At 52.8% G+C, this 63,431-nt stretch overlaps 2 protein-coding genes and 1 long non-coding RNA gene across 5 annotated transcripts; all 3 read right to left on the bottom strand.

The window, feature by feature from the left end:
• Positions 1-21,489: 21,489 nt before the first annotated feature.
• Positions 21,490-26,243, bottom strand: LOC309849465. Its single transcript, XR_014303708.1, has 3 exons — positions 26,210-26,243; positions 22,050-22,175; positions 21,490-21,572 (listed from the first exon to the last, which is right to left on the bottom strand). It is a non-coding gene; the product is annotated as an uncharacterized lncRNA (long non-coding RNA).
• Positions 26,244-34,033: 7,790 nt separating this feature from the next.
• On the bottom strand, positions 34,034-43,172 carry OPTC (opticin). 2 transcript variants are annotated; one of them, XM_082702059.1, is made up of 8 exons: positions 42,521-43,172; positions 42,231-42,428; positions 40,879-41,118; positions 40,033-40,168; positions 38,355-38,513; positions 37,308-37,510; positions 35,345-35,440; positions 34,034-34,856 (listed from the first exon to the last, which is right to left on the bottom strand). In XM_082702059.1, exons 2-8 carry the CDS (start codon positions 42,417-42,419, stop codon positions 34,686-34,688), a joined length of 1,194 nt encoding a protein of 397 aa, XP_082558185.1. In that variant the 5' UTR covers positions 42,420-42,428; positions 42,521-43,172; the 3' UTR covers positions 34,034-34,685. The 2 variants fall into 2 exon arrangements, with proteins under 2 accessions (XP_082558185.1, XP_082558186.1); XM_082702060.1 differs by lacking the exon at positions 38,355-38,513.
• A 2,275-nt stretch (positions 43,173-45,447) lies between these two features.
• On the bottom strand, positions 45,448-58,900 carry PRELP (proline and arginine rich end leucine rich repeat protein). Of its 2 annotated transcripts, none has more exons than XM_082702063.1 (3): positions 58,720-58,900; positions 50,300-51,279; positions 45,448-48,063 (listed from the first exon to the last, which is right to left on the bottom strand). In XM_082702063.1, the coding sequence occupies exons 2-3, from the start codon at positions 51,261-51,263 to the stop codon at positions 47,888-47,890; spliced, it is 1,140 nt and encodes a 379-aa protein (XP_082558189.1). In that variant the 5' UTR covers positions 51,264-51,279; positions 58,720-58,900; the 3' UTR covers positions 45,448-47,887. The 2 variants fall into 2 exon arrangements, with proteins under 2 accessions (XP_082558189.1, XP_082558188.1); XM_082702062.1 differs by having other exon boundaries at positions 58,710-58,886.
• Positions 58,901-63,431: the final 4,531 nt, after the last annotated feature.

Here is a 63,431-nt window from a genome sequence, read left to right as displayed (position 1 = left end):
AGTGCTTCTCTACCCAGGTGTTTCATAAAGGAGCCTTTGTGGTGAGTTCTCACACACCACAGGAGGCCCAGGAGGGGACCTCAACTTTGCAGATTCCTAAACATTCATGTTGGTTGGGTCAGTTTGTCTGCTCTGCCCACACCTGTCCTAACCATTGTGTCTTCTTTCAATGCCCCACAAAGAGCTGGTGGCGTACGGAACTCCATGACCCTCATCATTGTGTCTCGGACCAGGCATGGCTAAAGTGGACACCTGATTCATGCTAGGTTAATTAAATGGTTGCCTTCAGGAATTTGAAATGGGGTGCTCAGAGATGCTAAACTTTCTGGAAGTGGGAAGATATGTGAATTCAGGTCTGAAGTAGCTGTGTTTGGTTTAATAAGCAAATGGAACAGAAATGGTCTATTAGGGAGTAAGATTGGAAGAGAGAGAAGTTGCCAGTTCCCATCCTCTCTGAGGCCCACTTGTGCCTCCTGTTGTGTTTCCTTGGTTTAATGAAACACCTCCATTGTCTTTCAATAAATTCCTCTTTTTTGCTAAGTCGGAGTGCATTTTGCTCCTCCCAATCAAATGATTTTTTACTACAGTGCTTCCAAAACTTTGTTGCAGATAGAAAACACTAAGACCTGGATGGCATATACTTAGACCATGGTATGAGCGTGCCTTGTACCATTCATGGCACCACACTGGGGAACTTTGCTCTACTATGACATCAACTAGTGTAAGGAAGAGTGTTTGTAATTGTGGACCAACAAAGAAAATGTGGATGGCCATGGAGTTGAGGAGAGACTTCATGATGAAGTGCAACGATGGTGTGAACATACCTTCCTCCCAGGACAACTGACCAGTGGCCTTTAATGCTGTCCACTTTCATCCTCTTGGGACCTAGACATGGTCTGGCTCCCTGAGGTCAAAGCTTTGGAGGACTTTATAGCTGCAAACCCTGGGCTAATGGATTGTGTTGGTTCTTTCTTGCAGTCATGCATAGAGGATGGCAAGAGGGGGAGAAACTCCAGTCTGGCTTGTCCAGCTGAAAGCACACGATGCAATTATGTACCCCTTTGTTGGATGCCCTTTCCGTTGTGCCAGTATCGAGAATTCTGAGCTGCTCGGGCCACCATCAAGAAATTACTAATTTACTTGGCCAAATTGTGACAGTGAATTCTCTGTCATGACATTTCTATGGCTCAAGTTAATGCCTTGATGAGAAAAGGAGAAGAATCCTGATAACTGGTAGAGTGTATAACTGAAGCATGAGGAACCTCAGTCTCTCCAGAGAGCTTTCCATGCATGCCCTGTAAAAAAAAATATTATGAAGCATTCCACTGTAAAATGCGTTCTTCTGTTGGGACATTCATACATAAACAAAATCAAAAGGTAAGAAGCAGACTTAGAAAAAAATATCTGTAATATGTACAGCGGAGAATAGGCTACCATCCATTATGTATAACAGTTTCTGTAAATTAATAAGAAAAATGGTCTAATTATTTAAAGAGGTTCTTTATAAAAGAATATGAACTTAGAAACTCATCTCACCAGCAAACTAAAATAAGACCGATTTACTATTTTCTATCCATCACATTGACTCAAGTTAAAAAGCAAAGTGATGGAGAATTAACATTTTTGAAACATGAGTGATTACATATGTCATTGGTGGGAATGGAAATGTAAATAAATACCAAGTTTTGGGAAGGCAATATGAAATATCTATCCCATTATAGTTCAATTTCTAGGAATTAACCCTATAGAAATACCTACCCAGGTTCAATCATTAAGTAATAGATGGGTACAGGGATGTTTCCTTTAGCAGATTCTAAGCATAAAAAAACCAAAGCAAAACTAGGTCATTCCCTATTTCTGTCACACAGTCTTTCTTTGAGCAGGGTACGATTGATTAAGTTTACCCTCAACAAATTACAATTTTATCTTTCTGAAATTATGCCCAATTTATTTTGATTAGAGTCTAGGGTGTTTCCAAACTCTTGAGTCACACTTTACAGAAAACATCTCAGTTTATTCCCACATTCACTGTGTATGAATTTTACTATGTTAATGCTCAGAGGGCAATCTGAGATTCTAGCACCCGTGTAAGAGCAGTCAGAAAACTGGTAAAATGCCCCCACGAATCCAACATGCTATTAACTTTCCTTTCCCATTTTTGAGTCAAGAGGAGCTGTTGCTCTAACACACTCATCGCAGGCAGAGGAATCCTGGGTGGAAGGTACGAGCGTGGGGGATCCAGAAAAGAAGGGAACCAAAATACAATCACTGACTGCTGAGTGCCTGGCACTGTAAAGAGCAGAGTCACACCCATGGGTGATTTTACTCTGTGAGAGACATTTGGCCATGTCTGGAGACATTTTTAGTTGTCACAACTAGGAGGCTGTTACTGGCATCTAGTGGGTAGAGGCCAGGGACGCTGCCAAACAGCCTACCATGCACAGGACAAGCGCCCCACAACAAAGGATTATTCAGCTAGAATGTCCGTTGCCCCAAGGTTGACTGTTGACATTAGGTGACATAAAGCATCTCACAGGGATTATCTCATTAATATTTGCTCCACCCCTATGGAGTAAGAACAGTAGGAATTCTCTTAGTGGACTTGCACTAGATTAATTCACTAACCTAATTGTTTTTCTCTGTTTCCTCCATAAAACACAATGAGTGATGTGCACAGAACACAAAATGCTCAAGGCTGGCCACTGTCTGGGATGCTTTACACTTCTGCTTTATCAATAGAGCTCACCAAATTTTTTTTTAAGATTTTATTTATTTATTTGACAGAGATCACAAGTAGGCAGAGAGGCAGGCAGAGAGAGAAAGGGGGAAGCAGGCTCCCCGCTGAGCAGAGAGCCTCATGCGGGGCTCAATCCCAGGACCCTGGGACCATGACCTGAGCCAAAGGCAGAGGCTTTAACCCAATGAGTCACCCAGGTGCCCCACACCAAATTGCCTTTGTTACTGCTTTATCAATAGAGCTCACCAAATTGCTTTTGTTCCTGATCCTTGTAGTTTCTTATTGTAATTAGAAATTAATGTAATTTAGTCATATAGCACATAAGTCAGTTTCTCAGTCTTGGCACTAACAAAAAAATCAGTGAAATATGAGTGCAAAGATAGAGGGAGTTGTTTCTGTGATGGTGGACATGGCAGAGGCTGCCTAGCCCTTAGAAACCTGTCTCCTTTAATGCCTGGGCAACAGCTGGACCACATTTCCCAGACTCCTTTGCATTGGATGGGGCCATATTTCTACTTCTCACCAACGGAATGTGAGCAAGGTGATACCATCACTTGCAGGCAGAGGTAGCTAAGGAGTAGGTGTGCCTTCATCACTCCTTCCCCTGTTTTCCCACTTGATTCATCCCCAAATCAAACCATGTGCTGAAGATTGCAGAGCCAAAAATGAAGGTGCTTGATTGTTAGAGCCAACAGCCTTTCCTTAACTAAGACAACTGGTTTGAAGACTTTGGAAATACTTGCAAAAGTGAGTCCCTCGAAACTTGCCATTAAATTAGGTGTAGGGGAGACAATGATAAAATATTAGGGATAAAGTCATACACATCCCGAAGAATTTTATAGCCATATTTCTTTTTAGAAGGCTTTAAGTTGTCGCTCCATTTTGTGTGTGTGGGTTTTTTTTTTTTTTTAAGATTTTATTTATTTATTTGACAGATCACAAGCAGGCAGAGAGGCAGGCAGAGAGAGAGGAGGAAGCAGGCTCCCCGCTGAGCAGAGGCTAGATGCCTGGCTCAATCCCAGGACCCTGAGATCATGACCTGAGCCGAAGGCAGAGGCTTTAACCCACTGAACCACCCAGGCACCCCTGTCACTCCATTTTGAAGTAGTCACTGATTATGCGTTGCTAGTACAGCTCATGTCAGAAAATTCTCTTGGAATCCGATCAGCAAACCCCAAAGCCCTGGCCTTACATCAAAGGATTGACCTATACATGTCCTTGTAAATAAATACTTAGAGTAAATATGTATTGCTTTTATGATTTTTTGCTTTTATTAACCAAAATGGACTGGACAAGCGCCCACAGTAGATAACCTATTTACCCCTAGTCCCAGTCCCATCGAACGACCAGACTCCTAGTGCTTTCTCATTTTACAAATAAGGAAACTGGATTTCAAGTAGGTAGGGCACTTCCCAAATCATATCGCTAGCAAGTGGCAGAGCCAGAAGCCACTTCCAGATTCCCAAATTGTCCACTGTCAGCCCGGGTGGTGGCTTTCCTTGCTCTTGGGAGCTCTGGAACTGCTGCGCCAGACACAGGTGGTGAACTCTGTGTGATGGAGAAGCCAGCTCTGGCTTTCAGAGGCTTATTACAAACCACAAGTAGCAAATGCTCCCATGGAGGTCGGTCATTTGGCAAACGCTGTAGTTTACAGGGTACTTAATGGCAGGAAAAATGGAGCCAAGAAGCCCAGGCCCTGGTTGCATTTCAGGTCTGCTCAAAGCCCTCAGCACCAAGCTCTCCCGGCATAACCTCTACCCCTGTCAACGCAGGGCTGGGGCTGCTGATCCTCCGGAGAAACCCTGATCTTGGGCTCCCTGCCTCTGCACAGAACTTTCTCCTGCAGTTTACAGACAAACTTCTGAAACGCTATCTTGATTAAGGCTCTCAACTACCCTCTCCACTGAGACAGGCAGGGACAGATTTAACTTCGTTTTACCAAAGACTGAGCCTGAAGGGGGTTAGTTAAATGACTTCCTGAAGTCCCATGGCTCCTGCCGTGTGGCAGGGATGGGGTGAGAGAGATGGAAAGCCTGGCCGGTGCTTCCCGGCCCCACGTTCCTCCTGCCCCCACACCAAGTGTGACCTCCCGTCACCCGAACCCTGTGCCTCCTCCGTGGAGGCAGCTTGGGGCCCTGGTGAGAGTGCGCCTGGGGAGGCGATCAAGCCCGGATCAAGCCAGAGAGCTCTGACTCTTATCAGGCCTGGCGGCCGTTTTCATCTTCTGCACGGGAATGAATAGCCTTTTCAGCAACTCCATGCGTGGCGAGGGGGGTGTGCGTATTTGGTGAAGGCCACGGTGATGGCGCCTGGCTCCTATAAGGCGCTCTGTCCCTGCTCACCCCTCCCCCACTGCACTCCACAGGTGTCCCGTGTTTGTCCAGGACCGAGTGTTGATGTCTGCGGTCGGCATCTGTGTCCTGCCTCTCACCCGCACAACCAGCTACCTGTGGGGCCTCCCACACCCGGCTGGACGTCTCCTAAGAGCAGGCGCTATGTGCCCTCCACGCAAAATGCTTATGAAGTGTCTCATGTCCTTGACCGGGAGCCAGGAGATCTGGATTCCAGTCTTGGGTCATTTCTTCTGACTTTCAATTTTCCATTTGTAAAATGAGGGGGTTTCACTAGATGATCTCTCAGGTCCTTCTGGCTAAAGATATTCTCTGGTTTCTAGCTCTCTCACACAGAATGGGAGCTTCCTAAAGACAGAGGAACTGATACTCCCTGGATACTTCTCCCCCTGGATACTCCCTGTGTCCAGCCCGTTCATAAATGTTTCGGTGAGCAGAGCATGGTGCTGCCATCTTGAGAGAAACATAAGGATGACAAAACAGTCCTACCCTCCAGGGGTCCTATCTCTCTCAGGAGTCCCATGCTCCAGACTCCCTGAAGAGACCAAAGAGGCACCCATGAGAACATTCAGGACCCTTAGTTCAGGCCTTGGGCATCTCTCCCTTGGGGGAAACAACCTTCTAACCTCCTTGCTTGTAGTATCTCCCCTTGCTGACTCATCCCCACATAGCTGCCTGGTAGACAAAAGCCATATATGGTCAAGTCACTGACCTGCTTCGAATCCTTCCATGCTTCCTCTCTCTTCGGAGAGAAATCTGAGTTCATTAGCAGGGTACCAGACTCTTTGCTGTCTGATCCCTGCCTGCCTGGCAGGGCTCCAGTTGCCTTCACTCCACCTCGATACCCTTCACACTGATCATCTGGAACCACCTGCTCCCATCATCAACCCTAGCCCCTCCCCACACACACTGGGAAGCCTCTGCAATGACCATGACTTGCTTGACCAGCTTAGGTACAATCCGACCACATTGCTTTCCCTTATCTCCACATTTCAGCCTAAGGTGCCCTTATCACCAGGAATTCCAGAAAGTTCCTCTCAGGGCTTCTCCTGCCCCACTACTCTGCCCACAATTACCTAACAACCTAGCAGAGAGTCCAAAGAGATTAGTGCATGAGAAAAGGCAAAGTATGGGAAAGATCAGAGCCATGCAAGGTAAACCAAGACAGATTTCCTGGAGAAAGAATTTTCATCAGGAGTTAGAAATGCATGAGAACTTGGGCAGGCAGGTAGATTGTGTCGGCAAGGGGGATGGGGTTACCTTTGAGCAATATATAGCTGGGGATCCTGGTGAGGGGGGCTCATTCAGTTAAGCATCTGACCCTTGATCTCAGCTCAGGTCTTGATCTCAGAGTGGTGAACTCAAGCCTGCTTGGCATGGAGCCCAGTTGAAAAAAAAAAAAAAATAGGGGGAAGAGCTAAGAGGTAGAAAAAAGCATCATCCCTGGGTCAGAATTCAATGACTTAAAGTTGATAAATTCCCTTCTGGAAAGGCTTTCAGGAAATGGGTGCACTCATTCAGGGCTGATATTCCAGATTGGTGCCATTCTTAAGAGCCATAAACATGTTCATGTCTTTGACGAGGGATCCTGCTTCTAGAAAATTTATGCTCAAGGAAATAATTGAACAGAACACCAAAAGCTCTTTGAACAATAGTGTTCACAGAGGCATTCTTTCTAGTAGAGCATTTGAAAGCCATCAAGAGTTCAACAATGGGAGCTGGTTAAATAAAACATGAAATGTTCGTATAATGAAGTGTAAGGAGGACATGAAAAAGGATACTTCAAATTTGTATTATTCAAAAACAATTCAGCTAATATTGATGGCAGGGCCTGTGGGCGTTTGCTGGGGTGGCCCCAACAAAGGACCACAGATTGGGTAGTTTAAACAATGGAAATGTATTTCCTCACAGTTCTGGAGGCTGGAAGTCTGAGATCAAGGTTTTGGCAGGGCTGGTCTCTTCGGAGACCTCTCTCCTGGGCTTGCAGATGGCCGTCTTCTCCCTCTGACTTCAAGTGGTCTCCTCCCTGTATGGGCCTGTGTCCTGATTTCCTCTTCTTAGAAGAACACCAGTCTTAATGGATTAAGGGCCACACCAACGACTTCATTTTAACTTAATTACCTATTTAAAGATCCTATCTCCACATACAATCCCATTCTGAGGTGTGGTAGAGTAGGAGGCTTCAACATATGAATTTGGGGGACATAGGATTCAGCCCCAACAGGCTTATTCTGTGTCTGGGACTGGAGTGTGGCTTTGAGAGACTGATAGGAACCCGCCACAGGTTGCCAGACTTCTGGGGACAAGGAAAAGACTAGCTTCAGTGGGAGGATAGAAAGCTGTTGGGGCAAGGAAGGGAGGGGTGGGCAGTCTTTGCAGGGGATGATCAAGGCAAAGACCCAGAAATAGAGCACAGATCATATTTGGCCACTGCGAAGTGGGACCTGGATATGGTACCCACAGGACGTGAGGGCTATAATCTCAGAGTGACTGTATTTGTCTTCTACTCCCCTTCAAATGTATTCAGCTGGGGGGTGCCTGGGTGGCTCAGTCGTTAAGTGCCTGCCTTCAGCTCAGGTCGTGATCCCAGGGTCCTGGGATTGAGCCCCGCGTTGGGCTCCCTGCTCAGCGGGAGCCCGGCTTCTCCCTCTCCCACTCCCCCTGCTTGTGTTCCCTCTCTCGCTGTGTCTCTCTATGTCAAATAAATAAATAAATTAAAATCTTTAATTTTTTTAAAAAAAATGTATTCAGCTGGGAAGTTTCTTCCTCTGCTCCTATACAGCACACTCTGTCTCACGACTTTCTGTTCACTCTTAGGTAGGAAGTCCTCTGGTTCATGTCAAGTTAAGTTAAGTCCTCTGGTTCATGGTTAAGTTATTACTGTCCCAATTTAGAAATTAATGTAATAAGCCTTCCCACTTAAGTTGCAGCCCCTCTATCCCTGGCTGGGCCTGCTATAGTACAGGTGGACTCTCTGGGGCAGGGGGCTGGGTAATATTAACCCTTTCTCTCTACTCATCCTCCCTCTTTGCCTCTGTTTCTGGCCCCTCCTAGACTGAGGTTCAGGGAGAGGAAAAAAAAAGATAGACCATTCCTGTGTACCCATCATCTCCATGGCTAGAGAAGGATTTGAGACTCTCTACTACAGAGTGGTAACACTGATTAAGCTGTGAAAGTTAGATTGTCCTCTATGTGAGTGTTTCACTAGGTGTGGACAAGTCCTCCAAGAGCAGGAAACGTAGGAAGTCATCTCCCAAGCAAGACCTCTTGGCTCCAAAAGAGGTGACATGGCCTGGTCTGTGGTTTCTTCAATGGCCATCTTATCTTCAGTCTGTTCCAATCACTAATTATCTTATGACCATAGCTAGCTTTTTGAGAACCTCTCGCAGCCAGAAGCAAAGTCAACTCCAACAGAAACTGCAATGGAAATTGGGTTTCTGGGACCATATTGGTTTTCTGTTCTCCACGGAGGTGGTAGAAGAGGTCAAAGCTGGTGGTCCTCATGGAAGAGAAACAGGTTCAAACGTCGTCTGAGGTCTCATGGTGGATAGCAACTGGGTCTACAGAATTCTGCCCCCGGAGATGTTGTTGTAGTTGCTCATAGGAAGCAGTACGGTCTTCAGAGTTAGGCCAGGTACTGAATTCTTCCCTCATCTCTATATTAATTAGCTCTGTGGCCTTGAACAAGTCACTTGGCCTCTCAGTTTTAATTTATCTAGTAGGTAGTAGGTTCTCATTCGCAGAATTGTCATGAGGATTGCAACATAAAAAAATGTACAAAAACATCCAGCCAGCACCTGGGACATGTACATTATTTTCCTCTCCTGCTCTGATTAATGCTGACATGCTACCATCTCCCTGGTCTAAATAAAGGACCACTGAGATATGGCTGGACTGATTCCCCAGCATGCCAGACCATATTTAGAGTTTTCAGGATCTCAGGACGCAGGTGATACAAGCAGGAAGGATATAATTAGCAGTTACCCAGGCAGCGATGATGGCAAGGAAACTTGGACCCACCAGGCCCTGGGTCACAGAAGGCTCACCCTCTGGGCAAATGGAGTCCTAATACCTATTGGCTGTGACATTGGAGTTGTGGTCCTAGTGACTTCTCCAGGAAAGGTCTATTGCCTGTCCTCCTCCACTGGCCACCGGCCAAGTAGCTTGTTTCTCACTGGCTGTGGCTGCTCTTCACGCTGGGGCCCCGCCAGGTAAGGACACATTCTCTACTCTTCCTGTTTCTACCAGAAAGGAATTCTGTAGAGTAATACTCCTAACCTCTCATCCCAGTCCTCTCAGATGCTTAACTGAGCCACCCAGGTGCCCCAACACGTACTGTTAATGAATGTTAATGAATCTGGGGACTAAAACATAGTCAACAGAGCTAAAACAAAGACTCAGTTCTCCTAGAGAATTAAATAAGTCTTGGTGGGGCTGTTAGACAACCGTCCACTATAACGTTGAGAGGACAAGCAGTCATTTTTGTTTTCATTATTTCCAAGTTCTTTATAATTCATGGTAATTTTTCACGAGGGTAAGTTCAGTCCTGGTGGAGGGGCTATTAATAAGCAGGTGTGAATATTTTGTTAAAATCATTTTTTTTGCTTTCTCCATCCTTAAAAGGTCTGGATCTGTTTCTTCTCTCTTTTTCTTCCCACTTGGGTGGAAAAAAGAGGAATGTTAATTATTGAGCCTCCCAAACCCCAGGGGCCATGGGCTGTTGGCCACCCTGCCAGGCCCCACCCATTTTCCTCTCAGACTAGGAAAGCACAGGAGGAAACAGACTTACTCATTTTTTTGTTATAAATTTGCTGAGATGACAGCTTAATAAACAAAATAAATATTTCTTCCCAGCACTTTTTCCCCTTATGAATATGTATGAGCTCTTAGAACTTAGGGAAGAGGCGGGCTTCTGGAAACGGCTCCTGAATTTAGAGGCCCCTAGACAGACAGTGGCTCAGGGCTTGGGTGCTTAGTCCTCCGCTCCTCACTCTACCATCCACATACAAGGCCTCTGAAGATGCTGAGGAGGAAAGAAGAAACAAATAGCCATATTATATAACCAACTGAGAACCACACACAGAATACCTACTATGGGACAGTCACAGAGATAGAACCAAGATGCGTGGTTGCAAAGGACCAAGATGTATCATCTTAGTCCTTTGCAAGTTCATGGTCTCCTAGGAGACAAACCCAGAGACAAGCAAATGGCAGGTGGGATGTGATAATACAGTAACAGAAAGAAGGCTGTGTGTGGTCTAGAAGTTTGCTTATAAGGTAGCTCGGAGCAGAGGAAAACACCTTGGACTGTGTCAGACACACCTAGCTTCAAATTTCAGATCCATCACTTAGTGAAATGTTTTAGGCAACTTATTTATCGGACCAGGTCCATGCCTTCCTCACTGTCTTTGCGAGTGTTGGAATTTGTGTATTTAAAGCACTAAACGCAGTGTGCGGCACCCTTTGGAACTCAGTGAATGATCGCTATTAACGAGAAGCATTGATCTTTTTTTTTTTCCTTAGCCACAACGAAGAGCTCATCACAGAATTGCTCTTCGTAATGGCTGAGGCACTTATCTCCACACTAGGAAGGAAGTATCTGGGGCCCCCTTTCACCAGTGGGGGATCAGAGCTCAGAGAGGTGAGGTATCTTGGTCAAGGTCCTGGAGCTAATGTGGAAATGCTAAGAAAGAATAATTCTTAGGGGTGCCTGGGTAGCTCAGTCAGTTACCTGTCCAACTCTTGGTTTTGCCTTAGGTGGTGATCTCAGGCTCATGAGATTGGACCCCTGTGTCGGGGCCCCACGCTCAGCGGGGAGTCTGCTTCTGATTCTCTCTCCCCCTCTCCCTCTTTCCACAGCCCTGCCATGAGCTCTCTCACTCAAATAAGTAGATTTTTTAAAATTACGATAGAAAGCTAACGAGCCGGGTGTTACCCAGAGGGGCGGGAACTGTTCTGCCTTGACTGCCTTTTCAGGCTCAAGAGCGAAGAGGAGAGACTGCAAGGGGACAGGAATCAAGCTGGTCTTGGCTAACAAAGAAAGGGTCAGAAGGTGGTTGAGGTCATGTAGGCCACTTGGGGGTAGCACAATCAGAGGACAGACGCAAGAGGGGTTCCTGTTCTCTCTTACTATCTTAGAAAAGAGCCTTAGGCCCCAGGAGGCCAAGGCTATCTAAATGCCCAGAGATTCTGGAAGCTTGTCACCCCCTCACTTGGTGACTTCATCCCCATCCTATTCCCCTGAGGGATGAGCAGTCAAATCCTAATAAGGAAAATCACTATCTGCATAATTTGGGGGCAGCAAGGAAACAGGAACCTAGGAGACAGCATCCTACCCCACGGGAAAGGGGGAACCCCAAGGGATGTGTGGGTGGTGGCAGCTTTTCAGGGGAAAAGGAGGCAGACAGAGTCTCTGGCACATTCCAGAGGCTGGGAAGGAGAAGTGAGAAAAACACCAGAGGTGGGACCAAAAGGAGTCCCGGGTCCTCAGGGTTGAACGGCTGCCTCAATGACCCCATGTGGGGCCAGACCGGAAAGCAAGATCTTCCGATTCCAGACTTGCCACCACACAGTAAGCTCCTGGGAGAAGTTCTGAGAAGGGTAGCGGAGGGGCTGAAAAATGTTCCTTCTTCCCTTCCAGGTTCTTTGGCTGGTCTAATAGCTGAATTGATACAAGAAAAGATTAACAGGAGGAAAAACAAATTTAATTTCCGTATGTATGGGAGCCCCAAAGATATGAGAGTCAAGGACTTGTATGTCAGCCTGAGCTAGGGAATGGAATAGGGGCCCGGGGCTTTGAGGCGGAGGAGGGACGGTAGGTAGGAAGAGCAGATGTTTGGGAATTCGATGTTTGCCCTTGCAGACTGTCTTTTGGATAAAAAAGAAGTTATCTCTGCTAATAGCTTTCTTTCTGGGCCAGAGCCCCTATCTAAATTATTTAAAAAAAAAAAAGTTTATTTATTTATTTGAGAGAAAGAGAGAGCACAATGGAGAGGGGCAGAGGGAGAGGGAGAGAGAGAAACTTCCAGCAGGCTCTGTGCTGTTCTGAGCGACCCTGAGCTCACTGCCCAAGCTGAAAACCAAAAGTCTCATGCTAAACCGACTATACCCTCTAGCTGCTCCCCTGTCGAAGGTCTTTAAGTCAGTAAAGGAAGAGGTAAAATCTCTTCCTGAGTCTTTTGGGCCTTGACTGACTTCAAATCAAAGTGAGCCACAAGCCAAAGTGCACATTTGAGGGCAGATGTCCTGTTCCCCTTCGGGAGAAGAATGGGCGGCCGGCTGGATCTTCTGCTGGCCGGGTCAGGAGGTAAGCCACAGAAGATGGCTCAGAGGCTGGGAGTTCAGAGACGCAGCTGCCTCTCAGACTGGAGACTTCAGGAAGAGCCACGGCAGCGTGGGAAGTGGCCTAGGTCCTGGTCCCAGCCCTGCAACGGACTTCCCTATGCTTCTCATTACACAGCCTCCCTGGCCTCAGTGTCTTCATCTGTAGAATGGGGACAAATAATGCCAGCCCACACCATTTCGTAGTATTCTGAACAGGGCTCAGCGGAGATGATGGGCGGAAAAGCACTGACAATTGTCACGAAGTCTGAAGGGCTAGGGGAGGATTGGGGGTATTGTAGATTTTAATGCGTTCATTATTTTTTCCTCCCTATCTAACCCACTAGTGGGGCATATGCCATTCACCGCTGACTTGTGTGTCGCCATCCAGACTGCGTGCAGGCAGAGAAGACCAAAAATCCTACTTCTCCATTTTTCTCCCATCCCTGTCCCATCCCTCCCTGTCCAACCCCCCCATCCCCACCCGCCCCAGCAGCTCAGCAGGGCCAGCATGCCACGGTGTGTGCTGAGTGGCTGGCTGACAGTTCGTGGATGCAGAGATACCCAGTCACTGCCTCCTGTCTGTTTGGGGGCCCAGGTGGGAGTGGGGCGGCAGGTGACAGCCAATATGACAATAGAAGGGCACCCGCGTCCCTTGCAAGGGAATGGAGTCAGGCTGGACTTTATACATAGAGTAAGGTAGCCATAAGGCATGGGGGATGCAAAGGGAGAGACCAGAGACCCTGTGAAGCTTTGAGATTCTCTTTGAAAATGTTTTAGTCTTTGGGTTTTTTTTTTTTTTCCTGAAGTATTTTAGAGTAGATGACAGATGATTTTTCATTCCTAGATGTTTCAGTTTGCATGTGTGAAAAATTAGGGCACTTTCGTTGCTGCAGTGATGATGGTGGTAGTGGGGTGTGTGTGTGTGTGTGTGTGTGTGTGAGCATAGGCGGCTCTTTTAGGGAGGGTTTGGATGCCGATCTTCTCAGAGGCGGGAGGGTGGACCACAGCTCTTCTCCTCACATCCTTCCTGGCGTGCAGAGGGTGACCTCTCATGCTCAGGCACTGTGTCCCCAAGCCCTGAAGGAGGTGGCTAGGGGAGCAGATGGGGAGGTTGGCTCCGGGGTAAGGCCCCTGGACCTCTGCCTTCCGTCACGGCCACTCCGGGAGCCCCTTCATACCCATGGCCACCAACTCCACATCATCCCTCACAGAGAATCCTAAACAAAATCAAGTGCTGAGTGTGGGACCCAAATTGCAAATCAATGGAGTCTGAATTAAATATTGATTTCCCCCTTTTTCTTTCAGGGAAGCTTCTTTAGAGTAATCGGCTTGCTGGTTTTGTTCCTTACTTTTTAATTTTTCATCCTGGTCGTTAAACACTGTAGTGCCGAGAGACTAATGATCCTGCCAAGCGGAGCGCAGTCCTCTTCCCCCCACCTCACCGTGCTCCCGACCCCCCTCCCTTCCCCTCTGGTAACTTTCCTCTGTGAGGACGGAATGTTGGGAAGTGGGAGATGTGGCTTCTAAGGCAGGGCTGTGAGCCATCAGCCCGCAGGGCTGGGGCTGGGCAAAGGGCAGCTGCCCCCAGTGTCCCCTGGTGTGGGGGTCTCATCCCAGAGGGGAGGGCGGGGCTCCACCGGCAGACAAAACCTGGCAGGGGCTTGACTTCACGGGGACCCAGGACACTGCTCTCCTCACACCCCACTTCGGGAAGCCTTCCTTGCTCGCTCCTCCTAAAACCGAGGGCTCCCCTCCCCCAGATATGGGCCCGCGGGCACCAAAGGAAGATATCTGGGAGGTACTAAGCTTTAAAAAGATTAGGGTGTTTTCTCAACTGTCCCGGCTTCCCCATATAACAGAAAATGAAATATAAGAGAAATTAAGAGCGAGGAACTCCAAAAGAGTTCTGATTTTCCCATAAGGATGAGTAGGATATAGAGCGGGAAGTCACTTGGGTATCAGTTCGGTGCCCCTGCTTTGCCGGGGTTCCCATAGGTGTCCGAGGTCTGGGTGTCATCACAGGACAGGTCCATGTCTGAGGTACGGCTGGAGTCCTGGCACTCTTTGCCTGGTGGCCTTTGGTCCTGGGGGCTCCTCTGACCACCCTGGGAGAACCTGTCAGTCCCAAGCCCCAGGTGACGTGGAGTCAGACCCCACCCTCTCTCCCCACCGGGTGCCAGCAGCTTTCCGGAGCCTCCAAGCCCTTCCAGTCAGTCTCTGGGTCTGGCAGCTAAAAACGAAAAGAGCCAGGTCCCTATTCCCAGGGGACCTCGGCTGGAGGGGCGGCTGTTCCGGGATGAGCTTGTTAGCAGACAAATTTAATTAGTGCCCGGCCGCCAGGCTGACGGTCTTGCTTCTGGGGCGCCTCCCTCCCGGGCACCCCAGAGTTCTTTCTGACGAGGTCTGGGGGTCTCAAGGTGAAGGAGTGGACAATGGGAAGATGGAGGCTGGCCCAGGAGAATTCAGAGTCATCCCAGGGGGAAGACTCCAGCCCTGTGTGCTTCTTCCAACCCTGCTTCCCTTCTTTTCTAGAACTTCCTCAGCCTCAGGAACGGGCCCAAATCTGGGTTTGAATGGCAGAGAACGCCAGTTAACAATCCACTGAACGCTTGTTAAGACCTACTGTGTGCAGGAGCGTTAGCTAAGGTGAGGGGATATGGAGATAAAAGAACACAGCGTGTGATCTTAAAGACACCTGGCTGGGGAGACAGACACAGAAGCGACTACAGTGCTGTGTGCTAAGCACTTTGGCAGGCAGGTATGTCCACTAAAGCGCATAGGAGGGACACCTAAGCCCGGTGTGGGGTGGAGTGGGGTGCTGGCAGTCAGGGCTGATTCTGAGCTGATGGCTGCAAATAGGTTAACCAAGCCAAAAAAAGTTGGGGGCTAAGGAAGGATGTTCCAGGAAGAGGAAACAGCAAGGAGCCAAGGAAGTGGGGGCGCAGTGCATTTTCTGAATGCACTGGTACTGGGGGCCGTGAGAGATGATGGAGCCATACCCTATCAGACCATGGAGGTAGGCTGTCTGAGTAGGCATCCATGCTCTGTGATCTTGAAAAGTCCATAAAGCGGGGCCGAGTGGGGCCAGCTTTAGGAGATGCGGGGAGGTAAGGAGAAAACGAGCTGATCTGTAGCTGGCTACGTATTTCCACTGATGCTATTACCGATGCCTTGAAGGACACTGCATGTTACTTTAACAGCTCTTGTCCTCAGTTTTCTCATCTGCAAAATGTTTTTTTTTTTTTTTTTTTTTTTAAAGTATCCGGTTGTGAGCAGATGGAGGGACAGCCTTACAGACTCGGGCCCCTGGGCTCCTGCGGCGAGCACGAGCATTGCTCGTTCCCTTCCCTCGAGCTCCCTTCTTGCTGCTGCACTTTGGGCTGAAACTCTTGAACATCAGTAGCAGCTGTTTGTTTTCCTTTCAGTTCAGGGTACATTTTGCTCTATACTCACCTTCTAAAAATAGATCTGACTCCAAGTTCAGCCCTCTTCCCACTAAAGCCCAGTTGCCACAATATATTTTTAGTCAAATAATGACGTATAGATTTTTGCCTAGCAAATGAGCAATGCGTTTAAAGAGAAATCCAGTGACGGTAAGAATACAGAGAAATGGGCCCATTTATACATTGCCGGTGCCATGTTTCAGAGATAATATATAAGCCGCTAAAATCCTGTAGGAGAGATAACTGACAATATGTAATACAACCCTAAAAATGTTTAAGTTATTCCCCTCCCCCCAGGAATTCTTGATTTTGATCATCAAACCCGAGGTAATAATCCTTAATACACACTAAAAAAAAAAAAAAAAGGCTGTTGCACAAATATATTTGTTGCTGTGTGACCGACACTAAGAAAAATATTGGAAATAATCTATACCATTAATCCTAAGACAACAGTGAACTAAATTTTGATAGAGCCATCTACCCAGATGTATGCGACTGTGAGCTACTTAGAGTAGTCAAATTCACGGAGACACGACTTAGCATGGGAGTTGCCAGGGGCCATGGGGGAAGAGGGGAAAAGGGAGTTACTGTTTAATGGGGACAGGGTTTCAGTTTGGGAAGATGGAATGTTCTAGAGACGGATGGTGGTGACAGTCGCTCAACAATGTGAATGTGCTTCCTGCCTTTGAACAGTACCCTTAGTAACGGTTCTCACAGTGCATTTTATGTTATGTATGTTTTTCACAATAAAAAAAAATGCACTGAAGAAGACGAAAAGGATATTTAAAGTTCTCTTTTCTAAAATCCAAATGGAACTTGTCAGGATTCTGGAATATGAGCCAGGTCCTGGGTAGATGAGGTGGGCCAGACCATTTTCAGTGAACCCCTCTGTGTTGGCCCGCCCTCCAGAAAACTCCTCCTGTGGGAGATGGCGGTTTCCAGCTCACTTAGGTCAAGGGTTTTGAGAGCAGGCGAGACTCATGGAATGGGCAGACATGAAATCATCAGGGAAGCACTGTGGGGAACTTCTGTGTTTGGTGTCATGGCCTCACAGCCATGAGGAGGGTAGAATCAGTGTTCGTGACCTTGCCAGGGTGCGGGAGAAGGGACGGGATGGCACTCTCCCACACGCCAAGGCCTCACGCTTGCCAGCGCTTGCTACAAAAACATTTTAGAACATCCCCAGACTCTGGGATGGGGGGTTAAATGCAAGAAAAGACGGGTATGGTATGGTATGCTGAATATCATCGTTGGGAGGGACTGGGAGAGCGTGTGCAAACAGGAGCCCGGGGAGGCTTACTGCCTCAGACAGCTAAGGACACGAGCCAGGAACGGGGACTGCAGAAGCCACACCAGAAAGGGGGATAAGTGCACAGACAGTAAAACCGGGTCTGGTTCAAGTCTTTCAGCTGCTACTTAAGGTTTGGTCGCCATGGGCAAATTATTTAACCAGCTCAGTGACTCAGTTTCCACATCTGCGAAGTGGGGCTAAGAATAACATCACCCTTGTGGGTTGTTATGAGGAAGAAATGAGTTTAGACGTGCAAAATTCTTGAAGTAATGTTTGGCATGTGGCAAGTACTATGCAAGCTTCTGTAACAGGTGATTCAACAAGTCATTGGCTTCACAGGACTCAGAGAGAGATTTTTTTTTATTTATTTGACAGAGAGAGACACAGCGAGAGAGGGAACACAAGCAGGGAGAGTGGGAGAGGGAGAAGCAGGCTCCCCACTGAGCAGAGAGCCCCATGTGGGGCTTGATCCCAGGACCCTGAAATTGTGACCTGAGCTGAAGGCAGATGCTCAATGACTGAGCCACCAGGTGCCCCAGAGAAAGAGGTTCTTGAAGCCCAAACCCCAGACTCAGACCTGTAGTGAAAGATGCTGGTGTTGGGGGCTACAGAGCCCACAGACGCGGGGAGCAGGGTGAAGCCAGGCTGCCTATTTCGGCTGGCAGCCCCCTCCCCTCGTGGTGGGCTCCAGACGATGGCTCACCAAGAGCACAGAGATGCAGAAGGGGATGGAGACGGATGAATATAATCACTGTGTCAGTCGCCTCACTCACTCCCCCGCCCAATCTTTCCCTTAATGGTGATGATTAGACTTATTAGAGGCTCAGCTGCCAATGGCTATCAAGTTTCCCCGCGGCAGCATTTTAAACTGAGATTTGCAGCTCATGTTGGTAACACAAGCCACTGAGGACCCCAGGACAGGTGCGGAGCTGAACGCTGGGACCTTTCCAGCCAGGCAGGCGAGGTCCCCAGGGTTCCGGAGTCATACAGAGCACTTAGCTCAGAAACATCCGGTCTCAGTCTGTTGGCAGCGAAGTGGGGGTTGGAAAGGGCAGGGACCCCACCCTGGGCTTATCTCCACAGAGGCTGATCAACAGTTTTTTCCAGCGGAGGCATGGTGGGCACTGGCTCTCCTGGATGGACCACCATCCCCCCTCCCCTGGCCAAAGTGTCTGATCTTCCCTGTATCCCTCCATGACCACCCAACTGGCTCGCCCACCTCCCTCCGGTCGTGCAGAGCGCTGAGCTGGATAGAGCTTGAGTGACTGCATGGCCAGGAAGGAGCAGTGGTCATGGAGAGGTGGGCGTGGCCACGGCCCCCTGTCCTGGTCTCTGGGGTCAGGGGCGAGGGTGAGTGAATGAACATGTCGAAGCCCAACTCTGTGTTAGGCAGCGTGTTAGGAACTCTTCCTGCGATACTTTCTTCAGTCTTCACACGTCAGCCTTTCCAACAGCAGGCACATCACTAAACCCACTTTACAGAGGAAACTGAAGCTCTGAAAAATCAAAAAGTGACTTGCCCAAGGTCACTCAGCTAGGAAGGGGCAGAGCTGGGCTTGGACTCGGGTCTTATATTTTGTAGGTGTATGAAACCCCATTTCATAGACTGGTGGTGGCAGAATCTTCTAGATCTTTGTGGATGTCAGTCCTGCACGTCCCAACCTTGTTCTGTGCAGGCACTGAGGATCCTTGATGAGTTTTACATTCACCATGCACTTGAGCCCAGGAGAATGGAAACTGCCCCCGGTGAGGGCCACTGGCCTGGGTTCCGGGGTTGGGCTATAGCCCTGGGCCGCTGAGAAGAGCTCCTGGGCCTTGCCCTGGGCTTCAGCTCTGGCTCCTGGCTATGCCCTCCAGACACCCTTCTGCACTGGCGTGCTGTGGCTGAAGCCTTTGTCTCTTACTGCCTGGCTGGGGGACTCTCGTGGTCCCCGGGTGCTGCTGCCAGCTGGTGGCTGGCACTCTCCCACCCCTCAGGATGCCGTCCTGTCTCCTGGCTGGGTTTGTGCAAACCAGGGCCTTGTGAATCTCTTGAAGCAAGTACAGAAGGGGGTGTAGCCAATAAAAGTCAAATGAAAATGCAATAAATCAAAAATATTAAACATTATGAAAATGGATTTCATATACCCACAAACAAATGGATGTATAATATGAACATTTTTCAGTTCCACTGAAAATATTAAGTGAATTAGGTGTTAACAATTAAAAATGATTGCAGGCTTTGTGCTTGGCGCCTGTGAATTCTGGGTCCTTCTGGGGGCCTGCCCAACACCTGGCATGTGCCCCAGGGTTCAGGACAGGCAATGTGTTGCTGAATGCTTATACTGGAAACGTCACAGAAATCTGTTAGTGGGGATTTGTCCCTGTACAGACCCATGTCTTAGTGCTCCTTTGACGTGGGGACCCTCTACTTTCTGGGAAGACTGGAAAGAGGAGCGAACATGGAAGCCTCCAAGGCCTGTCTTCCAGCCCCGTGAGAGGGGTCCCTTTCTCTCTCTCTTTCTTTTTTTTCCTAAAGATTTTATTTATTTATTTGACAGAAAGAGACACAGCGAGAGAGGGAACACAAATGGGGGGAGTGGGAGAGGGAGAAGCAGTCTTCCCGCTGAGCAGGGAACTCTATGCCGGGCTCTATCCCAGGACCCTGGGATCATGACCTGAGCTGATGCTTAACCCTATGGAGCCACCCAGGTGGCACCACCCTCCCCTACTGCCCAAATCCATCTCTCGTGCTGCACAGAGCCCCTGGTCTCCACCCCCCTCCCCAGCTTCCCTTTCCTTTCCCCGATTCTGTCTTCTCTGAGAGTTGCCTCAGGGCTTGGGGCACTGCCAGGCCAGGCTGTCCTTGCAGAGCTCAGGCTGGGTGACCTGCAGGTGACTTCTGTACTTTGGACAGGGCTGCCCATATCCAGGGCAGGGCCAGAGCTGGGCTCCTACTCCAGGAGAGGCAGCTGTCGCCTTAGCCAGGTTTCTTGGCCCCCGACATCTCTTTCGGCCCCGGAGCCAGACCTGTTGTTACTATTATTTCAATTAGCTGGTGTCTCTTTCTCTGCCAACACCCCCCACCCCAAGCCCCACTCCCACTATCTCAGAAAACAGCAGGTACCCTGGGCCCAGTTCCCAACTCAAGGGGCCTGGAGTGCTGGTTGTCCCCTGGTTCCCCCCAGGGTGCTGCTCCAGGCCCCTGCCGTCCAGGCCCAAATACCACAAGCTTGACCGGCCCACCAAACTTCACCCTGCTGTTGTCCCCTGATCTCCATCACTCCCTGCTTGAACGTCCAGAGGCAGCCCCGAAGCCCCGCATGACTGTGGGGAGGGTGGACTCCTCCCGGAGGGCCCATAAACTGGGGGGAGGCCAGCTGAGGGCTGAGGCTGGAGTCCTGCAGATTAGCTGCGGGTCACTTGGCAAACCACACCCTCCTTTTGAGCCTTGGATTTTTCTCATCTGTAAAATAGACAGAGCACCTGGTCAAAGGTCTGGACCGAAGGCGAAAGTGCGTGTTCAGCGTAGCCCGGCATCTGGCATGGGGTGGGGGGTGGGGGATGGGGGATGGGGCGCCTCCACCCTGCTTCTCTGTTTCCTTTTCCTCCTCCTAGCTAATTTGTGTTCTTCTTTGCATCTGGCTGGGGCCGGGATGAAACAGGCCTGTGACTCATCCAGCACCAGGGACCCCGACACCGGCAGGAGCTGCTGTCCACTTTGGCCTCCCCTGTGGGGCCTGAGGCATTAAGCCTTCGTTCCCGCTCCTGAGAAATGATGTTTCTGGATCTCCATGGCCTCTGTGGCTCCTGATGCATCCTGAGACTTGGCAAATGAGTCACAGCAAGCTGATCGCACAGACAGGGGAGCAGCCGGCGCTGTGATCTCCGTATGATATGAACATTAGAAACTTCTCCGTGGAACCTGGGAATGCATGAGAGAGGCAGGCTGCTCTCAGTCCCTGCCCTCGATGGTTGGGATTCCCTTCCACACACCTGCTGCTCCTGGGCTATTTTAAATGACATCAGGGAGACGTCTCCTAGGAAAAGAGCCTTTCCGGGGAGGAGGACCTGGCCCCACATCCCAGGAACTGTCCTGTGGTCTCTCAGAGGCCCCAGAGCAGCCCCTTGGTCACCCCGACTGCTGGCTGGGCTTAGCATCCGTCAGATGTCTCTTACAGCACGATTCCCCATCGCTTCTGTTTGTCAAGCTCTGCGCGCCTAACCATGGCAAAGCACCGGTGTGCGTGCAATATTTCATTCAGTCCTTGTAATAACGCGGAGTGGGAGGGCTTGCCCCATTTACAGGTGAAAAAGTTAAAACAAAAGAAAGATAACTTACATGTGGCAGAACTAAGATTCGAACCCACGTTCCTCTCTATGTGTTACCCAGACTGGACGTCATCCCAGGATGATCCTCTAGGGGCAAGTTTTCTCCCTCTTTCTTCCTGCAGGTGAGAACAGGGCGAAATATGTGTGAGTTGGGGTCCTTCCTTCCCCCTCCTCCCACTTCCTCCTCCCACTTCCTCCTCCCCCTACCTCCCGCTGCCCTGGGCAGGGTGAAGGGAAACTGGCAAGGGAGGGGGCATAAACTCCCCTGAAGGGACCCTGAGAAAAGCCATCCCAGGGCCCTTGGGAGAGCTGTGGCCTCACTAGATGACTGTTCCCAGAACCCCGAGGCCCGGCAGGAGGTGGAGAAACCAGAGTGAATGAGGACTGCGTGGTCTTGATCTTCTCGCAGCCCATCTCCCTCCACTGACCCCGAGGAAGCTGCAGGACCAGGGAGCCCAGATGCTGCTGCCTTCAAGGGGGTCAGTCTTCCAGGCACAGGGCACAGAGCAGGACAGAGAGTCATGGGGTGTGATGGAGGGAGTGATGGCGACTTGTCCATGCAGGGAGCTTCTGCAACTTTCTGAGAATCATACCCTGCTTGATGTTCCAAGAGAGGGGCTGGCCGGGCAAGCAGTCTGTGCTGTTTGGCCTGTATTCAGGGCAGTGGCTTCACCTGGAGTCAAGGATGCTGGAGCCCGAGGGGAGTAACTAGGGTCTGCCTGTGTAGAGAGGGGAGCCAGGTAGAGAGGCGGGTGGGTAGTCAGAGAGAAAATGACGGTCTGCAGGAAACAGGAAGCAGGGAGAGGGACCAGCAAAGGCCAGCCCACCCAGGACGAGTGTCTGCATGCTTCCCACCTCGAGACACTCGCGCTGCCAGCAGTCTCTCTCTCTCTGAATCTGTGTTATGTCCTGACTGCAAGGCCCATCCCTGCTGTCATCACGGATGCTGCTGTCCCTGAGCCACCTGGCCCTTGAGAGCTGGCTTTCTAAGTGAGTGAGGAAGGGCCAAGCTCCCGCACTGCCTCCTCCAGGTAGTCTTCCAGCTAACCACAGCCCAGCCAGCCAGAGCTTCTGTGCTCACGCTGTTAGCATTGCTAACAGGCCTCCCTCTGTGGCCTTCAGAGTGTAAACTCCCTAGGAGGGGGTACGTGTTTGATTCATCAATATAACCCTCATACCTGGGAGTTAAGGGCCACAGGGCCTGGAGTGTCCACTGGAGAGAAGCTCTATAATTCTGACCGCCGAAAGCTCACCTTCAGAAAAGAGCTCAATGGCTCAATCTTGCTATCCTCTTCTGCCTATGGGGCAGCTGCCTCCAGCCCCAAGACCTCCTTCCTCTAGGGTCTGGCCTCTTATCAATGAGCCACTGGACAGGGAGGCTCCCTTGACTGTTTCTTTGTTCCCCTTCCCCCAGCAGCTGATGGGAAGTGGGGGGGTGGCGCACAGGGGCGATGGTACCCTGTGAGCATCCTTCCTGGCCTGTGTCTGCCTGGATAGGATACTGTGCAGCCTGGAGGCCTGAAATGGCCCTCGAGGGCTGGGGAAGAGTGGGCTGCGGCCTTACCCCCCACACCTATGGACTGCCCAGTCTGCCAGGCAGCTCATACAGCAGCTTCCGGACAGATCTCTGCAGTTCTAATCTACCTGGGGCTCTGGAATGGAGTCCTGATTTTTCCTACTCCTACGAGGTCTGTCTCTCCCTCCACTAGCTGCTGACCCATGTCTTTTATGCCTGAAGTTGTGGGGTTCAATGGAGCCTGAACCTATGTGCCGGGAGAGCTGGGGGCTGGGCCCAGTTCCGGGGCACTGGCGCCGGGAACAGCCTCTGCTGCTGGGTGAGCCACTCCTCAAAGTACCCCTGTGGCTTTCCAAATCCATGTTCCAGAAAAAAGGGAAGAGAGAATCTTTTGGACCTTCATCTCTCACCTTCCCCTGTCAGCTGTCCCCAACCTCCCTGTGTCATTTGTGTCATGGAACTTAGGACCTGGTTGGAGAGACAGACAGGCAAGGGGAGATGGCTGAGAGAAGGACCGCTCCCCCGCAGCCCCCTCTCCAGCCCCTGGGCATCTCTCTTGTTTCCGAGTTGCTCTGCCGTCATATTTCTCTCTCTGCTCAGCCCCACCGGCCTCTGTTGCCCGGAGCAGCGGCTCATCCGTCATCCTGGCTGTGGGGCTCCCGAGTCTGTCTCACAGGGAAACCTTCCTGCCCTAGGCCTCCAAGGAGACGGGCTCAGCTGTCAGAGGAGAGCCGGGTTTCGGAAGGGGTCAGAGCCCCGGGCCCTGCAGTATTGATCGAGTATGAATTATGGATGTCACATCCCACTTGGTCCCAGTGCTCCTGAGCCAGAAAGGGTGTCCCTGCCTCCTTCCTTCCCTGATCGGCCCCTTCTCCCTGGCATGGCTTTAGCACGCACTTCTTCTACACTAGGTGCCTTTCTTACTGATATTACTTGGTCATTTTTTTTAATGAGTGGGGATTTTGTGCCGCCCCTGCCCCCTACAGCTCTCCAAGCAGGAGGATCTTGAGCTGACCATCCATCGGAGCCTGCCGAGAGGCCTGGGCGCCATCACTGTGACTGATGGTGGGTGGTGGAAGGAAGGCACCGGGGATGAGGAGAGAGGCAGCGGTGAGCCCGGACTGCTCGCGGGGCGGCCAGGGCACCGCCACACTGGCTCCCAGGGAGGCCTGCCCTACTGTCTCCCTCCTTCTTCCCGCCTGGCCTCTTCCTGCCCTACTGGGTCTCCTCTGCGGCCGCTGCTACTCGGCCACTCTGCTGTCCCTTCTGAGCGCGTGCCCACAGGGCCATCCCGGGCCAGTGCCTGGCCAGGAGCGCCCAGAAGTCTGGTCCCACGGTCACTCCCGGATGCCGATCGCCCTAGGGAGGAGAGTCCCACCCTTCATGGCAGACCGTCCCACACACAACTCACACCTTCCTACTACTTCCCACCCCATCAGCCTCCAAGCCGGCTCCCAACCCGCAATGGTCCCCTGTCAAAACCGCTTTGCACTGAACTTTCCGGACACCAGCCAGGCCCTTCCGATCCCTGATCCCCGATCCCCGGTGCCAAGCCCCTTCTCCTGCCCCAGCTCAGCCCTGAGCACCTCCCTCTGCCCCAGCCGCGCCCAGCGCTGCACGCAGAGGCCACTGGTCGGCAGAGCCCAGCCGCTGGCCTGGAAGCCTCCCGCCTGGCCGCCCTTCTCCCCGCGAGCGCCCCTCTCTGCCTCAGGTTTCCTCTCCAGCACCTTCCGCACCCCCCAGGCCTTCTTGGGTCTTTGTTGCCACCGGGGAATGGGGAGTGGCCGCCCCAACAGCTCAGGGCCACCTCGGCAGCGGCAGCGGCAGCGGTTACCCTTTTTGTTTTCACCTCTTATTCCCTGTACCCCCGCAGCCCCGCGACTTCCCTGTACCCCCCCCCCCCCCGCAGCCCCGCGACAGGCTCCCTCCCCAGCGCCAGGGGTCGCAGGCCCCTGCACAGAGATGACTCCGAATGACTGAATGAGCGGAATGAAGGAGTGATGAATGAGTGATGGGTCTCGGGGAGCTGGGGGGCAACGGCTCACAGGCGAGGGGCAGGAGGACAGGACCCCAGGCAGGACAGAGGAGCAGCGGTGCAGGGAAATGAGAAAATAGGGCCGGATTCAGTCACGGAGGTACTGAGGCTTTGAATAGACCAGACACCCTGCCCCGGCTGTCCGTGTCAGCACCTTCTCAAAGTAAGGAAAATAGGGCTGTTTTCCTTATGCCGAAGCCTGACTTGAAACCTTCTCAGCTTCCCAGGAGGTGGCAGTGGCTCTGCTGGGTGGGGAGGAGGCCGGAGGAGAAGGTAAGGGGTTCGGGAGAGAAACGGAGAAGGGAGGAGAGAGACCGGCGCGGGGGAGGAGGGAAGAGAAAGCTCTGGTTCTGTGCACTGATTACTAATGTGGTGGAAAGCGCAGCGGGTTCTGCGGGAAAGCATTTATTGTGCATGAGAAAGCAGGCGGTGTGTTCGAGAAGCTCTCCCGGCTCCTGCGGGAGCTGGAGGGAAGGAGCCGGGAAGGAGAGGGCTGCCCGGGGTTTGGAGACTGTTCAGCCCTGAAGCAACAAGGTGAAAAGGACAGAGGGCCTGAAATCGTGGCTCTGCCAGCCTCTCCCCTGCCCTCACTCCCACCCACCCCTTTGCCCCCCCTCCCCCTTCCCCTGCTCCACCTTCCCCATCTCCCCAGGCCCTCTCACAAGGAAACAGGGCTCTGTTGCTCTGGGGTGTGTGTGTGTGTGTGTGTGTGTGTGTGTGTGTGTGTGTGTGTGTGTGTATCATTCCCTCACTGAAGTCATAGACTCCTTCCTTGCGGGGGTGGTGTTTACGCGGTCACTGGGGCCCTTTCTCTGCCTTGCAGGGGGTGGGTCTGCGTCCCGCCCAGTCCTGGCATGGAAAGATGGCCACTTATGGAAGCTTCTGGGAGTTCCTGTCCCTGAGGGAGGGGCAGTTCCTTGGAGGGGGCTGGGTCTGAGGAGTGAGGGCAAGCAGGCCCCTGTGACGCTGCTCCCTCCGCACTTGGGTGAGGGGGAACACCACAGTTGGGAGGCCACTGTTCCTGGAGTGTCATGGGGGGGCTGGTGGGCTCTGAGACTCAGTGGGTGGCCTCAACTCTAAGCCCTGACCTTCTCAGGGCCAAAGGCCATGTGGGGTCTCAGATTCCCAGACCATTTGTACCTTGGGGATTATTGAAACCACCTCTGTCAAGGCCAGAGGAGAGAGACAGAGAAGCCACTTACCTGAGGCCACACAGCAGGGGAAGGTGCCAGTGGGGACACTTCTCACCTGGGTTCCGGTCTCCATGGCACCCAGTGCAGGGGCCTCTGCTCCCTGCTCCGTGTCCGTGCGCCAGCCTCCAGCACCTCGGGCTCTCCTGCTGTCACCCCTCCCTCAGCCTGAGGTGTCTCCTTTCTTCCTCCACTTCCGTTCTGTTTCCACCCATTACCCTACAACCCCTTCTTCCTCCACCTTCACTCCCTAGTTCCACCCATTATCCTACCCAGGTCCTGGAGCCAAGCTGTGGCGTCTTCCTCCTTAAAACGTCCTACTGGCTCTGGTCACTGTCACCTTCCAGCTGTGAATCACGCTTCCTTCCCTCCTTCCTTACTTCCAGCATCGTGAACAGGGACACAAAGGGATAAAAGGTGTTTGAGCTCCTTGGAGAAGGACCCATGTCTCTTCTGATGAAATCCCACAGAACCTTCATGCCTGGGGCCTTGCTGCCTCCCAACCCCACCTCCCAGCCTGCTCTGGCCGCTCCCCCGGGGCCTCCTCTGCCCTCCCATTTGCCCTGCTTGCTTCAGTCTGCATAGGGCCTTCCCTCTCTGCCTGGAAATTGGTCCCCTCGCTTTTGGCATGACTGCTGCCTGCTGGTCATGAAGGCTGGGCCTCAACGGTCACCACCTCTGAGAGGCCCTCCCTGACTACCTTTTCTAGTGTCACTGGCCTCCAACACCATTCTCTGCCCCATCACTTTTGTTCTGTTGTCTTCTAGTATCTGTCCCTGCCTGGATTATATTGTTTATCTGTTATTGTTTGTTTATTCCATTACTGCCTGTCTCTCCCCAGAAAGAACAGGGACCTTACCTGTCTTTATTATGATGCCCCCGGTGCCTGGCGTTTGATAAAGGGTTGTTGTTCAGAGTCCATGAAGGACGCTAGAGATAGTCAGCACTGAGGCAGGGCTTGGATCTATGTAAGACTCTGAAGCCTCGGGGCTTCCTCTCCCATCCTGCTCAGAACACTGAGGCTCAGGGTCCACGTGAGCCTAGATGGAGAAGTAGGGGACCCCCCCCCCTTAGCCTCTGTGATGGAGGAACTGTGGCTGCTGGCTTGTCCCCGTGGGACGTGTCTTCCTTCTCCACTGTTGATGATTCTGCCTTCTCTACTACTGCTTCTTTGCAGCCTGTCCTAGCCTAGCAGGGACTTAGAAAGCCCACCCACCAGACCTCACGCTGGGAGTGGAATGGTGGGGATTGGCTTGGCAGTGGCTCAAAACACACACACACACACACACACCACACACACACACTTTCTCCTTCCCATTCCTCTTCCAAGATTCCAGGCACAAGATGAGTGAGCGGTTCCTGAGCTCCAAAAAGGGAGCCCCTTGTCTCCCAAGCTACAATGTGCAAGAATGTGGCAGGTGGCAGAGAGACAGGGGAGGCGCCAGGCCTCCTCTCCTGGGGTTCCTACTGCAGGAGCTCCAGCTCCTCCAGGAACACACCCCCTGGGGCTTGTTGGGATTCTGTTTACCAACAAGCAGGAAGGAGCCTATTGTGCTCGGGGTGGAAGGAACCGGAAAGAAATCAGTGAACAGGAGCTCAGGAGCCAAGAAGCTGGGCTCAAAGACAATAGATGGGAAGGGAGGGGTGTGGAAAGATCTACGTTGGAAAGGCTTGGAGGAGAAATCCAGGTGTGCCTGGGCCCCGTTTGGGGATGTCAGGAGAGGGAGGGGGCAGAAAGTGAGCCGTTGACAGTGGAACTGGCCTGGCACTGTGTTTATGGGGTGTGCTCTATGTATAAGGCTCCTGGTGGAAATGTGAGGGGCTCGTGATTTAGCAGCTGGACCAGACACACTGTCCCCATCCCAGCTGGCAGAGGGCTCTGCAGTCTTTCCACTTGGCTTCTTACCTGTGTGACCTTGGACGAAGAGCCTAACCTGTCTGAGCTCTTCTATAAAACAGGCAGTGCCCACCTCCTAGAGATACTCTGGGGATATAATAGGGTCATCCATGCGATGCAGAGGGCTGGCACAGGGCCTGGCATCGGGTCCTGCAGATGGTGGCCGGGTGGCTTTCCTGGGACCCCCGGCCGTGACTTAAAACTAGGGGACACAGCCTTCTGCGTCAGGTGAAGTCCTGCCTGGACACAGGGGCTTAGACTGAAGGACTCTCAGGGCCCTTGGAATATTGAATTTTTCCCAGCTTCCCATCTTTCTCTACCTCCCAGGATCTCTGCAGGGATGATGTCTTGATGTACTGATTTTAAGAAAGACCGTAATTTCAGACCAACTCGTTGAAAAGAGTAATATCTACGTTGGCAAGGTGATTTTAACCCAAGGAGATAGAGGATCTGAGAGACCTGAATCCCTGAAGATGACATTGTCCCCCTTCTCCTATAGGGTGCTTTAGCTCAAAACAACTGAGTAACCGCTTAATACCTTCCTCCTCTGCCTGGGGGCTGTTTGCATCTTTCAGGCCTGGTATTTGGTAGGATTACCCAGAGCCATGACCTCAGGCACTGTCAGGTCCCACTTCTCCTATGCCCACCCCATTCCCCACTGCCACCCACCGCCCCCCTTAGCGCTCATCTGGAGGCCAAAGGCTCCCCAGCCGGCCTTTGCTTATCCCCAAGGCTAGAACCTGCCATCCCGCCTGTCTCCTAGGACACAGCTCCCTGGGAATTTCTTAGATTGCCCAAGAGAAGCACCAGGCTCCAGGAACCTGTCCTGGGGTACAGGGGCCCTTCTGGGGGAGGTTGCATTTGGTAATCCTTTGGAAGACATCTGTTAATTACATACCAGCTGTGGTTCAAGATCTGTTGTCCCTTGTGTCAAGATGGGTGTCCCTGTCAAAGGTTCCTGGGCCCAAGTGGGAGACAGGACAAGTCCTGTGCTATCCCTACTCTCTGTCCTTGCTTCTCCTAGTTCTCCTTTACCACTGGCATCTCTTTGTCACTGTTGGTCTGTGTTGCAGAGAACAATAGGCATGGGATGGGGATGGGGATAGAAAAAACACCCTTCATGCTTGGATGTGCTTTGGGCAAGGGAGCTGGGGCCCAGGGAGCTCCAAGGGGAAGGGGAACAGAGTAAGGTGCTGGTATGACCTGACACATGTCCCACAGTCGGGGCCTGGGGCAGCAGACTCTCATTCTAGTGCTCGATCCCTTGCACTGCAGTCCCTTTGCAGGTGGCCACAGCAGGAAACACTGCCCTTCTGCCTGTGTATGAACCATGTGATTAAAGGGTACTAGAAGGCAGGGCTGCCGGGAGAAGGCTAGAAGCTGCCAGGAGAAGGCTAGAAGCTGTTTGCTCTGGTGCCCTGGGCACAATAGGGGACAAAGGGAAGGGAGACAGAGAACTTTTGGGGGGGATGCTGCGAGGGGGGAAGAAGAGGCAGTGTGTTCAGGGGGTATGCTCCGGGAGGGGGTGCTCAGGCATTCCTAGGCATGCACAGGGTGATCTAAAAACAAGGAGGCCTGAGTTTGGGGAGTTTCTTGCTGCAAAGCAGGAAGAAGGTGGTCCCTGGGCTGCTCTGTCACTCCTGGAGAAGGGAGCTATGGGAAGGGTGGGGAAAAAGCCATGTCCTGCCTCTATAAGGAGACCCTGGTTCAGACTGGCAGCAGCCATGGGAGGGAGATGCGTGGGAAGAGAGGGTGGCTGCTGGAGAAGGTGGAGCTCGCCTGGCCAGGGAGACAACCGTGAGAGAGAGAGGAGGGGCAAAACCAAGCCGGTGTGTGTGGGGGGGTGCGCTCCAGACAGTGGAGGGGGCAGGGCAGAGCCTTGTCCATCTCCTGTCTGTCTGCCTCCCTCTTTCCGGCCGGAGCAGCAAGGACGCAGACACGGGCATGTGGGTGCTGGACCACCCACGTGGGTTTGGGTGGGGGCAGAGATGGAGGGAGCAGTGTGTCCTTGACCCTAGGGCTTTCCTGAGCTCAGACCCTCAGAAGTCACCTCTTCACCCCATGTGCTCCATCAGGATCAGGGTCATGACAGCCTTGAGGCGGGCTCAGGACGCAGGTGTGTGGGCAGCTCCCAGTTTTTCAGCCCGAGAGATGTTCTCTCCACTCCTCGCTGGTCAAAGAGCTCTCGGGCTGGGGAGGGAGGGACTCATCTTTTGCTCCAGCAGCTGGAGTTCCCAAGAATCGATGGCTGTCCTTCCCTACCCTCAGTCTGGTTTTCTTTTCCCTTTTTAAAAAGGTTTTATTTATTTAAGGAATCTCTGCACCCCATGTGGGACTCGAACTCACAACCCGCAGATCGAGCGTCCCAGTCTTGTTTTCTTAGATGTTAAGTCATCTTGCTCTTGAACAAATCACTCAGCCTCCCATAATCTATCTGGAAAGTAGGATTAATAGTACCTTCCTCGCAGAGTCGGTGGGACCATACCTTAGATCCCGGATGTAAAGAACTCTGTAGGGTGCAGATTCACAGCAGGAGCACAAAAGACTGTTGCTCAGGGAGGAGACTAAGGGACAAGGCAGGAGGAAGAAAGTCGGGTGGGGGGGGGTCACTCCCTGGGGACCTCCATCTCCCTTCTGGCCCAGGCCTTGCTGTGGAGCTGAGGATGGGCAGGTGGAGGACAGTCCCTGTAAACGCCCACTCCTGGTGTCCCCCGTCTTCCCCTGAGCCACAGGGTACTGAAGAGGATGGAGGTGCTTCTTCCTACGGGGCTGAAAGGATGGTCCCCAGGGAGCCACCCAAGAGCCAGAGCCCTCATCAAGATCACCAAGGCTGGGGCGCCTGGGTGGCTCAGTGGGTTAAAGCCTCTGCCTTCAGCTCAGGTCATAATCCCAGGGTCCCATTGGACTCTCTGCTTGGCAGGGAGCTTGCTTCCTCCTCTCCTCTCTCTGCCTGCCTCTCTGCCTACTTGTGATCTCTGTCTGTCAAATAAATAAACTCTTTAAAAAAAAAAAAAAAGAAGAAGAAGATCGCCAAGGTTGAGCATTGAGCCCGAATGCCGATGGCTGCTGACGACCCAGATGAGGGAGACTTGGAGTGTCCTGCTCTTGGAAGATGTGGATTTGGAGCCAACCTCAGACTGCTCACTGGTGGAGAGGCGGCCCTGGTGCCTGACTGTCCCTCTCCCTCCACCATGGTCTCCTCCTCTGGCTCCCAACCACCCTCAGTCTTTGTCATCCAGCAGGACTGGAGCGCTGAGGAAAGAGGTGCTCTGTGCTCTAGCTCCTGGAGAAGTCAGAGCACACCCCCCTTGTCAGGACGGAGCAGCTTCTGGGAGCCTCGGATTTCCGGCCCCGCCCCTCCCCTCTCTGGATTCCGGAGGGGCCTGGGGACAGATGCACTGTTTAGAATTTCTTCAGAGAGGCAGCCAACAAAGACATTCTTTCTATTCCTTGGGCTTCCCTCGCCCCAAACGGGAGATCAGAAGATCAGTGTGGAGACAGCTGCACAGGCAGCCCGTCCCCTGGGAGATCCTGTCCCAGCCTCAGGGAAGCAACGGTCAGGAGCTGCCTCTTCCGCTGGCCTTGAAAGGGGCGCCCACCCTGACGTGAGCTGTGAGAGCAGGACTTGGGGCCCTGTGCCAGGAGGGACTGGCTCTGCCACTTACTGCCTGTTCATTTGGGGTCCCGCCCTTCTGTAACCATGTTGCCTCATCTCCAACGTGGGATAAACATCCCTCCTTTCTAGGGCTCTTATTGGGACTGGATGAGTTGATGTGCATAATAGCTTCCATTATGGTATCTGGCAAATTCCACGAGTCCAGGAATTACCAGCCCCCTTCTCTGCCCTAGAGCGAGGGTCAGATGACTTTCTGTACTCAGCACAGACTAACGTGGGGTATGTGGGTATGATGTGACTTCTAGCCCCCAGGAACCCCAGTTCTGGAAAATTCTTTCTCTTTTTTTTTTCAACCCAAGTTTTCTTGCATTTGGGATCTTGAGTCTTTCTGCTGTTGCTTGCTTAGGCCTTGTCATAATCCAGTAAAACAGGACATGGAGGAAGAGAGGACTGGTGAATGAGACAGAGAGAGAGATGGGCAGAGAGACAGAAAGCCTTCCTACAGTAATGAGCTTTTTGGAAGACAGGAAGAGAAAGGGTCAGAACTTCACCGTCCTGAAATTCTACTGTTCTCTACTGAAATTCTACTGTTCTCTACTGTTCGGAAAGGCAGGGAGCTATTGGCTCACTGTTCTCCCAGTCCCAGGCGTGCTGGAAGTCCTAGATCTCTAGGAAAGAGGAAGCAGGCAGGGCGGGAACCACAAGGGCACCTCTCACCTTTAAGACTTCCCACTCCGTTTGCAACGTGTGTGTTGTGTCTTGGTCCAAGCCTCAGCTGGCCACGTGAGCTCCGGGAAGCGCTTTTATCTTCTGGAGTTCTTGGTTTCTTCATCTCAAGAATGTGACTAATAATCCACGACTTGTCTGCTTGCGGGACTGGACTGAGGATCCAAAGGAGGGGTGCCAGGCATGCAGGGGACGCAGAGGAGTGCAATTGCTGCTACGTGGGTCCAGCCAGATTTGGGGGGGCCCCACCCCCACCCTTGCACCATGGCCCCCCACCTTGAGTGATTGCCTTGGTAACAGAGCACCTGGTTAACTCCTACTTCTCCCTCAGGTTTTAGCTTAGAAATTTTTCCTTCACAGTCTGCTGGCCTCTTAGATGGGGTCTCCCCCGTACGCTCTCACAGCCTTCCGGGGATTCCTCTTATGGTCTTTATCATGAGTTGTGTGGTGTGGTTGTGTGACTGTTGCACATGTGTTCTCTGTGCCAGACTCGAAGGTCCACGAGGAAAAGGAGTGTTACACGTCAAAAGTCTGTTACACGTCATCTCATCGCCAGCGTGGAACGTAGTGCCTAGCCCATGACAGGTCCATGTTCAGTCAGACTGCCTGCCTCAATTCTTGTTTTCTTCCTTCCTTTCTTTTTTTAAAAAGATTTTTAAAATTTATTTGACAGAGACACAGTGAGGGAGAGAATACAAGCAGGGGGGTGGGAGAGGGAGAAACAGACATCCCACTAAGTGGGGAGCCCAATGTGGGGCTCGATCCCAGGACCCTGGGACCATGACCTGAGCCAAAGGCAGAGGCTTAACAACTGAGCCACCCAGGCACCCCCTCAACCCTCTTCTGTGCTTCAATCAACACGGACGCCAAGGACCCACCTTTTGCATCCCCCTTGTCCAACATCTCCTTATAAGGAGAAGGGTGACATCTCTCCTCTCTTCATAATTCAAGGAACAAGTCAGCTGCATCACAGTTGGCCTTCCTCCCGTCTCCCATCACAGCAGACCTCACGGAGACGCCAAGGTTGCAGGTAATGGTTATATTTATTTATTTCTCTTTGCGCAAGGCTGCCCTCTGGTGGTTAATCGTGGAAGAGAGCAATGCCAGGATGGATCTCCGCGGGCTGGTGGAGCCGAGCTCCAAGGCTGTCCAGTGAGCCAGGGACAGGTGAGCGCTACAAAGAGGGCATCCAGATGAAGATTCCTGTTAGTCTCCATCCTTATGAACAGCTCCTTCCAAATCTAGCAGGAAGCCGTTGGTCTAGGAAGAGCGAGAAAAGAAAGTCCCATGGAAACCCCACCCTACCCATAGGGGTAAAATAGTCTGCTTTCTCCTCCGTAGTGTGCTGGCAAATGCTTAACAACCAGCTTTGTCTCTCTCTCTGAAAGAATCCCAGAGTGTAGCATGTACTGATGTCTGTGGTGTAAATACTCTCACCATGACCAAGCTCAATCTGCCAATGTGATGTCCCTGAGTGTCGCTGGGAAGAGATGAGCACCAGGGGCAGGTCATTCCAGAGTATGTCATAGACATAAGCTCAAGAACATGGTTACGAGTAAAATATAGTAAACTAATTAGAAAGGAATGAGTTTGAGTATTTATTGCATTTATTTTCCATGTAATGTATTTAAATGCGAGCTGGCAATTTAATCTTTAATAAAAGCTATGTTTAATGAGCGGCTTGCAAAAATCCTACACTTGATCTTAGCCAGAAGGCCGAGAAGCAATACAGCTTACAAAATTCTGGGAAATGTAATAATTGGTGCTGCGAGCCTAGTAGTAAGAGCTGGCTAAAGCATGCCACTGCTTCTCCCCCCTTCCTCCTTCTTTTTCTCCTCTTCCTCTTCCATGACTTCCCGGCATTCCCTGTATGTAGGAGGGATGGGGACTCTCGAAGCTTTGCTGCAGACGCTGATCTCTGAGTCAGGAGCCATAAGGTGTTAAGGAAAGAGGATGAGAAATGCAAATTTGGCTACTGAAGGACATTTATGTACGCGAGTGTGTGTGTGTGTGTGTGTGTGTGCACGTGTTTCTGTGTGTGTGTGTTTCGATTCTGTATACGTATGTCTCTGCATGGGTGTGTGTGCATGGGTGTGTGCGTGTGCATGCATATAGAAGGTGGCTGAAGGGAGTAGGGGTGAGTTTTGCAACTGGTTCCTGGCTGAACGGAAGACCACCGTGCGGGGGCAGTCGTGCTTTGGGAGGCGGTGAGGGCCCCTCGCCGCGTGTGCGTGTGCGGAGCATGCGAGCTAACAGCAGCGGCCGGTGGGGAGCCGAGGCAGGCAGAAGTAGGCGCTGGGGAAGAGGCCCAGGTTGATGGGATTGCCGTCCAGGCGGATGTCCTCCAGCCGTCTCCGGCTGTGTTTGTGCTCCTCGGTGTCACAGAAGGCGTCGCTCTGCATGGTCTTGATCATGTTATTCTAGAAAGAACACACAGACAGCTGCTACACCTCTGCCTAGAGAGGGCCCTGAGGCAGCGCTGAAGGCGGATCTCAGCTTTCCCTGGCAGCTCCCTTCCTGAGGCTGGGGAAACTGAGGCAGAGAAGGCCAAGGCCGTGCAGCAAGGGGCGAGGGGAGGTGGCCCGTGGAGGATGGATGGAGAGTGAGGGGAGAGAGTTAGAGGGATAAGGCAGGAGGATGAGACAGAGGGGAAGGGAAGGCAGGGGAGGAACGAGCAGTCCGCTGAGATGGGATGAAGGACATGGGGGACAGGAAGCATTTTCAGGAGAAGGAGAGGAAGGCAGTCACCCCGAGGCTGTAGACAACGGCCTGGGCTAGACCTCCAATCCCTGCCTCCAGTGAGCAATCAGTGAAGGAGACGCCCGCCACTGCCTAAGGAAGCTCCCAGTTATCTGACCTCCGTGTCCCTGGCCCCGGTCAACGTTCTTGCCCTTGGGGTGCGGCTTACCTGCAAGTGCAGCGAGCGCAGGCTCAGAGGCAGAGGCCCGGGGATGGAGCCCAGAAGGTTGTCAGCCAGGTAGAGGAACTGCAGCTTCTCTAGCGCCTGGGGAGCAGACAAAGGGCACGGGAGGCTGGCAGATGTTCTTGGACCCGGCAGGGATGGGCGCCTGATGTCACCCCATTCATTCACTGAGGGTCTCCTGAGCCTCAGCCGCGGGCCAGGCTCGGCACTGGGGTGCTACAGGGGCTGCCCAGCCTCTCGGGAGCTCACAGGCACCAACTCCTACTGGACGCAGAAGGATCGGGGCTGCGTTGAGGCCTGGCAGCTGGGGGAGCATGTAGGGCTGGTCAGCTGGTAACGAGGAGCAGGTGAAGGGTGGGCGAGGGGCAGGGAGGGGGTGGGAGGGGGGACGCTTTCAGTCCAGCCTCAACGTTTCTGCCATCAGAGAGGGATTTTCCCAAACGAAAAGTCTCCAATGCTAAGCCCGGGATGGCTGTGGAGAGCATGTTCGGGAGCTAGCCAGAGCTTCAGAATGAGAGCCACGGGCACGCGAGGCAAACCAAGTCTGCGTGTGTGAAACAGTGGCGAGGAGTGGGGGGAGGTCGGGTCCACGCCGCAATTCGTTTCCGCACTGGAACCGCTCCGGGAGCTCAGCCCAATTTGCGCTGGGGGGTTAGCCCTTCCCATCAGAACCGGCCAGCCAGCGAGCAATCAGACTGTCTCCCACAAGCATTTGCTCACAGAAGGACAACGGTTAGTCAGTTAGTGGCGGGTTTTGGAAATAAAGGTTTCTGTAGAGTTTGGGCTGGGGCCAGCACTATGGCAAGTCCCATGCAAGCCCGTGTTTTCGGGGAGCAGAAGCTGCGGGTGCAGACAGGTGAATGGAAGGATGCTCGGAGAGAAGCCAAGAGACGGCATACCCGGGAGACAGAGAGGGAGAGCTGCTGACCTTGACTTCCAGCACCACCTGCACACCGCCCCCATTTCTAGTAACGAGGCCTGAATTTCCTTTTCCTGGAGATTCATGGCTAGCACGTTGTCAAACACCCTTTCTTTTTTCTTTTCTTTTTTTTTTTTTTTTTAAGATTTTTTATTTATTTGAGAGAGAGACAATGAGAGAGAGCATGAAAGGGGAGAAGGTCAGAAGGAGAAGCAGACTCCCCATGGAGCTGGGAGCCTGATGTGGGACTTGATCCTGGGACTCTAGGATCATGACCTGAGCTGAAGGCAGCCGCTTAACCAGCTGAGCCACCCAGGCACCCTCTTTCTTTCTTTCTTTCTTCTTCTTTTTTTTTTTTTAATAGTAAGGACTTTTATTTATTTATTTATTTTTAAACTTTTATTTTATTTTATTTATTTTTTTAAAAAGATTTTTAAATTTATTTTATTTATTTGACAGAGAGAGATCACAAGTAGACGGAGAGGCAGGCAGAAAGAGAGAGAGAGGGGGAAGCAGGCTCCCTGCCGAGCAGAGAGCCCGATGCGGGACTCGATCCCAGGACCCCGAGATCATGACCTGAGCCGAAGGCAGCAGCTTAACCCACTGAGCCACCCAGGCACCCTTAAAACATTTTTTAAAAAATTTATTTGACAGAGATCACAAGTAGGCAGAGAAGCAGGCAGAGACAGAGAGAGGAGGAAGCAGGCTCCCTGCTGAGCAGAGAGCCCGATGTAGGACTCGATTCCAGGACCCTGGAATCATGACCCGAGCTGAAGGCAGAGGCTTTAACCCACTGAGCCACCCAGATGCCCCTAAACACCCTTTCTTGCATCAGAAGCAGTCTCTTGGCAGCAGCAACAACAAAAAGTTTAATACAATAATGGGAACAGATGAAGAAAATGGGGTTTGATGATTAGACGCAGGACAGGGTTGGAGCAGGGCTGTCCCATGAGGGCATGGGATTTGTGTGTGTGTGGCTGTGGGCAGGGGTGGCAGCGGGGAGACGGTGGGCTACAGGCCCTGGCTCACCCTGAAGGCTCCAGGCTGTATCCCCGAGCTCCGGAGCCGGTTTTGGCGGACGTCCAGGACCTCGAGGCTGGTGGGCAGCGCAGGCAGAGTCCCCAGCTGGTTTTCTGGAAGGATCAGATCCTGCAGCTCAGGCAGCAGCTGGAGGGCGTCATCATCAATGGAGGAGATAGAATTGCTGGAAAGGTTGATCCGCTTCAGTTTTGCTGTGGGGCATGGGGGAGAACACAGAGAGACACGGGACCTACCATCTTTCCTCGTTCTTGCTGGACCCACGTGGACCCCGCTCCATCCCTTTTAAGATAGGGAAAGCCAGTCTGTTCTCCACCTGTATGAGGTCCAAGCCAGGAGATAAAATGTCATAAACCAGGAACCCCGGGGGAAAGCCCTCAGATTCTGCAGTGCTCTCTCCTGGAGTTCTGCCCTGTGGGGCGGCTGTCCACCTCGGAGGGGTTCGGTAGAAGGCAAGACCCGACAGGCCCACCAATGTCTGGACCCATTCTACTGCCGCCCCCCGCCCCTGGCCCCTTCACTGCTGGTTTACAGAAAAGGTTGCCGTGACCCTGAGGGCTCTGGGAATTAGTGGCAGGATCTGGATGAGAGCCCAGGTCTCCTAGCAGAGGCAGGGTAGAAGGCATCAAGGAGCAAAAACACACAACAAACCACAATTAGGCACATCGCGTCAGGGCTGTGGGGCTGAGTTAGCCTGGTCTGTCCAGAGACCGGGAGGGCACAGAGCTACAGCGGCTTGGAATCTGAAAATGTAGGCTTGATCCTATCTTCCCTTTTCCAGCTTTCCAGAGCTTTGGGGGGTGCAGATGAAGACAGGACACTTTATTATCCAAAATCTTCAAGGGAGGGGATTAGAAAGGCTTGGGGTTATTGCCATTGGGTAGCTGCGGAGACTGAAAGCTAAGGGGGAAAGGCTAAGTCACGTGGGACACTGTGTCTGTGACTGTTCGTGGAGAGGGGGCACAAGGCAGGGGGTCTGGGGGTTCCGGGGGTTCCCCCAACAGGCTCGCCCTCATCTTCTGCCAGGGCACCACGTACTCAGCCCTTTGAAGTCTCCGGCTCGGATCTGGCGGATGCGGTTGAAGCGGGCGTACAGGTAAGCGGTTGTCTTGGGAAGAGGAGGGATGCTCTCCAGGTCGGCATCGTCACAGTACACAGAGGAACCAAGGCACACGCAGACCAAACAGGTGGGCAGGTCTGGCCCAGGTGGAAGACAGAACAAAGGGAGACCCTTCTCAGTCCTCCTTTAGCCTCTGGGACCAAGGGTCCTCACTCAGGGAGCGTCTGAGCCATGGCCGGAATGGAACGACACAGTGCGCGGAGGCCGTGCTGGGAGCCGCTCCCAGCCTGGCACTCAGCCCCCAACCTAACAGAGGCAGACCCGTTACCAGTTACTACCCAGTCCTGGCCCACTGGTGCTTTTTTCAGGCTCCAGTCCTCTGCAGGTTTTCCTGGGCCTAGGTGGGTGTTTTAGGACATCCACTGATCTCTTTTCCATAAGGCTCCTCTCTGGTGCCCAAAGGCACAAGGAAGATGAAATAAAGCCAGAATTAAGTGGACTGGCCAATGGTTACTGGCTCTGCCAGCTGCCTTGTGGGCGAGGAGTAAGACATGGCCTGATGGCTCCAACAAGCACAGGAAAGTCACGAGTGACAGCGCTTGCCTAGAATTCATTTCCCTTCTTAGGGTATCAGCATCCCAGTTTTCTGCTGGGCAACAGCTCTCTCGTGTTATCATTCCATGGCTGGTGGTCATTAGACATGGGCCAAACTGTTTTCAAAACGTTGGGAGGCTTTCCTGGCTCATTTGACTGAAGAGCGCAGGTGGTTTCCATCACTCACCATTACAAGGGACAGAGTTGATGGGGGACCATCGGCCATCCAACTCAAGGGGGAGGTTAGTTAGCAGTGACACAGCCCCACGAGGAAGAGGCAGCTCTTCTCTGCAGGCAGGGGCCAGGGTGGGCAGAGCAGAGACGATCTCAGCATCCTTCTTACCCCAAGGCCTTGAATGGCAGATCCAGCTGAGGCCCTTTATGGTCTCTTTAAGCCCGAGATCCTGTAGCTCTGAGAGGTCACGGATTCCTACCCATGCCCCAATACCCTAGATCCACTCAAGACAAATATCTCAAGAGAACGGGAGCCAGGGACGCGCGAGTCAGGAATTAATTGCATCCCGCCTCTGCTCCAGTCCTGATCTCCAGCAGAGTGCCAACCCCTTACTGCCACATGCACCAGCTCCAGGAGGGCATCAGGGAGGGGACAGAGCTGCTAAGAGGGAATTTAGAGCTGAAAAGCAGTAGGACTGCTTCACTTGCCCCCATGCCAAGTGACAGCCACAAAGTTATTTCTTCTCCTTGACAGGCTTTTAATTGTCTCTAATCTAATTACCACTCAACCTGGTCCCCTAGTGATGCTATTAATTAAGGTAGGGTAGCTCTGCTAGGCAAGCAGAGGGTTGACTTCCCCCCCCCACCCCGCCTCCAATTTGTCCATTCACTCAAAAGCGTTAGGGATAGCCAGCCTCTCCTTTTGGGTTTCTTTCCTTCCTTCCTTTTCTGACTGTGCCCATTTCTCCTCTTCTCCCTTACAGTGAGATCTAGCCCTGCCCTTTCACTCCCGACCCTGACCACACTTCACCGTGGCAGGCCCGGTACTGGGTCATGGCTGCATGGCCTATGAACTACGTGCCCTGTGACCTATGACCGTGAACTCACCATGGCTGCCTGGGGAGTCCAGGAAGCCCAGTGTTGTAAGCCTGTTCATTGGCAGCTTGGAGGAGAGTGACCTTGGAGTCACTGTGCTCTGAGTGGAACTGACCCTGGTTGGAGGAGCCGGGCTGCTCACTTTGACCTGGGGACAGAGCACATAGCACACAGTAGGCCAGTTTTTGCTTGAAAAGGACTTTCCTGTGAACTTTGGGCCTCGGTGACCAGTTTCAAACTTGCAACAAGTCACTGTGGAGAAAGGGGGAGGGAGGAAGTCAACTTCCTAAAGTGGGGCTGATGCAGCGTCTTCCTTATATGGAGAAGGGAATGGCCCAGCAGAGGGGAGCGCAGGGAGCCAGCAGGCAGCTGGCCGCCCAGCTGGGCCAGAGTCTCTGGAGAACCCAGGCCGAGAGCCCAGGCCAGCACTGACCAACTCACATAGCTACTGGGTGCAGGCTTCGGATCGGCCCCTGCAAAGGCCAGGAAGGGCCGAGAAAGGACTTCAGACTCGAAGATAGCCTGAGAGCAGACAGGGTCATGGAGCTGCTTTTTCCAGAGAGTGTGTGAAGACATGGTTGACCCCGTCCCTCCCACAGTGCTATGGATTCTGGTCTGACTTAGGGGCAGGGGGACAGATACAGGACTTTTAAGGGGGGTGAATACCGCCAGGTTTACTACAAACCAACCAAGAAATTGGACTTCTGTTGTCCTCTTTCTTAGTATCATCTAAGTGACAAGTTCCCACAGAGGGACAAGAATCTCTACCTCCTGGAGAAAGAAGGGGAGGCTGAAAGCCAGGCCCCCAGCGCCCAGTGTCGTCGGGGGAGCGTCGCTGTTCTGCTGTGTGCCCCTTACCTCGGGGAGCTGGTCCCCATAGTCCGTGAGCCCCTCATAGTTGCTCAGGTCAATGACCTCATCGTAGTTGTCCAGGCCCAGGACATAGTTGCCCAGGAACCCGTAAGCATCGCTTTCCCCGGCCGGATCTCTCCTCTTCCTCCCCTTCGGGAGAGAGGCAGTCCCTGTCCCCAGCAGCACCAGAGCTAGCAGGCTCAGGAAAGCCGTTCGCTTCATGGGGTCCCCGGGAGGAGGCGGCCGCTGAAATAAGGAAGAAGCTGAATCACCTCAGAGTCCAGCCCTGCGGAGTGGGCAGGAGGAAGGGCAGTCGTCTGTCTCTTCGCCATGGGAGCAACTCACAGACTTGCCCCACTTCCCGCCACCACACCGGAGACTCAGGCCATTCCTGATACACTAGTGCGTTTGTGGCCTTGGCAAGCCCCCTGAGGCTGGGGCTATGTGTGTGGTGGGGGGCTATGTCTCCTGACTGCCCCTCCCACCGCCACCCCACTTTAGTGCCTACATGCTTTGCACACACACTTCTACTCACTCACACAGGCGTGTGTAGACACCCGGTGAAGGCTCGTTTACTCATCGCACACAACCACACACACCAAGTACTGCCATTAGTCACTAAGCCAGATTTAGAGAAACTTTGTCATCAAGGAGTCTTGTGCTTTTTAAGAGATTATGCATTCTGTCACCCCTTTGTTCAACAACAATTTATGGGGTGTCTATTATGTCCAGGCACTGGACTTACCTCTGGGAGTGCAGAAAAAAACAGGGCACACCTAGTGCCCTCACAGCACATGGGTTTAAAAACGGACATATGATCTAAAAAAGGATGTCGGTTTACAAAATACTTTCTAAATGCAGCTTTTTAGAAACAAATGACTGCAGAAATGAAAGTGTTCTTCATAGGTGGTTGTGGGAGTGTGTCTGCATCTAGAGCATTCCCTAGGTGTTTGCGCACGTGCCCAGGTGATTCTGTATGTGCGTGATGAGCGTGTGAGCACATGATGAGCGTGTGTAAGTGTATGCACACGTGCAGAGACCAGGGAAGGAGTGTGTGCGGCGTGGGTGTGAGGAATCTGATGCATCTCCGATAGTGTAGCCCTCCCCAAAGCCGGCTACGGAAGAGTCTAGCAGATTCTCCCCCTCTGTTCATTTTCGCTGGGCTAGAGGTAAGCCCTTTGCATTAGCAAGAATGAGCTCTCCATCAGAGCCTTCCCCCTCTCCCACCCTCCAGCTTCTCTAGCCTGGAGTCCTAAATTCCCTCCGTTCTCCCCCAGCCCCAGCCGGCCATTGGACTGCACCCTAGCTCCTCATTTCTATAACAATAAGCCCAACACCCCTCAAACCATGAACCTTACCCCTTGCTTATTCTTGTTGCAGAACAGAACCTCACAGCTTCCAGAGAAGTGGGGACTCTGGTGGCAAGGTCGTCTGCAGTGGGCCAGGGTTGGGCGGGGAGCTGGCCAAGGGCGCATGTGACCAGTCAGACTTCTCTTCTTCCTGGTGTCCTGCTGTTCCCCCTCCTCTTTGCTCAGCGGGTCCCCCATTCCCGTGTTCTGTTTGGTGAGAGGGAGTTCTCCTCTCTCTCCCCCCACTGGCTCCATTCCCCCCCCGCCCCGCCATACCCCTCCCCACCGCCCACCCTCACCTCTCCTCTTTCTCTGTCTGCTGCTTTTCTCTTTTCAGAACCACTGTTGAGAGGGCCAGCAGGTTCTTCTTTCTAAGGGAGTGGGTGGCAGGTGATGGAGCGCTCGGGAGGGACAGGGCTTGGCTCTCTAGTTTTTTTTCGGATGGTACCCAAAGATTCAAAGAGTCTGAGTGAAGGCACAGTGACCGCACAGCCACCCACCACCTGGACCCCCACATGGGACTGTGACTGAACAAAAATAACCCGAGGGAGGTGCTGAAGGCGGGGGCAGGTCCAAGAGAAGGTGAATGGGGGATGAGGTAGGATTGGAAGACCAACTTCAAGTTTCCCAATGATGATGATGATGATGGCGGCAATGAGGATACAAGAAATTTTCTCATCTGCTGAGACCGAGCCCTGATCAGGAACCCCAGAAGCCATTGGGTGGGTTCCTCAGGACGTTGAGAAGAATCCTCTTCCCCATGCCCCACCAAAGCCGTCTGTGTCAGAGACATTCTCTTTTCCTCAATGCCTTGTGCGGTGCCCGTGGTGTGAAGGCAGGAGCTGGGTGGGGTGAGGGGGTGGGTGCTGTGTGTTTACCTGAGTTCTTCAATGCTGCCTCCTGTTCTCTACTCCGTCCCCCTCACAAGATACTGAATCCTGGCCGTGAAGCTCCCTGAAAATCATCTAGTCCAAACAGCTTATCCAACAGACAAGAAACTAGAGATCCAGCTAGGTGCAGTGACTTACCCAAGGTCACACAGAGCCAGGATCTGGGCCTAGATTTCCTGAGGCTCAGGCCTGAGCACTGTCCTTTGTTCATAGGATCCTGCCCCTTTTCACCTGATCCCCTCCACCCTGCCCACCCCAGCTTGGAGATCATGTGCCTCGATGCCCTGGAAACAGACGGCATTGGCAGGACTCGTCTCTGTCCTGGCAAAGCCGGGGAAGGGGCAGGTCGCCAGCCTGGCCCAGGGTACAGTGCATGGTCTGCCGTGTTCCCGGGCACCAGCTGGCGAGGAGGCGGCATCCCCCAGCCCAAGGACCTGCTCACCAAAGGGATGCCGGTTCCCATGCCCCTGGCAGCCCACCATCTGGGGAGAGGCACCAACAGGGGCTCTGCAGGGGGGAGGGAGAGATAGCCCTGGAGCCAGCAGGATGCCCAGGAAGCAGATGGTACATTTGGCGGGCTGTCCTCCCCGACTTTCTCTCCACAGCCTGGGCTCTGCAGGCAGAGCCTAACCGTTCCCCCACCCCCGTCCCCCAAGGCAGGCTGCGCTTGGCTCTCCCTCTCATCCTACGCCATTTATTCCCTGCAAGGAAAGCAAATGCGACTGTTCATTCATTCCCCCTGCCGCCTGCTCCCACTCTCCCTCCCCACTTTCTCGGTGACACGCACCTACAATCGGTCCTCCCCCACGTGCTTTTTCAGCTCTTTGGGACCCCACAGGCACAGCCAGTCTCCTGGGGTGCATGCATAGGCTCCCCCCGCACCCCGGTAAAGACCCCCTTCCGATGCAGTAGTCTCATCTGGGACCCTCTCCCAGATTCTACTCGTGCTTTTCCTTTCCAAGCTCACCCGTCACACTCTCTCGTTCCCGTGGAGTTCAGGACTGTCGGTGGCAGGTGTGTGTGACCTGTGTGAGAACACACTAACCCTCGGGCTGTGGTGGCGTGCAGCTCAGCTTCCTGCCAGCGGGCACAAGGGGGCCGGAGGGTCGGGGGCCCTGCTGATCCCCGGGGCTCATTAGGAGAAGCACAAGGCGTGCTGATGGAAAGGAGGTGGCAGGCTGTGGGGACAGGAGTCTGGCCAGCTGACCCTGCTGCTGCCCTTTTCATGGGCGGGTGTGGAAATTTCAGGAACCCTCCTGCTTTTTGAACAACAGGGATATAGTCCCTGCTGAGGGCCTGTAACCACATAACTCTGTGACCTGAACACATTCCTCTCCCTTCCTCAGGTGCTTCTCCATGCCTTCCTACCTTTTGGATCGTGCTGTTTCCCCTCCTGGTTTCGTGCTCCCCCCACCTCTTCCTCACCAGGCAAAATCTGATTCATCCCTGAAGACCCAGCTCAAATGATAGGAGCGATTCTGGCGTCCCTCCACGGGTGTAGAAGCCCTCTCTGACGTGCTCCTTGGGCCCTGCATCACCCCAAACACGTAGGACGTGGGATCACTCCATGGGCTTTCCCCTTTCCCACGCTAAGAATTCCTCACAGGCACGGACTGGGTATTAACTGCCCTTGAATTCTTAGCTGGGAACCTCGCACACAGTCGAGGTCCACTGAAACCTACTGAGTTGAACTAAAGCAAGTGTTAAGGAGGCAGAGTGGACAGGGCAGGGAGCATCTGACAGTTTTCGTTCTAAAGAAAATGGTGGGGGGCGCGGCGGGGAGGGTTATGTGTGCAGGGAAGCCCCCAAGCCCACTTCCGGAATCCACCTTCTGTCTAAAGACAGACTTCCGGGCACCCAGTTCACGCCCTTCTGTGCAGCCTGGAGAACCTTTGTTCTTCGCCCCTGTACAGCTCTGCCCCTGGTCTGTCTTCCTTACCCGCAGCTGCGCCACTCGCCTGTCAGTGGCCCTTGGTGGGGAACCGTGACTGTTCTGTGTCTTTCAGTACCGGGCCCCAGACTGAGCATTTGGGAGACCCTCAACAATTTGCTTTCTGTGGTTTGAAGGAATCTGAGCCTCTGGGCTTCAAATGCAGCTATCGGATTTCTGATCTGACTTTCGGGACAATTTTTCGTGTCGGTTGTGAGTTTGGGGGAAATTTGCCAAGAGAAGGCTTTGGAATTGTTTTCTTAAGAGTTTCTTAAGAATGGGATCCTTTCTCCACCTATCTCTTGGAACCAGGTGAGAGGTGGGATGTGGGCGGGGTGGGGGTAGGAGAAGGTGAGAGCGCTTCAAGGTAGTCTTGACTTGTTCACGCTGTCAAGTTCAAGGAGGAGATTTTTCATATTCCTTTATTTCCTCTGCTGTGAAGCATGTTGGAGTGTAAAAGTTGTTTCACAAGGTTATCATGGTTTTGAAGAAGGAACAGATATATGTAGAGTAACCCACGCATCTACTCACACACCTGTGTACGTAGGTGTTGGTGGCACTGGAAGAATGAATTTGTGTATGGAGGAGGGGCTTCCTGAAATCCGCGGGAGGTCAGCACATTGTGTGTGTGTGTTGGGGTGGGGGGGGGTATCGCTTAAAGGCAATTTCACTCAAATCCCCTCTAGCAGGGAGCCATGGAGGAAAGAGACTTCATCTACATGGGGTTGATGGGATGATGGGGATGATTTTGCTGCTGAAACAAAAGTTTAGGTTTGCGTGAGCTGAAATGTCCCCTGTCCTCAGGGGGACCACAGGCACCAAGCTCCCCTGAGGGCCTCCTCCGAGGGGCAGATGTTGTGAGGGGTGAAGACCGTGCAGAAGCGGGGCTTATCCAGGCCTTAGCACCGGGTTGCTTACAGCCACGACAATATATTGACTTTAAGCAGGAGCCTTGGAGAAACCAGAGGCAGCTAGGAAAGACGGGGCAGTTATATGAGAGAATGCGAGAAGGAGGCTAAGAGGAAGTGGGCCCTGTATTCTGTAAATGAGCTAAAGAGAAAGGTAAGATGGACTATAATGGGAATTTCTTGAAGTTAGGGACCTAGCTTAATCCAATTTGCTAAAAATTTCTGTAACTTTTCTCAGCCTAATGAGGCTGGGCATGTGTCCTCCTTGTTTCTAGAACATCCACCCCCTTCCCCCACCCCCCGCTGCCATACACACTAGAGAGCTGTAGAAGGGCAGCGTCTACTAGAAGAACGAAGGAGAGGGGGGAGGTGAGTGAACCCTGTGGGGCCCAGGCTCTGCTTGGAGGCCAGCCAAGCCGCTCACCTGGCCCAGGCAGAGGGGAGGGGATTTTCCAGGGGGAGGGACAGTCCATATAGGGAATAAATTACTGCGAGAGGCAGGGATAAGAGATAATCAGAGCACGGTTTAAAGAGTGGAGCCTCGGACTAGACCGTGAATGTTGGAGAGACCTGGGCGGGGCATCTTATCTACCCCCTTAGCTTCCAGACATGAGGGCTGTGGGCAGAAGGGACCCGCAAGGTCAGACAGCAAACAGGAACAAACCACATCCTCACCTGGGTTCCTGAAGGTTCCCACTTGTGCTCACTCGTGGTGGACATCAGCCCCTGGCCTCAAGGCCTCTGTCACTTTGCATCCTTTACATCCCAGAGGAGCCACTGTGCGCACGGCCCATGGCTCTTCAAGTTGGAACCTGAGGTCAGCTCCTTGACCTTGTAAAACCAGCCCAAAGAGAGGTGAGGAAGACAGGAGCCAGCTGGGAGCTGCACCAGCCACCAGGTGTCACTGATGTGCCTGCCTTAGCGTGGGGAAGTCCATCTGTGCTTGTGGAACAGGCTTCTGGGAGATTTCCGGGGTTCCGCCCTTCCCAGAATACTTTTTCATGAACTGCTTCCGGGCTTTGGACCGGATTGGGCCATCGCGCTGATTGAGAACAGATGGTGGGGTGGGGCTGGTAGCACCGGATCCTATGGACACCGAGGGGCCCAGGGCATCACAAGGGCAAGGGGGCTGCGGGACCCATCTGTACCCACAGGGGCCCCACCCCGGGGCTCGGACTCCCACCCCTCTCCCACTAGCTGATTCCAAGTTCCTGGAACTATTCTTCTCCTTGGCTCCCTGCTCTTACTCTTGAGATAGAGGCCCAGCCAGGAGGGCGTGTGCTGAGAAGGGCCCGAGCTGGTCCTGTGAAGAAACTGCCGGAGGCAGGCCCTTGTGGGAACCCTGACCCTCCACCCTCCTTCAGCCCTTCCCTTGCACTTCCTTGCTGGAGAACACGGGCTGGTAAAGAGCCAGCACAACGTCTGGTGCCAGCGAACAGGGCGGCAGAGCAGCATTTCTGGAAAGTGGGATCCGTGGCTAAGGGGTCTGTCGGGGCCAGAGCTGCCCATGATGTTGGAGTCTCCAGCAGGACTTTCCAAACCTCACCTCTGGGCTGTTCTGACCACCTTCTGCTTGCTTCGGCCGGGACCAAGTTCCAGATGTTAGCCCATGGTCCCGACTTAGCCGGGAGTGTGAGGGTAGAGGAGGAGGAGAGAAGAGGTTGTCTTTGGGCACAGCTCTGTGCTGCTGGGGCCAGAAGTGAGGATGTGCAGTGGGTGTCCTTGAGCTGGGTGAACCCAATCAAGCCCTTAGAAGTCTTGCTCTAAAAGCCTCAGGAGCAGCAGAGCACGTGGCTAGTCCCTGCCTCGGGGAGGTGGGAGAAGAAAGGCAAAGCTGGGAGTAAGAAAGGAGGAGAGAGGACGCGAACGGTGAGCACAGGCACCCAGGCCACCAGCATTCAAGTGCGGTCAGAGGCGATCCAGGGGGCAGAGTAAGGCCTAAATGACCACGGACTGCAGCAGACGGAAGCACATCATGAGGTCCAGTGGGATAGGTGGCTTCAGATGGTTCCCGTCCAGCCGCAGGTAGCGGAGGTGTGGCACGTTCTCCAGATCCGAGGAGAAGTCATGGAAGGCAACTAGATTGTTGGGGCAAATCTGGGTCCCATTGATCTCTGTGGAGAAAGAAGGGAGAAGTCAGCTGGCACGTGGGTGGGGGGCGATAGGGACAGACAAGGCTGGAGGCAAAGATGAGGAGGGAGAAGGGGGTGGGCCGCTGAGGATAAGAACTGGAGTGCTCTTCTCTGGAATTTGGTCGACCTTGAGAATGTGTGACCAAAAATGAGTCAACCCTACCCACCCCCAGGCTCACTTTACTTTAGAACCAATTAAATCAGAACCAATCAACTATTGTTGTTGGAAATTCACTCGGTAGAGTCATGGAGGAAGTCAGCAGGGAGCTGGACTTTCAGAGATGGTTGGGACCCCAGCGGGTGGAGATGTGGGGGATGGGGTTCCACTAGAGTGACCTCCCGATTTGAAGGAAGTTGTAGAGGCAGCGAAGGTCACAGCAGAATCCGGGAGTAGTAACTAGCACCGAGAGATATCCTAGGGAGATAAGCCGGACAGGTCAGCTGTGTGGTAGGCTTTCAAATGGAAAACAAGATTCCATTGTCTCCTCCACCTCTGGTGAGGTGAGGGCAGGTTTGTCATCTTCTGGATAAGTTTCTTCTTCCCCCTAAATCTTGCTTCTTTCATCATCTGTAGGGTCAGCGTTGTTGTTAGTGATGCTCTTCTTCTACTTGGTCTCCTTCTTCCTCTCTTCATCATTGGAGTAGCAAAAAATCAGTGGATTTTTTTTCGCATGACCACTGTGACTTTGGACTGTGACCTACCACCCAACTCAGTTCCCAGATCTGTGAAGTGGTGAGAGTGGTACCTGCCCGTCCGTCCAGATGAGAGGATGTTGGCAAAGGCATTGTGCAGACTGTCAAGGACAGGGCAAGAGGCAGCATGAAGTCATTGCTGAGAACATGGTTATCACGCTGACCTAGGGCTGGGCTCCACCCTCTCTGTCCGTTGGTGACACTGGAGATAGGTTGGGCACAGAGGAGACAGGTGGAGGGAGTGTGATTTTTCTGACTTTGGCCTCCAAGGGCTGGATGTCCCCTAGCAGCCTGCCCTTCCACACCCCAAGAGAGACTGCTGGCCATTCTGCCTGGATTTTCGGCCTATCTAGCTTTTGGGGTAATGCATTCCATCAGTTCACGACCTGCAGGATAAAATTAAACAGTTCCCCTTTTCCTGAATTTGTTTTTTGCAAGCTTTAAAAAAAGCCCTCCCCTACTTCCCATAATTACCCCAGATGAGTGAATGAACCTATTCATTTGTTTCAAGATTCTAGAAATTCAACAATCTCCCTCTCATTCTTTGGCTTGGAAATGAAGGATTCCTGATGTTCTCTTAGGGGTGCTGCCCTTTCCCCTATCCCCTTCAACTCTACTGCTGCTACATTCCTGGTGTGGATGGAGCCTGGTTTAGTTCAAGGACCAGATAATATTCTCTCTTGCTTTTAAAGCGTTCTGTCGATTCTCTGCTCAGAGCTGACATTGTTGATCGAAGAAAAGCTGGGACTTCCAGCCTCTGCCTCTGGGCTGCAATTTTTTCCCCTAGCCCAGGACCCTATACAGATTTAGTTTGGGCAAATTCTGCCTGAAATGTGCTATCTTATGTGATTAAGTAGTCCCGCCTTCCAGCTAAATTCAGAAAGCACCAGCACACTGGCTTGCTCTTCTGGCTGCCACATCTTTACCAGCTGCCTACCCCGAGTATATATCTGCCTTGCTGTGCACATCTTTTTAAGATTCTTCAAAACCTAGCCTCACGCTTCCTCTCCCAGCTGCCAGCTTGTGCAGGGGACAGGCCCAGGACATTTCAGAGAAGTGAGATTCAGAACATGTCACTGTTTTGCTTTCATGAGAATGTTCCAGACCATGTTCCATGTCTACCTTACCGGTAGATCTGGAGGGCAGAGAAGCTGGGACTAGTGAGAAAGGATGGGGAGGAAGAGCTGTTACCCTCCAAACATGGTCTTCTGGGTACTTGGTCCATATTAACCTATTAAATCTTGATATCAACTTTGTGACCGAAGGTATTTTTCCCATTCTCATTTTACAGGTGAGAAAACTTCCGAGAGAGGGGAAATATCTGCTCAAGGTCACACAGACAGTAAGTAGCAAGGTCAAGATTTGAAGTCCAGTGCCACACTGGGTGCGTTTTTGCTCTACCCGCCCCCTCCCCCTCACTCTAAGCTCCTAGAAGGGATTGAGGCAATAAGAGCCTCCACTTCCCTGGCTGAGGCCGTGGCCGTGGCCATGGCTGTGGCTGTGGCCCCGCCCCGCCCCCACTCACTCTCTATGCTGTTGTTGTTGAGGTACAGGTGCTCCAGCTTGTTGTTGATGGCGGGCACACTGCTGATCTTATTGTGGGACAGGTGGAGCACGAGCAGGTTGGAGATGTTGAAGGAGTTCTTGGGGAGCCCCCGGTCTGACAGCCTGTTGTAGTTCAGGCGAATGAAGGCAAGGTTGGGGAAACCCTTGAAGTAGCCGTTCGGGATGGTCTCGATCCTGTTGCTGTCCAGGTAGAGCTGGTGAATGGCCGTGGGCACCTTGGGGGGCATCTTCCTCAGGATATTGTGGGCCAGGTTGAGCTGCATGAGGTTCTTGAGGCCCTGGAAGGTGTCGGGCTTGAAGACACCATCGCTTAGCTTGTTGTGCTGGAGATCCAGGAGCAGCAGGCTGTCCAGCTTGCTGAAGACGCCAGGCGGGATTCTGGAGATCTGGTTCTGGCTGAGCCTCAACTGCTCCAGGTGCCGGGGCAGGGCCGAGGGCACCTCTTCGAGCTGGTTCTTCTCCATGTAGAGGAATATCAGACTGGGCAGTTTCTCCAGCACCTTCTGGTCTATCTTGCGAATCCGGTTGTTATCCAGGTTGATCCACCTCAGGCCGGTGGCATTCTGGAAGGACTCCACGGGGAGCTCCGTTATGAAGTTGTTCTGCAGGTAGAGGTAATGGATGCGTGGGGGGATGACAGGGACCTTCCGGAGGTTGCGGCTGTCACAGTAGAGGGCGGATGGGAAATCCGGGGGGCAGTAGCATTCCCGGGGGCAGTCAGGGAAGATAGAGGGGGGTCCTGGTGGGAGAGGAGGGGGCAGGTCTGTAGGCTCCGATGGCTCATGGGGCGGAGGAAGGCTGGGTGTGGGCCTGAGTTTGGGTCTGGGCCTGGGCCTGGGTCTTGGTCGCCTTGTCAGCTGGCCTTGGGCCACCGAGGCCAAGATGAGGAGAAGTGGGAGGAGCCAGTAGAGGGATGACCTCATGGTCCAGGTGACACACCTGCAGGGAGGAGACACAGGAAGTTACTAGCCTGCTGGACCTCTGGAGTTAGAAGCCCTGTCTTGGCACAAGAGTTGGCCAGAATGGGCTCCAGGGGGGCCGTGGGAGAGACCTGTCAAAGCATCTCTTGTCGGCCTGTACCCAGCAAGTAAGAAAATAACATGGACTTGAGGGTCGGGACCCCCAGCCAAAGACCTAGCCTGCTCTGGTGAGGGTGAGCCATCCTGGCAGAAGGCACACCTCAGCTGTGACTCAGGAGCTCTGGGACTTGCTGGAGAAGACCCTTAGCCTCTCAAGTGCTTGGTCTCCCCACTTACAGCGTGAGAAAATCATCCTGTTCCTAGAAGAGGGATGTTAGGAGACATGAGCCATAGGGTCCGAAGCGGTCCATCTGGAAGGGTCCTTAGAGATCCCACAATTCAGTTGTTTTCAGACTGTGCCCCCAGTTCTGTGGAGTCCCCCGAGGGAGGGAGACCGAGTGGGCGGCCCTGGGACATCCCCAGCTCGCCCCTGTGCCAACCTTAGCCACTCAGTATTTTTAAATCTGCTGTGTAGAGAGGTTTGACCAAAGCATGTATTTGAAAGAAGTGTCGTGTTGTTAAAAACGATTTGAAATCCACCCTTCAAGCCCAGATTCTGTGATTTACAGAAATGGGGGGTCCTGGAGGGAGGAAGTGGCTTGCCCAGGCGAGGAATCTATTGAACAGCAAACCCGGGACAAAAACCTTGGCAGGGGGGTCTCCTGACTTCCAGAGCAGGGCTTGCGGAGGTCCTGGAAAGAAAGGAAAATGCTGTAGACACGCTCCCGTCTTGGGTCCGCCCCTGCTTACTCCCCCCACCCACCCACTCCGGGCTCAGGGAACGCTACTCTTTGCCAGCCAGAGGCACACCAAGAATTTCTCCCCAGATGTGGAGGCTCCTGTGAAAATAAACAGGGCAAGGATCAAAAGCTGTGGGGAAATCACTTTCATTTCTTCTGACTCGGTCTCGCCGCCCCCACATCCACTGGAGCTGCTGGTGTTGAGACTGGATATGAAGAATTTCCTGCTGGCCCCTGTGACATAGCGGAATAGGTCATCAAGGGCTATTTTGGGGCTGTGCTCCCCAGGGGCTCTGATGAGCCTTCAGAGGGGATCACGTGGGTTGTGTTGAATCAAGCTTGAAGAACAGCGAGAGGACCAGGGCTGCCCACTGACTGGCCGGTCCCCTAGCTACCTCCCCTAGCCATCCTGTCCGCTCTCCCCCACTGGGGCCTTCAGTCGTCTCTGTTCCCACACTGCTTCCCCTGGCCCACCTTGCTACCAGTCTCAGGAGGTGGTGTCTGTCCCTCCCCTTCTGGAGTCCTGGTGGGGGGGCCGGGGTACAGGCTCTCTGACCTAGGGTGGGCCTCCACGTTGTGTCCCCAGCTGCATCTGGACCTTGGGATTTTGCCCCTGGGCCAGGCCTCTCACTGGATTTCCTCTGAGCCCACATGAGCTTCCAGGCCTCCCTTGGATGCTTCTTGCTGGCTTTGCTCAAAGGAAGATGCTAGAAACCGCTCACCAGCGGCATAGTCCCGGGCCAGGGGCTCAGGAGGCACTGAAGGTGAGAAAGGGCAGAGCACAACCCCAGGGGGTAGAGGGTGTCTCCCTGCCCCTTTTAACAGACACCCTTCGTGCCTACCCTGCTCGCTCTCTGTCATGCGCACACACACACAGACACACACACCTCCCCGCACCACACACATAACCAAGTTCATGTTCACATGTTCACTGTGTGTATGTGTGTGAGTTCTTACACAGTACTCTGAGAATGGGAGGGAGGGACAGGAGAGAGGGAAGGAGTGGGGAAGAGATTGCCCTGTGGCCTCTGTTCCTTCTCCATCTCCCATTTAGGGGGTCCCTCCCCAAGCGGGCCTCTCCAAGGGGGTCCACGAGGGTCATTTCCCTGGCCTCCTGTCACGAAGAAGAACCGTGCGGTTAGATCCTTGGCTTTACCTCCAGCTGAGGATCCAACAGTCCCACAGGCCTGAAAAGAACAGACAACCATTGTAAACTCAAGCTCACCACTTAGGATTGGTGAACTATGAATTAATATGTCGTAAGTCCTATAATTTTCTTGAAGATAGCACAGTCATATGCCCTTTAAAGGGGTGGTTAAAGATTAGTATGCGGAATGCAAACGTTTTTAAAAAGCCCCAATGTTTATGGCCCTATTTGTTCCAGTGGTTTTTTTTTTTTTATTTTCTGATTACCTGGGAGCCGGAGATAAGCCAGAGGTTTCTCGGGATGGGAAGTGCTGCTTCAGGGAGGCTCCCCAGACCTGGCTGCGGGCTTCCCCATTTCCTTTCCCTGCCTTTGTCACCAGCAGCATCTACCAGGTATCAGACCTTGAGTTAAGCAAGTAAAACTTGTCCAGAGCGTCCAGCAAAGGCCCCTCTGTGGGGCTCTGGGACTGCTCACGGGTGTCCCCGAGGGGCTCATGGTCAGGAGGGAGAGTGCTCCTTCCATCCACAGTGAGCATAAGTCTTCCCCATCCCGAGCTCCTGCGTCAGACCCTTTTGGAACTTCTCTTATCTTCCCCTCACCCCCAGGCCCCAACCCCCAACCCGCTGTCTGACCTTTCTACATTCCAAACCTCTGAGGCTGGCCAAGCTCCTCTCAGAGCCACGAGGAGGGTTCGGAGGAAAAGTTCTCTGTGCCTGTCCCATGGAGAAACACTGCCTTCTAAGCTCAGCTCCCCTTCTAAGCCCCAGGGCTCAGCTCCCCTTCTAAGCCCCAGGGCTCAACCACTCTCTACTGTGTGTGTGTGTGTGTGTGTGTGTGTGTGTATCTGTGTGTGTGTGTGTGTGTGTGTGTGTGTGTGTGTATCTCTGTGTGTGTGTGTGTGTGTGTGTGTCTCCATGCTTCTTTCTTGAGAAAACAGAGTTCATTTCTAAGGCTTTTTACAATGGGCAATGCCTCTTCCTGCTGTAGCCCGAGTGTCCAGAGGCGGAGGTCCTGACCGCAGCCCTTGCTCCCCGCGGTCCTCAGCGAGGTTCCAAGTCCCCGAAAGCAGAATCTGTGTGACAGGGTGGAGGCCCCTGGACTCCGAAGCCCGAAGTCATACTTCTTCTCCTGCCTTCCAGAGCCTTCCGTCCAATCATAAACACCCTTGGGGTGGGTCAGGAGTGGGCACGATTTCTAAATTCCGTGCTCTCTTGTAGGCACACCTCCCCAGCCCCAACTTTCTCACCAGGTGGTGCTCCCCGCTCCGTGGTTGGGCTCCCATGCCCCAGCGCCCGCAGTTCCGTGCCCCAGCACTGGCTCAAGAGAGCTGCTGCTTCACGGGGGCAAAGCCCAAGCCAACACCCACTCTCTCGCTTGGGAACATTCCCTGCGAGAGTTCTCAGCTGGAATTTCAGTTCCAAGTACTGGAGATCTGGGCTTGCATCCTGGCTCTGACCCTCCTCCCCCGTCTCATCATTTGTGCGAGGACAAAATGAGATCACTCGCATATGCTGTAAAGCAGAAAATCTCCACCAGGGGCAGGGGGTTCCTCTCTTCACCTATTTATTTATAAAAGAGCCGGTTCTTGAGCGAGACTGACTTTTAAAGTGAACTGGCCCCCATCCTTGCCTGGCTCATGAGTTCATTCATTTGAGGCTCGGACGCCCAGGACTAGTGCAATGCTGAGGCTCCGGGCAGGGCTGGGCTGAAATTCACGTGGGTTTGTCACATCAGTACGGGCAAGTTTAAGGGTGATTGGTTTTACTTGGAGAGTCTGGGATTGGGGCTGGGCTGGGAGGAAGGTTGCGTGTGTCTCCCCAGTGGGTTGAAGGAGGATTACTCCACACTCCAGTTGACCCTTCAACGACACGGGTCTGAACATCGTGGGTCCACTCACACGCAGATTTTTTAGTACTTGCATGTACAGTCCTATAAACGTGTTTTCTCTTCCTTATGACTTTTCACATCACATTTCTTTTCTCTAGCTTACCTCATTTTAAGAATGCAGTGTTAGCATACGAAATATGTGTTAATCCACTGTTAACCTTCTCGTCACTGGTAGGCTATCAGTTTGGGGGGGAATCAACAGTTACATGCAGATTTTCGACTGTGTTGTGGAGGTTGGCACCCCAACCCCTGTGCTTTTCCAAGGGTCAGATATACTCACTGGCAGTCTTATTCTTGCCAGATTTCCTGCTTAGTTGGTCATCCCTAAGCCTCCATGTCTCAGCCAGTCACCCCGCTGTGGAGAAGGGGGCTGCCCCTGGCCCCAGAGCCACAGTCATGGACACTGGGGTGACCCTCTTTCTGAAAGCTGTCTGGCTCCCTTTATCTCTTCCAGAAGCCCAGAAGGAGGCTGGAAGCCAGGAGAATCAGGTGGTCATTTGCTAGCAGAGGAGTGGAGACAAGCCGCCTTCCCCTCCAGGCTTGCCTGAGCCCCTCCAAGTAGGGCTCATGTGGTCCTCAGGGAACGAGCGGTCTGATATGGAGGCGATGATGAATTCAACACTACTGATGCAGCCGTCCCTTTCCTGGGGGGTGAGTCAGTGTAAGGGTGAGCTGACTGGGACAGTGGGGATACCAGACCTGGGGGAAGGGTTCTTGGCCTGTCTTCCGCTACCTAATTACGTGACCCTATCTTCAGCCTCAGTTTCCTTACCTGTAAAATGGGGATAACACATTTTCCTATCCCTATATTCCTCACCCAGTTGTTGTCAGAATCAAGTGTGATAAGCGACTTTAAAATGAACCACAGATCAAGAAATACTAAAAATAAATATAACACTATTATGCAGAGACCATCTGTCTCCTCAGCGTCTACCACAAGGCAAAGTGTAAACAGAATGAAGTTTTTTTGGCCTGAGGCCACTAGTCCAGAAGAGCACGTCTTCCCTTCTGAGGGACTAGGAACGGAGCAGGAGAGAGGGTTGTCCTCTGACAGCCTGGTGCCTCACTGTACCCTTCGTCCTGCCTCCATCCCCAGCATCCCCCATCCCTGAAGAAAGCCTTGAAGAATCTGTCTGATGCCTTGAGCACTCATAGAGCTGGGTCCCAACCCTACAAGTCTCCTGTTGCTGGATCCGCTGGCGCAAACCTCCCTCTGCTGAGCTCCATTGTCCCCGTCTGTAAAGTGGGCGTATTAACAGCTTCCTGTCAGATTGTTCTGAGGATTAAATGAGCAAATGTGTTTAAAGTGAGTGCTCAGTGAACATTAAGCTGCTGTGGGCGTATTTTCAAAGTAACTGTGTCTCTTTCCCTCTGGCTTAGCGAGAGGGCAGCCCTGCCCTCCACCCAAAGGCAGAGACGGGTGGGTGCTGGCTCTTGGATCTCCCCCGGCTCTTCCACACAGAGCAGTGTCCTCCCTTTGGGGCCTGTGATGCCACACATGGGTCTTAGAACCAACTATCTGGAGAGGCCACAGAGGCCCCCAGTCGCCTGGGGTGGAGGGAGGCTCACTTTGTCTTTTCAATTCACTAACCCCACCTGAAGCCTTTCTGTGGCAGTTGTGGGGATGCTGGCCAGGGAAGGCTCAGTCCCACCTCCTTAGCTGGCTCTGGGGCCCCCTGTGATCTCTGACTTCCCCTCCCAACCTTCTGCACCTGGCTTTTTTGCCCCTTCCAGCCTTGATAGTCTTCCCTCACCTGCCCAGGAAATGGGGCTGCCCATCGGGGAGGGGGAGGAGGAGTGCGGAGCCTGTCCTGGCTCTGAGCACATCAGGAGAGACCGCTATGGGGCAGGGGGAGAGGAGATCTAGGAGGGATGGGGAAAAGGCCCAGTCCAGTGCCCAGGGCAGGTGCATTAGCAAGTGAGAGGAAACAAGCTCTTTGGAGCTATCTTGGGGGAACTTTCTGGGATGTTCCGTAGGATGTGGTTGCCGGTGCTTGCAGGGAAGGAGGGGAGAGCCCACAGCAGATCGTCCCTATTCCTCCAGGAGCTTGTTCCCATGCCCCAGAAGACGGTGGCCCATGTGGAACACTCTGGAGGTCCTCTACCAGACGGCTCTTGTCCAGGACACCACACAGCTCTTCTGCCCAGCTAACACTGCCCTGAGTCCTGGGCTCCTCATTCCCAGCTCGGGTCTCTTTCAGGCCCCTGACTCAGGTTCTCAAACCCTGACTGACCGTCAGGAACCCCTCAAGCATTAAACAGGAGATTCCTGGCCTCCATCTGGAAGGTCTGGAGTGACGGGTCCAGACATCTATATCTTTAGTAAGCTCTCGGGCCCCCCACCTTGCCCCAAGTGATTTTGAAGATCGAACATATTTGGCGACCCTGATCTGCCCATCGACCTGCCCCGGGACACACTCTCGCTGCTATGGCAGACTTGAATAAGTTGCGGGGAGGGAGGGGCTACCTGGAAAGGAGCCCCATTCAATGACCCACTTTAGCTTTCCCCTCCCTGACTAAGGAATTACTGTCTTCTTGCCCTCTGCCACAGGCTCCCTAGCCTGATGATTTTGAAATAGCTTTAAAGCGAAGCCTTTTCTGGCTGCCTGCAGAAAAAAAAAACCAAATGAGCTACCCCCAGAGCTGGGAATTCGGACCTCCAAGTCTTGGAAGCTGGGTTGCTTTCTTCCCTTTCTTTCCAAAAGCCAAGTGGTTTGGACCAGAGAGGGGAAGGCAGAGCTACTGGGAAGACTGTGCGGGTTGGAAAGGCACTTTTTCTCCCTCCTACCCAATTAAGTTCTAAAGATTGAAAAACGCCCTTCCAGCTCCTGCTCTGGTTCACCTCCTCCCTCTCGGCCTCAGCTTAGGACACAGGATTTTCTTTTGGCTCTGCCATCTCAGTGGGAAGACGCACTTTCTCTTTGCTCTTCCAGCTGGGGAAGCATGTGAGAGTGTGAAAGACAAGATGGAGTGTGTGTGTGTGTGTGTGTGTGTGTGTGTGTGTGTGTCTACAGGCAGCTGGTCTCCGTGCTCCGGCTCAGCATGTGGGATGCCGAGTGTGGAGGTGAACGGACAGGACATCTTTCTACTGCGTGTGTGTGTGTACGTATGTGTGCGTGTGCAGTGAAAACGCAGCCTCCATGTGACGTGTGTGCGCCCTGGTTCGCAGTGTGTGACGATACACGAAAGGTGCGAAGAAATGGGTTCTAGAGTCAGGTTTCCATAGAAACACCTGCTGTGTAGGAATACTGTGCTCCGCTTAACTCCCTGTGCTGCGGCAAACCTCTGAACCAAGAACGTTGAACTTCTGCATGGAGCAAATACATGGGCAGAGTGAGGGAGAGAAGGCAGAGGAGGAGGGCTCAGAAGAAATGTGGAAGCCTTATTGGAGCTCATCTGAAAGGCGTCTTTCCTACATCAAGAGGAGACGAGGTGGTGGGAGGAGGGAAGGAAGGAAGGAAGGGAGGTAGGGAGATCAGCAGAGACCGGATCAGCAAGGTCAGTGGGACAGATAGATAGATAGGAGGAAACCTGCTGGAGGAAGGGGTCTTCCCCCCATCTCCCCACTGGGCTTACCTGCACGCACCTGCCTCTCCTCTCAGTTGTGGGCTTAGTCCCCCGGCAGGGCTCCCCCTCTTCCTCCCCAACCCTTTCGGTGGAGCTGTGGCAGCAGAGAGCCAGCCAGAAGTTCTGATCTCCCAGTGGTGCCTGCGTGCTTGTGTTTGCCTGACTTTTCTTCTACCAGATCCTAGTGGGGTGGGGAGGTTAGGTTAGGGGGAGGGACAGGCAGATTGTAGGGAGGGAGGAGAAGGAGGAGGGAAGGGAGGAGGGGGGGAGGGAGCTTGGGAAAGGAGGAATGACAACAATAAAGTCTTTATTTGGCAGCCAAAACTCCCAGAGACTCCATCCACACACCATGCCCACTAACGGACTCGTTTTTAATAACATTTCCTTCTGCCGCTGTTGCTTCTGGGGGGAGATGGTTGGACCCATGTTTGGAAAACAAGCCAAATTAACAGAGGAAGAAGGCATGAAAAGCAAGCTCTGTACAGGCCAGAGCTGCGTAACTGGGTCCGGCCCCAGCCTGTGCCATTCCTCCTCCTCACCATTGCCGGGCTTCTGATGCCTATCACCTCCCTGGTGCTACATTCCCAAACCAGGGAGGCGTGTGAGTTATTTCCTCTGAACAGTGACCACCCAGCCCTTCTTACCTCCTCTGGGAGGGTTCCAAGGGGGTGGGGTCTTGCTGGGCAGTGAACTGCCAGGCAGATGGCATTGATTTGGCTGCCGGAGGGATGCTCTGAGGACCAGAGAGGGACGAGTCTGGCCTGGGGGTCACACAGCACAGGCAGACAGAATGAAGATATGATGTAAGACCTGAAGTCTCTATCCCTAGCTCACGTGAACAATATCAGTGTCATCTTTCAATTTCTCCATAATCTCACGCTCAGGGGAGATCCAGGGCTGTATGGTCCTCACAAAGTACATGAGGAAATCCAAACACCCCCTCTCCACATCATCCCAGAAGACCATTTCAAGCAAGACCATCACTCTCCCACAATCTCCCTTAATTAAAAAGCCACAACACATTTGCAGATAAGTAGTGCCCAGCAAGACTTCCTGCTGCCCCAGGCAACTACTTAGAAAACTCAGTGTTTACTTTTTTTGTCATCCCAGATAGAGCCATGGAGTCCAGTGACAGGGAGCTGTCTCCACCCTCCTCCAATCTGGGGTAGAGGAAGGAACCCTGACATTAAGGTCCATGGCCCCGGGCTCTGCCACTTACAAGCTGTGCTGTGTTGGGCAGGTCCCCGGATCATGTGGAGGCTCTGTGTCCTCATCTCCATGGTGGGGAAGACACCTGCCTCCCAGGGTTGGGAGGGTTCAATGATATCATAAATGGTGGTGGGGGGGGGAGCTTTAGAAACCAGGAAGATGTTCGGGATGTGCCTGGGAATCAGCCTAAGTAATGGAGAAAGAAAAAAAAAAAACCCACTTCTCTCCTTATCCCCTTCCCCCTAAAGCTCATGCCTTCCACACTCTGCTGGGAAGGTCTTGCTGGAAGTCAGCACAATTCTAGACCCACATTAGCCCTGGATGTGCCAGGCCACCTCTGAATTTCAGTTTTCATCCAGATGGGATATGTCTCCTCCTGCAGACCCCTAGACTTGCTTGGTTTCCTTAGGATGCCAGGTGGTAAGGGAGTTAAAGATAAGCAAGATACATGAGGCGCAGAGAGGGTGAGTGGGGGAGAGAAGGGTGGAGATAGATAGTGCAGGGGTGTGTGTGTGTGTGTGTGTGTGTGTGTGTGTGTGTGACTTGCTTCCATTTCCATGGGGTTCCATCCCAAAGTCTGTGCTCCTTGATGATGACCATCTCCAAGCCCTGTCAAGTCAGTGTTTCTCCCTTCCTTCCTCCCTCCCCTGCCTTGTCCCAGGCTCTGCAGAGAGAATCTAAATGAAGCATACAGATGACCAAGGGAATATTCTGGAATCTCCAGAGTAGAGTTTGCTAATTGGTGGCCTGTGGATCTAGAATGGCTTGAGAACCCAACATGTATTTTGATAGCTCATTAACAACAACAAAAAAACCCTTTTAATTATGGCAAATTGAAAACACATATGCATTTACATATTACACAATAGTTTCAATACACAGTACATATTACAGAATAGTATTAATAACCCAATATATCCAACAGCACGCTTCCACAATCACCAACTCATGGCCCATCTTGGTCCATCCATACCTCCTACTCCACAAAACCCACTAGAATATTTTTAAGCATTGATTTTTTTCAAAGATTTTATTTATTTATTCTAGAGAGAGAACGTGAGCTGGGGGAGGTGCAGAGGGGAGGGAGAAGGAGGGGGAAGGAATCCCAAGCAGGGCTTGATCCCATGACCCGGAGATCCCATGACCCTGAGATCATGACCAAGAGTCTGACAGTCAACAGACTGAGCCACCGGTCACCCCAAAGCATTGATATTTTCAGAAGTGGGATTTGAAGCTTTTAGGCAGAGAAAGCACTTCCCAGTTGAAGACAATCACCATCCTTTGGTGCTGTCTTATCGTAGAGTCAACAGGCTAGATGACCTCCCTTAATTACTTCCCTGCCTGTTCCCGGAGATGTTTGAGGTCATAAGCCCTGGTCCAGGGTCAGCAACTGAGAAACGAAGTGAGTTGGGGCAAATTGGGGATGCTGTAAGGGCGAAGGTGGCAGGTTCTCCCAGCCAAGCTGCCTTTCTCATCTGCTCGGCAGAGGACAAAACCACCTGTAGAGTGGGAGACAGAGGGCTGCGTCCTTGCCTTCCACACTCTGTGTGACCTTGCAGATGCCTCTCTCCCTCTCCGGCCTCCGTTCCTCATCTGAAAATGTGAGTTAATGCTAGGTGACCCCGGAGCTCTCCTCCAGCCCAAGTGTGAAGAGAGCCTGAGATGCGGGGTCAGGACCCTGGGCACACATCTCAGTTCTGCTACTCTAGCTGGTTGGTGAGCGGATCTAAGACAATTACCCATGTCCTGTCCAGGGCACATGCAGGATAACTCAAGGGTCATTGGAAACATCAGATGGGAGAACATTTTGTGGTTCGCTGGTTTCATAGAGCCAGACGCTGACCTGAGACTCTTCCAGAAAGAGCTTCCTCTCTTTAAGTCTTGGAGACCCCACCTGGCAAAGCTTTACCCCAAGGGAGGCATTGATCTCTTCCCATGAGGACAACAACGGTGGTGAAAAGTCAGGATATGTTGGCTGCTGCTGCTGGTGGCTCCTAGGAGGGGGCTGGGGCAGCTTGATAGGGTTGGGGGGGCACGGTGGGAGATGTGAGGCCAATTCGGGGAGAGAGGCAGGGGAGGGAGGCCACGCTCCAGTGTGGCGGACTGGACCTATGTTTACAGAGACTCTGGACCCACTCACCCTCCCTCCCAGGTTGAAACTATCTGAGAGCTCACAGCTCTCTGCTTATTTGACCCCGACGACGGCAATGGCCGTTTTGTTACAAGCAGTGAAACTCGCAGCCCAAGAAGAAAGGGTATGACTGTGTCCCATCCTTTCCATCAAAATACAGAAGGGAGGCAGCTCAGGCTCCTCACCTTCCCACCGCCCCACCCCAGCCTCTACCAGGAAGGAGCAGTGTGGCCTGGAGTTGTTTTGGCTCAGACTGCCCCGCGGTCATCAGGCACACAGAGGGGGGCCCTGGGAGGGACCCTCGCCCCTCACCCACTGAGGCTCACAGCATAAGGTGGCCGGGGATCCTGGCAAGTGCGGAACAGTGAGAAGCTGTGGGAGTCCATTGGTCGCTGATCCCCCCACCCCAAGCCTGGGGGGCCGGGGTCACCTGGGGTGAGTGAGCCCTGGTGGTTGGAGGTAGCGTCCTGCTCATCGTGGCATAACCCACAGCCCCCACCAGGGGCTTGGCACGGCCTGGACGCTCAGTGGGAGTCTGTTTCATCACATTTAAGAGGGTTGAACAAGGAGATTCTCTGTCACTCGCTTTATAAAAAATGCGGTTTTTGAATATGAACAGGTAATACAGTGTCTTAATTCAAAATCCAGAAGATATAGAAGGTTGTACAGTCTACTTCCCCTGGCTGTCTCCCCCTCCCCCAGCTTCCTCCAGAAGACAATCAGCATAGCAGTTCCTTGTGTCTTGCTAGATTTATTTACTGCAGACACCCGTGATTCGTACGAGCAACTGCGCTCTTTTATTTTTACTTAGTGGCTTATGTCGACAATCACTCCATCCTGGTATATAAGTCTCTCTCTTTCTCTCTGCTCCGTATTTATTTGGCCAGTCCTTCTTGATGGGCATCTGGTCCTCCTGTCCCTTTTTCTTTTTTAAGATTTTATTTATTTATTTGACAGAAGAGACCACAAGTAGGCAGAGGCAGGCAGTGAGCGGGGGGGGGGGGGGGGGGGGGAGCAGGTTCCCTGCTGAGCAGAGAGCCGGATGCGGGGCTCGATCCCAGGACCCTAAGATCATGATCTGAGCTGAAGGCAGAGGCTTTAACCCACTGAGCCACCCAGGTACCCCCTCCTGTCCCATTTTTAAGGTAGGCGGTGCCGAGTCTGGGTCTGGTTCTGATTCTGCCTCCTCTCCGTGTGAACTTGGAGGCCTTGAGCTTCTGGCTTGTCCTCTCTGAGCCTCCGTTTTCTCAGCTGTAGGTGACCGGGATCTCCTGCAGGCCACCAGCTCAGTAGTTCAGTTATTCGATAATCGAGCTTTCTCCTACTTTCTCCTACCATTTCACTTAATTTCCGAATCTCAGCGCTCATGCGTGGTGGAAAACTTCCTCTCA

The sequence above is a fragment of the Mustela nivalis genome, assembly GCF_964662115.1.
Source record: "Mustela nivalis genome assembly, chromosome: 16".
In the NCBI taxonomy this organism is placed as follows: domain Eukaryota; kingdom Metazoa; phylum Chordata; class Mammalia; order Carnivora; family Mustelidae; genus Mustela; species Mustela nivalis.
This window is presented reverse-complemented; position numbering and strand designations above follow the sequence as displayed.

Bases quoted from the DNA above. Each gene is read 5' to 3' on its own strand.
- OPTC (XM_082702059.1), bottom strand. From the start codon at position 42,419: ATGGGGGACCCGCTGAGCAAAGAGGAGGGGGAACAGCAGGACACCAGG. The intron at 37,511-38,354 runs GTACGTGGTGCC...CATGCCCCACAG, and splicing joins CGGAGACTTCAAAGGGCTGA to CAAAACTGAAGCGGATCAAC. The intron at 35,441-37,307 runs GTGAGCCAGGGC...TCTGCTCCCCAG, and splicing joins TACAGCCTGGAGCCTTCAGG to GCGCTAGAGAAGCTGCAGTT.
- PRELP (XM_082702063.1), bottom strand. From the start codon at position 51,263: ATGAGGTCATCCCTCTACTGGCTCCTCCCACTTCTCCTCATCTTGGCC. The intron at 48,064-50,299 runs GTGAGTGGGGGC...CTTTCTCCACAG, and splicing joins CAACAACAACAGCATAGAGA to AGATCAATGGGACCCAGATT.